Raw genomic sequence first — 72,089 nt, 5'->3', positions numbered from 1 at the left:
ACCCCTTAAACCTCCCTACCCAAAGTGGTACGATCCAAACGCTAGTTGTGCATACCACGCAGGGAACCAAGGGCACTCTACTGAGAACTGTCTCGCTTTCAAAAGGAGAGTTCAAGGACTCATTGACGCGGGTATCCTACGATTCGATAGTGCTAGTAATGCCACGGGGAACCCGTTCCCTAACCATACCGAAGGGAATGTGAGCACAGTGGGGAAAGAGGATGAATGGAAGGTCAGAAGATGTGTATCAGAAATAAGGACGCCTCTACAGAAAATCTGGGAGGTATTGGTTAAGAAAGGATTGCTCTGTCACTCTGATAGAATTTTTGGAGAAGAAGGTCAAAGTTTTTGCAATTTTCATGGGATTGTTGGACATGACATTCAGTCATGTGAGGACTTTAAAAGGTTACTTCAAGACCGGATGGATAATAAGGAGATCAAGGTCCTTAACAAGAGTGAAGATGCCAACGAAAGAGAAGTATGCGTCTCTGATAGTCAATCATCAGGGCCCCCTTACAGTGTTGATCGACCGTTGGTAATTTATTACGACGCGATGAGAGAGCCATTGAAACCACAGATGGTAATTGAAGTACCATCTCCTTTCCCGTATAAGGACAACAAAACAGTACCGTGGAAATATGATGTTAATATCGTTACACCGGAAGTTGAAAAGTCTAAAACCATAACTGAAGATGTTGGGGAGGTAGGTCATTTTACTCGAAGTGGACGATGCTATTCTAAAGAAGTTGAACCGGTAAAGAAAAGTAGCGACTCGAAGCAAAAAGGGAAAGCAGTGATGTACGAGGTCGAAGTCGAGCAAGAAATTCCACCCGTGCAAGAAACTAAAAAGCCTGTGAATGAGGAAGAAGCTCAAGAATTCTTGAAATTTATTAAGCACAGTGAATATAGTGTGGTGGAACAATTGAGCAAGCAGCCAGCACGAATCTCAGTTCTATCTCTACTGTTAAATTCAGAGCCACACCGGAACGCTTTATTGAATGTGTTAAATCAAGCTTACGTGGCCAACAACATATCTGTCGAAAAGCTTGATAGGTGGGTAAACAATCTGAATGCGGACAACTTTATCTCTTTTAGTGATGATGAGATACCGTCAAATGGTAGAGGCTCGGTGAAAGCGCTGCATATCACGACCCGCTGCAAGGGTTACATAATATCGAACGTACTCATCGATAATGGGTCAGCGATAAATGTTATGCCATTGGCTACGCTTTCCAGAATACCGATGGATTTGTCCTACTTAAAGCCCTGTCATTCCATGGTAAGGGCATTCGACGGGACGAAGCGCGAAGTCATGGGAAATATCGAAATCCCTTTGGAAGTGGGCCCCTACATCTGTGAGGTCGAATTCCAAGTCATGGACATTACACCCTCTTATAACTGCCTTTTGGGAAGACCTTGGATTCATTCTGCTGGAGCAGTCCCATCATCCCTCCATCAAAAGGTGAAATTCATCATGGATGGCTGTTTGGTCGCAGTCGAGGGCGAAGAAGACATCGTCGCATCTATCTCTGCTGATGCGCCATACCTGGAAGTAAGCAAGGACGCAGTGGAATGTTCCTTTCGATCCCTTGAATTCATCAATGCCACTTTCGTCGCTGAGGGAAATAGAATTCCGATGCCAAAACTGTCGAGAAATACCAGAATGGGTGTCAAGTTGACCGTAGGAAGGGGAGCTCGTGCGAGAAGAGGTTTAGGGAGACATCTGCAAGGAATAGTGAGGGCTTTAAAGCCAGTGCACCACAAGGCCCGATACGGTTTGGGGTTCCAGCCTAACATGCGCCAAAGAAGAAGACAGTGGAAGAGGGATCAAGAGAGAAGAATTGCAAGAACTTTGGGCCGAGAACCAGAATGGGAACCAATAGAGTACCCTCCTTTGTCAAAAACATTTACATCTGCGGGAATGATGTACCCTGGACAAGATGATCCATGAAACATGCTGGGATTAATTGAAAGGGATTTTCAGAATGTCAGTATAAATGTCATTGACAAAGAAGCTGGTGCAAGTAAAGATGTCTCGAGGATACGCCCTTACCCTCCTGGTTTCATGTTGAACAATTGGATTGCTGAGGAGCTTCTTGTAGTTTATAAGCCTTCAGAGTAATGCTAAACATCAACCTTCTATTGTGTCCTTAGATATAATAGAATTCTTTTGTAAGAGTTTGCATTCGCTCTTTATCATTTAAATGAATATCAATGAAGATGCATTTTGTCACGATTTTTCGCATTATCACTAATTTCATAATCATTTTCTCATCCTTACATTTGCCTCATTGCCATGACATAACATTTGTTTGTTGTTTCCAATACTTGGATGTCCCCCGATAGCTTCCTTTTCCATTCAACTTTCAGGTGCTCAGATATTGACGACATGAATAAGCCCGTTACGAATCTTGAAATTGATTTTGAGAAGGCTGTTTGCTTAGGAGAATTTGAAGCCGAAGAAAATGCTGAAGATTATGTCTCGTCTCCTGAATTGTTAAGAATGGTGGAACAAGAGGATAAACAGGTTCTGCCTCATGAAGAATCTGTGGAAACAATAAATTTGGGCACTGAAGAGAGGAAACAAGAAGTGAAGATTGGGACTTCTATTTCAGAAAGTACCAGGCATAGTTTGATCACTTTACTCCGCGAATACAAAGATGTTTTCGCGTGGTCATACCAGGACATGCCAGGGCTAGATGAAGATTTAGTGGTCCATAAGCTCCCATTAAAGCCAGAATGCAAGCCCATCCAGCAAAAATTAAGACGGATGAGGCCCGAAATGCTGCTGAAAATAAAAGAGGAAGTCAAGAAGCAATTTGACGCTGGCTTCCTACAAGCCTCCAAATATCCAGAATGGGTGGCTAACATAGTCCCGGTACCAAAGAAAGATGGAAAAGTACGAATGTGCATGGAATACCGTGACCTGAATCGAGCAAGCCCAAAAGATAATTTTCCCTTGCCACATATTGACACGTTGGTGGACAACACAGCAAAACATTCATTGTTTTCTTTCATGGATGGATTCTCGGGGTATAATCAGATCAAGATGGCCCCTGAGGATATGGAGAAAACTACCTTCATAACAATGTGGGGAACGTTCTGCTACAAGGTGATGCCATTCGGGTTAAAGAATGCTGGGGCAACATATCAGAGGGCTATGGTGATATTATTCCATGACATGATGCATAAGGAAATAGAGGTCTACGTCGATGATATGATTGCTAAATCTCGAGGAGAAGAAGAACATGTAATGAACCTCAAGAAGTTGTTCGAAAGGCTGAGAAAGTTTCAGCTAAAGCTTAATCCAGCCAAATATACATTCGGGGCTACCTCGGGAAAATTGCTAGGCTTCATTGTTAGTGAAAGAGGTATCGAAGTTGATCTAGATAAAATAAAAGCCATCCAAGAATTACCTCCCCCGCGCACACAAAAGGAAGTCAGGGGATTTTTAGGGAGATTGAATTACATTGCTCGATTCATTGCTCAACTTACCAACCAATGCGACCCAATTTTTCGACTCCTTCGAAAACATAACCCGGGAGAATGGAACGAGGAGTGCCAAGTGGCCTTCGATAAGATAAAACGGTATCTGTCTAATCCTCCTGTGCTAGTACCACCGACCCCTGGAAAACCCTTAATTTTGTACCTGACCGTGTTTGAAAACTCAATGGGTTGCGTACTGGGGCAACATGATGAGTCAGGGAGAAAAGAAAAGGTGATCTACTACCTCAGCAAAAAGTTCACTGAATATGAGGCAAAATATTCGTCCATTGAGAAATATTGTTGCGCTCTGGTTTGGGTAGCTCGGAGACTCAGACAATATATGTTGTATCACACGACATGGCTAATTTCAAAGCTGGACCCAATAAAATACATGATGGAATCGCCGGCACTATCAGGAAGAATGGCACGATGACAGCTCCTCCTTTCGGAATATGACATTGCCTATGTAAGTCAGAAGTCAATAAAAGGGAGCGCAATAGCTGACTTCTTAGCAACTCAAACGACAGAGGAATATGAGCCTTTAAGATTCGATTTCCCAGACGAAGACTTAATGTGCATCACAAAAATAGAATCCGAGTCATCAAAAGAGAAGTCATGGAAGATGTGCTTTGATGGTGCGTCAAATGCTTTAGGGCATGGAATTGGAGCAATCCTGGTATCACTAGACGGGAATCATTATCCGTTCACTGCAAGACTGAACTTCTTCTGTACCAATAATATCGCAGAATATGAGGCCTGTATCATGGGGCTTCGTGCAGCTATCGAACGAAACATCGAGATCTTGGAGGTGTACGGGGACTCAGCCCTAGTGATTTACCAAATCCGTGGAGAATGGGAAGTGAGGGACTCAAAATTGATTAAGTACAGCGATTTAGTGGCTGGATTGATCAAGGAATTCAAAGAAATAACTTTTCATTACTTCCCACGAGAAGAGAACCAACTGGCTGATGCCCTAGCCACTTTGGCTTCAATGTTCAAAGCAAGTAGAGAAGCAGAAATAATGCCCCTCAAAATGAGCATATACGAGGTCCCTGCACACTGTTGTAGCATTGAGAAAGAAGTAGACGGACGGCCTTGGTTCCATGATATCTTAGAATATACCAAGAATCAAAGGTATCCTGAACAAGCGAATGAGAACGATAAAAGAACAATTAGAAGAATGACAGCGGGATTTGTTTTTGATGGGGATATCCTGTATAAAAGAGGAAAGGATCAGATGCTTTTGAGATGTGTGGATGATGTCGAAGCCAGAAAAATACTTGAAGAGGTCCATGAGGGAATTTGCGGAACGCATGCCAATGGTTTCAATATGGCCAGAAAGATCATGAGACTCGGTTATTATTGGCTGACAATGGAAAGTGACTGCATCAATTTTGCCAGAAAATGCCACAAATGTCAAATCTACGGCGATAAAATTCATGTAGCCCCTTCACCCCTTCATGTCATGACTTCTCCGTGGCCTTTTTCTATGTGGGGCATGGATGTAATAGGGCCAATTTCTCCAAAAGCTTCAAATGGACATCGATTCATTTTTGTGGTTATCGATTACTTCACAAAATGGATTGAAGCCGCTTCGTTTGCCAACGTGACGAAGACTGCAGTGTGCAAGTTTTTAAAAAAGGAAATCATTTGCCGATATGGTTTGCCTGAAAGAATCATCTCAGATAATGCCACGAATCTGAACAATAAGATGATGAAAGAAGTGTGCGAGCAGTTCCAAATAAAGCATCATAATTCCTCGCCCTATCGCCCAAAGACGAACGGGGCTGTTGAAGCAGCTAACAAGAACATTAAGAGGATCATTGGGAAAATGACTGAGACATATAAAGATTGGCACGAGAAACTTCCATTTACTTTGTTTGCATATCGCACATCTGTGCGAACATCTACGGGAGCAACTCCTTTCTCTCTAGTCTATGGAATGGAAGCTGTGCTACCTATCGAGGTTGAGATCCCCTCTCTGCGAGTATTGATGGAATCAAAGTTAGAAGAAGCAGAATGGGTTCGAGCTCGATATGATCAGTTGAACCTCATTGAAGAAAAACGTCTAAGGGCAATTTGTCATGGGCAAATGATCGCAGCCCATGACAAGAAGGTACGACCAACAGAGTTCCATGAAGGAGAACTCGTTCTGAGAAAGATTCTCCCAATACAAAAAGACCTGCGAGGAAAATGGGCACCAAATTGGGAAGGACCATACGTTGTAAAAAAGGCATTCTCAGGAGGAGCTTTAATCCTTACCGAGATGGATGGGAAGGAGTTACCGAATCCGGTGAATTCAGATGCGGTGAAGAAATATTATGCTTAAGATGAAAACCCGAAAAAGGCATCTTAAAAAAAAAGAAAAAAAAGAAAAAAAAAGGGGATCAGGGCGAAAACCCGAAAAGGGCGTCTTGATTAGTACAAAAAGATTAGGATGAAATCCCGAGAGGGCGTCCTAATGAAACAAACCTGGCGGTCGAACGATAGGTCAAGTAGTGAGACTACAGTATTTGAAGCACTTCTGAAAGCTCGAAATTTTCTACGCAAGAAGCCATGCTCGAAAAGATTATTGATTGAGGAACGTGGAAGAGTTCATGTGTTGAATATCTAGAGCATTTGTATCCGTTGAATACGACCTTTTCTTTCTTTTTGACATTTTTACTCTCATTGGTTAACTTTCTTTGTTTGCCACATTTGAAATAAAGGAATATGAGATATCCTTTTTGTCCCTACCTGACCATTTTCATGCATCTCATTATGTGTTTATTTAATGATAAATAGTGAAATGACATACTCTAAACAAAAGAAATGTCAAGCATTACCCGGATAAGAATTCGATAAGTGCAAGATCTTCAAAGCAAGAACAAAGTTTAACCAAGGGCAAAAGGGTGATATCTGAGAAACGTCGATTACTCGTAAAGCTCGAAGACAGGTATGAGGCCTGAAGAGAAGGTCGAGAATCAAAGCGATGAACGCAGATCCTCAACAATCATGGCGAAAATGACATACGACCAATATGCTTAAGGAGCACTGCATAATCATGTAGGCATAAAGGCATTTAAGACAAACATGTGCATATCATGATGACATCATGCGTGGCATATACAGGTAATCCAGTAAAGCAAGAAATCTTGAATGAGAGTCGCACTGAATCAAAGGAAAAGATACCCGAGTTCTACCAAAGGACTGGTTTTGGTATTTTGATGTTTAATATTCGTGCTTTCCAAGAAAAATCAACTCATATTGCGAGAGATGAGTTGAGCCTCAAGACACGTTGAGGTATTTTTAATTTTAATTTTTTTTTTCAAAATCAACACATATTGCGAGAAGTGAGTTGAGCCTCGGGGCACGTCGAGGTATTTTTAGTTTATGTTTTAAATTGACTCATATTGCGAGAAGTGAGTTAAGCCTTTTAATTTTTGTTTTTCAAAATCAACTCATATTGCTAGAGGTGAGTTGAGCCTCAGGACACGCTGAGGTAATTTCAATTTCTGTTGTCAAAAAAAAATCAACTCATATTGCGAGAAATGAGTTGAGCCTCAGGACACGCTGAGGTAATTTCAATTTTTGTTTTTCAAAAATTCAACTCATATTGCGAGAAATGAGTTGAGCCTCAAGACACGTTGAGGTAGTTTCAATTTCTGTTTTCAAAATTCAACTCATATTGCGAGAAATGAGTTGAGCCTCAAGACACATTGAGGTATTTTCAATTTTTTGCTTTTCAAAAATCAACTCATATTGCGAGAGGTGAGTTGAGCCTCAGGACACGCTGAGGTAATTTCAATTTCTGTTTTTCAAAAATCAACTCATATTGCGAGAGGTGAGTTGAGCCTCGGGGCACGCCGAGGTATTTTCAAATTCTACTTTCAAAAAATCAACTCATATTGCGAGAGGTGGGTTGAACCTTTTAATTTCTACTTTTTCAAAATCAGCTCATATTGCTGAGGTGAGTTGAGCCTCGTGGCACGCTGAGGTATTTTCAATTTTTTGTGTGTTTTAATTTCAACTCATATTGCGAGAGGTGAGTTGAGCCTCGGGTCACTTGCCGAGGTATTTTCAAAATCTGTTTGGCAAATTCTGTTTTCAAAAATCAACTCATATTGCGAGAGGTGGGTTGAACCTTTTAATTTCTACTTTTTCAAAATCAACTCATATTGCGAGAGGTGAGTTGAACCTCAGAACACGCTGAGGTAATTTCAATTTCTGTTGTCAAAAAAATCAACTCATATTGCGAAAAGTAAGTTGAGCCTCAGTTCACATGTTGAGATATCTTTAGTTTTTGTTTTTAATGTCTGTTTTTAAAGAGTCAATTCATATTGCGAGAAATGAGTTGGGCTCAAGATCACATGCCAGTAAGAATAAAGATTGAAGTTGATGAAAGACACCAAATGTGGCCTCCCTGAAGTTGCAATGGAGCAGGTTAAAGTTGCAAGTCTTGACTCCCTGAAGTTGCAGTGGAGCTGATCGAGAATATCAGATCTTGCCTTGCTAGAGTTACAGAAGAGAAGATCGCAAATTTCATCTCACAGAAGCGATAGAAGAGCAGATTAAAGCTGTAGACCTCATCTTTATGAAGCTACATGGAAGCAGATCAAAGCCACAAATCTCATATCCTTGAAGTTACATTGGAGTAGATCGAAGCTACAAGGCATATGTCAGAAGATGTAGTGGATTGAATCTAAAGCTACAAGATGCAGTGGGCTGGAAGAAGATTATCCGAACTAGAAGAGCACCAATGAAGTCAAGACCCAGCAAGACCAGGTAAAATTGGCCTTTCATTATGTCTTTGCTCCATTCCCGTTACACGACAATGAGCAAAGAGGGGCAGCTGTACAGGCCAATTTTGGGCCACCCCCAAAACCCAATAACAAAACCCAATAAACCAAATAAATAAAGTCCAAAGTACAAAACTAAAAGACTAGCCCAACAGGCCCAAATCAACCTAGCCCACTAAACATTTTCCAAAAAAAAGAGGAAACCCTAGCAGCTCCCCAAGCCTCCAGCCGCCGCACGCTAGGCCAACCATGGGCCACCTTGTGCACCACCACCACACCCCGCGCATGCCCTTCTCCTCCATGCGTCTGACACCACCCACACCTGACACACCTGTAATAGAGACAAAAACAACAGCATGCGAGGGATGGGGGAAAGAATAAACAGAAGAAGACAGGAAATGAATGGAGAAACATGCAAAATAAAAGCAAAACAAGAAGAGAGCAGTGAAAATCACATGTAATCGGCTATAAAAGCCGAAAGAGAATCAATGTAAGGGGGGCTGGCCTTTCTTTCTCTTTACTGGGTAGTTTAAAATTCGAAAAATCTCAACAAAACCAGATTTCAACAACAAATATACAAAAGCAAAAGCATCATAAGTAGCATAGATCAAACATCAAAAAGGAGAGATTTAAACACCCTAAAATCGGAAACGTTACTAGCAAAAAGGGAAAGAAGAAGAGAACAATGGCAAAGACAAATCAAGGCAATTTTCGGCCACCGTGTACGGTGGCCGGCGCGGTGGAGCTGCGACGGCGTGCGGTGGCTTTCCTGGCCGGTTTCTGGGCTTCCCCAGAGAGAAAAATCCCTTTCTCCTTTTTTTTCTAAGACTCAGCTGAAATGAAAATAAGAAAGGAAACTTAGCTTTTATACTGTTAATAGAACGGCGTCGTTTTGCGTAAATGACCCAGGGCATAAAACGACGTCGTTTTGCCCTGGGTCAGACCGACCCGACCCGACCCACGAGGGGATGCGCAGTTGGCCCTTCCGCTTTTTCAACGTTTTATAATCAAGTTTTTTATATTTTAAATTTGGCCCCGCTGTTTTGCCCCGAATTCATTCTGGTCCCCCACGCTGCGCAGCGTTTTAATACCTGGGTTTATTGTGCTTTTGACCCTCCAAGTTGCACGTGTGTTACAATTAAGTCCATTTTCTTTGTTTTTATTTTAAATTGGCCCCATAACTTCGATTTTATTTTAATTTTAGTCCTTTTTCTTACCTTTTCTCATTTTTAATGTTATTGTATTTATTATTACCTATTACTTTATTCTTATTTTATTTTATATCATTATATTTTATCTACTTTTTATATTATTATTATTATTATATATATTTTAGTCTTACTTGTCATATTTTTCTTTTACACTATTATATACATGTTTCTAATATTATATTATATATTCTTAATACTATTGTTTATATATCTATATATATATATGTGTGTATGTATTTGTGTAGTGTACAAAATAGTTTTATTATTATTATCATTTCTAAGGTAGGTACGTATTGTATATGTTCTATATATGTTATATATATTTTTAATATTACTAGTTATATATAGTTCTTATACATTTCCATGTACATATTTTTATACCATCTTATGTATATATTCATTGTTTCTATTTCGTGTTTAATTCTAGTATTGCGCTAAATGTCGTATAGATTTTTATCATTTTAATATTATTGTCACATTGGTTATTTGTTTCAATATATGCCTAGCCCTATCATTTATTTATTTTTATTTCATATCAATTTACTTTGCATTATTTCGAAAATCATATACTTGTTTTGCTAATTAATTTCAATAAACAAGGAAATATACCGATTTAACATTAAGTCATCGAGTTCATCGCTATGTTGGGTGAACGTCAATTGACTCGTGTTAAAACGGCATATCCTTCTCAAAAAACCGGAATAAACTAAAATCTCTCGTCCTCTTTTAATTGGATCACGACTAAATTTTAACATTGAACTCGTATTTTTAAAAGTCAAGACAACACGTGTTTAGGAGATACCAATTTTTGGGCGTCGCGAGGGTGCTAATACCTTCCTCGCGCGTAACCGACTCCCGAACCCTAATTTTTCTCTGACTTTTAACGTAGACCTTAACTCGGCCTTCTCCTCGTTTTTAAAGAAAAATCTAATAGGTGTCCGATCACACCTAGAAAAAGGATCGGTGGCGACTCTCGGTTTATTTTAAAACCAAATTTCAATTTCCAATTTCTTAATAAATCGCCACAATTTAGCGACCCGAATCCACAAAATTTTTACGTCGCTACATCATGTATTCTTTATATATATATATATATAGCTATAGATATATTCTCTTTTTAGATATAAAATAACAAAACATTGATTTTTTGGTCTTAGACAATTGCATACTTTGGGGATAAAGAGTTGCTCGCAATTGGAAGACATAATCCAAGGCCTACAAGTGCCATATACGTAAGCCTCCAAAGTTTATGGGAAGTAAAAGTTGAAAAATGCGATAATTTAAAGTATCTTTTTCCACTGTTTGTTGCTAAATAGTCTTGGACAATTGCATACTTTGAAGATAAAAAGTTGCTCTCAATTGGAAAACATAATCCAAGACCCGCAAGTGCCATACATAAGCCTCCAAAGTTTAAGGGAAGTAAAGGTTAAAAAATGTGATAAATTAAAATATCTCTTCCCACTATCTGCTACTAACACCCTTGGGCAATTGCATACTTTGAAAATAAAGAGTTGCTTGCAATTGGAAGATGTAATCTAAGACCTACAAGTGCTATACATATGTCTACTCCAAAGTCTAGGGGAAGTATGTGTATCTCATTGCAATAACTTGACATCTCTTTTCCTTATTGTCCTATGGTGAAAGATTAGGAAATTTGATTGTGCTTTTCATTTTAGGTTTCATTGATTGATTTGCCTCAATTGAAAGGAAGGGATGTGAACGACATTATGCTCACACAATTGTCTTTGCAGAAGTTAGAAGTGAACAATTGTCTTCAATTGACACTTTTTATTATTTCAACTGATATCCAATTTAGATTTATTTTTGTTATATATTATTTATTTATTAAATTATTTCCTTTTTTTCTTTAATAATTCGTTATCTGAAAACAACAAACCATTGCATAGTTGTTTAAATGATAAATTTTATTTTATAATTTTGTTCTGAAACTAATCTACATAATCTTGTAAACAACTTAGTTTACTATAATACCATTTAATAAGATAAATAAAATTTCAATAGAAAATATTAAACAAACTTTATGTTTTAGATATGTTGCAAATTCTTTATCAAATATTAAATAAACTATATAAAATTTTATTTAAGTTTTTCTTATTTAAGAGTGAAAAATAATTATAGGTAGTTTTATTTAACTTAATTTTTTTTAAAAAGGTAGCCTTTTGCATAGGTGGTTTTTTAAAAATATACATATTAAAAATAAAAGACATAAATAAGGTGATAATATTATTAATTAATTTATAAAAAAATGAGTTTAAATAAATTCCCAATCGAGTTGTTAGACCTGTCAAAAAATTTATATATGTTTAGATTATGTGATATTATTTATGTCTTAACTTTACCATATTTTTGGAGTATATCTTGATTTAAGGAAAAATTTTGTTAAAATAAAATTTTTATAAGGAAATTAATTAATAAAATGATAAGTTGTTAACATCTTTGAACATTTGAAATTGAAAATTGATGATATGTCTATAGGAATTGGTGCTTGGGAGGATGACATATAAGCAATTGAGCAATACATGTAAATATGAGGAACTGGAGCAGAATCAAACGTCATCACATCATCTCCTACCTATTTGCTTCCCAAATCTGACTTTAATTGTTATCTTGGAATGTGAAAGCTTGAAATCTCTCTTTTCAATTACTATTGCTCATGGCGACCCTAAAATGTTAAATGCGCTCAATTTACAAACGCTAAAGATAGAGAGGTGCTTTGGATTGGAAGAAATAATCCAAGACATTCAAATATCAATCATAAACTTTCAATGCTTAAGGGAAGTACAAGTTACAGAATGCAATAATTTGAAATATCTCTTCCCAATGTCTTTGGCAATTACAAACTCTGAAGATAGAGAGGTGCTTTGGATTGAAAGAAATAATCCAAGACTCTCAAGTATCAAACATAAGCTTTCAATGCCTAAGGGAAGTACAAGTTACAGGCTGCAATAATTTGAAATATCTCTTCCCAATGTGTGTTGTTAATAGTCTTGGACAATTGCAAACTCTAAAGATAGAGAGGTGTTCCCAATTGCAAGAAATAATCCAAGGATGAGAAGCGTCAATCTCAATGGCTCAAGGTCTGTCACTATTGAATGAAGTTGAGTTGGTTAATTTGCCTCAATTGAAAGGAGGAAATAGAAACGACATTGTGCTCGCATCACCATCTTTGCACAAGTTAAAAGTGATGGGTTGTCCTCAATTGACACCTTTTATCATTTCAACTAATATACAAGTAAGACCTTCTTTTATATATATATTATTTATTGAATTTTTCACCTTTTTGATAATTTGTTGTCTAAAATAAGTAAATGCTTGTAAAACTCTTTAAAAGATGGTTTTCATTTTAGAATTTTGGTTTAAAAATATATACACTTTGAAATTGATGATTGATGATACGTTGATAGGTATTGGAGTTCTCGGAGATGACAGAAAAGAAGCAAATAAGCAACGTGATAGTCCCTGAAATGAGAGGAGGAACATCAACTAGTATGGAATATTTAACAATTTCCAATTTTGAAGAGCTGTTTGAATATTATGGATATAATCTTTCAAGTCTGAAGATCTTAAACTTGTCCAGACTAATTGAATTGCGAGTGATATGGAGTGGTCCCATCCAAGTTGGAAACTATCAAAATCTTACTGAATTGGATGTCAAAGATTGCAAAAGGTTAAGATACATCTTCCCACTTACCATGGCTCGAAATTTGCCACAATTATGGAGGTTGGATATATCTGACTGCGAGGAATTGGAGCAAATAATCGAGAAGGATCAAACTTCATCACAACATCATCTCCAAGCTGTTTGCTTTCCTAATCTGATTTGGATTACAATCAGGAACTGTGAAAATTTGAAATGTCTCTTCCCAATTACTCTTGCTCATGGCGGCCTTCAAAAACTAGAAAATATAATCCTTGGGAGGGTTTCCAAATTAGAACAGGTGTTTGAAGGAGATGAGCCAAATGTGAGTAAGAAGGAAGAGAAAGTGATACACCTACCTCGATTAACCGACTTACAGCTTGATGGGCTACCAAATCTCGTGAGCTTCGGCCCTGTGGGTTATCATTTTGTTTTCCAATCTTTGTTGATTTTGAGAGTAGTAGATTGTCCCAACATAACCACAAGATTTAGTTTTGATTCAGAAAAATCAGTGCATGCCAAAACACAGGTACACTACTCTTCCAAACTCAATAATAAGCTTTAAAACAAAATTGGTTTCTGTTGGCTGACAATATTTTCAGTTTTGGAAAAGTGTCTTTGCTTTCTTCATCATCAATCATCAGAAGCAAACAGTAATAAATGAAGGTTTAATTTGTTTTGCAGGCATGCCAATTAGTTGATGAAATTATAGTGAAGTAATCTGCTACAGCCCAAGAAACTAGATGGCCAATCTGAAATTTATTGAGCTGTAAGAAAAGAACAAAGTGACGCATATGTCTTACCCTTCAGCATATGACTAATATATACTTATCTAGAAATAAATATCAACTTTATTAAAAGCAGTACAAAAGTGGTAGCCATATAAACTCTTATCATATAATTTTAATTTATCGAACTCCTTGATTTTAATATTAAAATAAAATTAATTTTAAATTTTAAGTTAATTTACATTTTATGCAAAGGTGAATTCGGAGGAAATAGTTTAAATATAGATGAACTTTCCATCCCACCGATAGCCATTGTCTTTACAAAACAATTTCCCCCACCCCACTAACCCAACGTTGGATGGGGCCTCAGCAATCTCCGTAAACTCCAGGGGCATATTATGTCTCCGCGTTATTTAAATTAGAGAATTTTCTATTTAGTTGTTTTAAAATTTTTAAAATTTTAAATTAATAAAAATAAAAATATATTTTTTTATTTTTAAAATAATTAAATTTTAATTTAATCCTTTAAAATTTGTAAAAATATAAATTATTTAAATAATAAAATTATATTTTATTATCATAAAAATTATAATTTAATTTTAACCTTTTAAAGAATTTTCTGACTTTACCCGTCGTAAAGTCAATTGTCGATCTATGCAAGCTTCTCAGTTTTTTATAAAATAGATACAATTGCAGTAAGAGATAGCTTCTCAATTTTCAAGAATAAAACTATTGAGACCGTGAATGATAATTCTGTAACTTGGCTTTTTAAAAGTGATGCATTAATTATATGTTATATATATTAACTAATAACTAAATAATAATAATTAACATATTTTCAACTTTTATTAAAGCTCAATTTTGTTGAAGATGTCCAAATCCATAATTTCAACATTGGAATTTTTGAACTAAGGTGTGTTCAGTTCGTTTATATTCACGAACAAACTTATTTATTGACTTGTTTATAAGTTCGTTTATTCAATCGTTTATTTATTAATGATATTTTCTCATAAAAATATAGAGCTGGAAATGAATAAAGCATTCAATGAACATGTTCGTGTATACGTGTCTGTATTTATTTATTGTTTGTTTATTTGTTTATTTGTTTATTATTTATTAACATTGTTCGTTCAATTATATGCTAACCAACATGTTTGTTTAATGTTTGTAAACATGTTTGATTAAATTAAATAAACATATTCGTGAACATTAAACAAACGAACATGAACACACATAATTATAAATAAATGAACATAAAAAAAATTTAAAATTCTTAACGAACATAAATTACAAACTTAAAATAAATAAACGAACATGAATAAATATTTGTTCGTTCAAACACGGTTCATTTACATCCCTAACTGAAAATAGTTTCCAATGAAAAAATCAATTATTGAAAGTTGAAGGAAAATATGAGAGCATAGATTTAATATTTCCCAATTGTTCTTGAAAGCTGGAGTAAAAATATGACCCAAAAACTTTCACTTTTTTGTCAACAAGGAAAAAGCATGGGGAAATTTTGTCAAAAAGGAAAAAGCATGAGGTGATTGGCAAATCAATCAGCACCAACTTGTTGCAAAGTAAGATTCCCTTTTCTTTCCAATCCACTAAAACAAATCCACTCACGCATATATTTAAACTTCTTCAAGGAAAATGTGAGAGCATAGATTTATTATTTTTTAATGGGTTAATTGCATCAAATAATCCCCATTCTAAATTAATTCATAAATTTTAAATCATTTTAATACATCTCTAAACTAACTAGGTTATATCAAATAAAATTTTCTATTACCAAAATCATTAATTTAATGGTAAAATTATCTCTTCCGTCTCCCTAAATTTTGAAATTAAACAAATTAGGCCCTATAAAAAATTGTAGCAATTTAATCCCTGTCAATTTTAAAAATAAACAACTAAGTCATGATGTTAATATCTTTCATCAATTGTGTATAATTTTTATTGGTATAATAACAAATTTAACCCTCGATATTTATGTATTTTGTTAGTTTAGTCTTGATTATAAAAAAAATCAACAAATTTAGTCTCAACATTTTCAAAAATATTGCGAGCTAAATTTGTTAAATTATGACCAAATTGATAGTATGTGTAAATTAGACGAGCTAAATTTATTATTATACTGGTCAAATTTATGTAAAACAGATGAAAAACACTAACGTTGTGATTAATTATCTTTAGTTGATCACTTTCAAAATTGACAGAATTAGATTGCTCTAATTGTTTTAGAGGGATCAATTTGCTCAATATCAAAATTGAGAAGGACTAGAGAGATAATTTTACCCAATTTAATCATTAAATGGCATGTTATAGACATAATTTAAAATGAAAATTTTAAAAATGAATATTATAATTGTTGCTCATTTTTTTTTAATTTCAGTTTTACAGCATTTTTGTTTTTAATTTTGAAAGTTATGCAACATGATTCTATTTCTTTAAAATTTTCATTTTAAATTTAGCAACATAACATTTGATGTGTGTTTAACTATTGTAATAACAAAAGGACCCAATTGCTATAGTATTGATAAATTAAGGATGTATTTAGAATATTTGAAGTTTGGGGACCAATTAAAAATGATGGTAATAGTTTAGGGATGCTTGATGGAATTAACTCTTTTCAGGGTGCTAATTATTAAGTCTGCTTTAGGACAAAGTGAAAAAGTTGAAAACCGAGTACAAAGATGACCCAAAGACTAACCTTTTTCTAAGTCCTCTGACATGCCTTGTTGGTCTTTTTTGCAGACCAATCAGTACCAGCTTCATTAATTTAGATCCCAATATTGCTGTAATCTCATAACACAAATCCTCTGGCTACAAGATAAACTTTTTTTCCCCTTTCTTTTTGTATTCAGTTTTACTTACTTATGCTATATAAAAAAAAAAAAACCACCTTCAAATCCCTTTTAATTGTTTTGAAGTAAGAATCTTCTGAGCACTAAGTGTAGTAAATCTATTTATATATGCTTCATTTCTGTTTTTTTATATATAAATTGAAGTTGTTCTCATCTTTTTATGTTTTTGTTGAAGCAAGTAAGAGCTAAAAGACTGTTTGGATTTTGAAATGGTAAGTGGCCATGGATATGTTTATTATATTTTCCATCATTATATGTATAATATTATTAGTGTGAGGGTACAAATATTTTGATTTATTATTTTTATAAGTAATTAACTGTCTTTTTTATTTATAATTATATGACATTACACTCCTATATGATTTTATTTGTACATTGATTCTCATTGTGTTTTCAGCTGGACTGAGTTGAAAGAACAGCCCATTGATTCTCATAGTTTGAGTTGTCTTTCACCTTCCTTGGTATGTATAACAAGTAGTGTCTTAATCTTCAAATCACTTTTAGATTTTAAAATTTTTTTTTAATGGTAATTACTTATGATTCACTGCAGTGTTTGAACTTGGAACATCATATTCTTCAATTTGAACTTGTCAAGCATGGGTTGCGGATTTTGTGGGGCTGCTCTTCCTAACATCGTTGCAACACTGGTTGTGGACTGTGTGGTGAAACCGGTAGGACGTCAACTTGATTATGTCCGTCACTTTCAGGACAATGTTGAAAAGCTCCGAGAGAAAAAGCGTGAACTTGCAGATGCACGAGATCGTCTACTACATAAGATTGAGGATGCTAAAAACCGGCTTTTACTAATTGAAAATGATGTACAGAACTTGCAATCAAGGGCAGACGAAACACTGTCGGATATGGGAACTCTGGAGGAGGAAATCCAACTGAATAAGAGGTGTCTCAATTGGTGTCCTAATTGTAGTTGGAGATATCAATTAAGCAAGAAAGCAAAGAAGAAAATCCAGGATATCTCTAAGCTTTTGGAAAGATTTGGTCGACTTGGACCAGTCGGTTACCGTGATCCTACTGCCCTTCCCACTATAGACTTCCTATGTTCTAAGGAATTTGTGGTTTCGGAATCTTCGAAGGCTGCTTTCAAACAAATCATTGAAGCCTTAAAAGATGAGAATATCAACATGATTGGGTTGTGGGGGATGGGAGGGGTGGGCAAGACCACCCTGGTTCATGAAGTTGGAAGTCAAGCTCCAAAACTGAATTTGTTTGGCAAAGTTGTGATTACGACTGTGTCTCAAAAGCCAAATTTTGAGAGAATTCAAGATCAAATTGCACAATACATAGGCTTTGATATGAAGAATGAACAAGGAAGAAGATCCGAGCAAGAATTATGGTTAAGGCTGAAGAATGAACCGAGGATTCTTATCATCCTTGATGATATTTGGGAATCTATCAACTTAAAGGAGAAGATAGGAATTCCAATTGGGGATGATCATAAAGGCTGCAAAGTTCTTTTAACAACCCGTCGTCAACAAGTATGTCGAGCTATGGATTGTCAAAACGTGGTAAAACTTGACTGTTTGGATGATGATGAAGCTTGGACTCTGTTTGAAAAGAAAGCAGGTCTAAATGTCTCTCCTAATAATGATATTAAAATCCTAGCAAAGCAAATTATCGAAAATTTCGGGGGTTTGCCTATAGCTATAGTTCCGTTGGGAAGTGCCTTGAAAGGTAAAAGTTATCACGAGTGGCAAGTTGCTTACCGGAGACTCAAAGATCGTAGATTGACTGAAATCGAGGATGTTAATGAAGAAAATGCCTATGTATGTCTTGAGGCGAGCTTCGACTACTTGAAGAATATGGAGACCAAGACATGTTTCTTGTTGTGCTCTTTATTTCCTGAAGATGATGAGATTTATATGGAGGACTTGGTAGGATATGCATGGGGACTGGAGCTGTATAAAGGCATGAAATCAATTAAAGAAGTTAGAAGTGAAGTGCTTGCATCGATTGAGACCCTCAAGAACTCCGGTTTGTTGCTAGATTGTGGAGAAAGGCATATCAAAATGCATGATGTGGTTCGCCAATTTGCTTTGTGGATAGCATCTTCAAGAAAGGAGATTTCTTTTGGGATTGTTGAAACACTCCCGATGGATGAAAGTTTCAAGAATTACATAGCAATCTCCTTCGAAACTAACCAAACGGATGAACTTCCTAAATGAGTGGTTTTCCCAAATCTCAAATTTCTTTTACATGGTGGCGATTGTTTCATGAAAACTTCAAGCGAATTCTTTGAGGGTATGAAGGCATTACAAGTTTGTGCTTTGAATAATCAATTGATATCTCTAGCTGCATTTCAATTTCATATGAACCTTCGGACTTTGTATTTGATTAATTGTGAACTCTCTGACATCTCAATGCTTGGGAAGCTGAAGACACTTCATATTCTCTCTTTAAGTCGATCTGATATCATTGAATTGCCGACTGAAGCTGGTGATTTGGAAAATCTAAGACTGTTGGATTTATCGTGTTGCAATGATCTACGAAGAATCGCTGCTAATTTAATACGAAGATTGTCCAATTTAGAAGAACTATACTTGCATGGTTGTAGTTCATTAAAATGGGCGACTGAGAATTCAACTAAAAGGGAAAGCTATTACAGCCTATCAGAGTTGAATTTATTGCCAAAGTTGGTTGTAATATCATTGGATTTTTCTTCTAAACATCTTCCAGATAGCTTTGTGTTTCGTAGATTATGGAGCTTTGATTTTTGCATTGGCATAAAAAGAAACACGTGGTTCCAAAAGAGGGAAACTTATCCAATCTCAAGATCTTTGAGAATCAGTGACTCTGTAGATACATGCAAGCAACTATTTGAAGATGTAGAATCTCTTGAATTGAATGAGGTGGAGGGTCACACTAACCTTATTCCGAGCTTGGACTTGGGATTTAGTAAGTTGACTTCTCTAGATCTTCGATGGTGCCACTCTATACGATGCCTAATTGATGCATCAAAGCAGAAAGTGCCAATCACTACACTCTCTAATTTGAGAAAGTTATCATTAAGTGGTATGTTTCATTTGGAAGAGATGTGCAATGCTCCCCAGCCGCAAGGTTTTTTACAAAAGCTTGAAGAGGTTATAGTTTCATATTGTGATGCGATGCAATTGTTATTCCCGATTGCTGAATTGAGTAGCATAGAACAAGAAGGGCCCAGTCGTCATTTAAGCCTCCAAAGTCTGAAGATTGTTCAAATATATTTCTAAAATGATTTGAAATATATCTTCCCAATGTCAGTTGCTAATAGCCTTGGGCAATTACATACTTTGAAGATAAAGAGTTGTTGGAGCTTGGAAGGCATAATCCAAGACTCACAAGTGCCATACATAAGCCTCCAAAGTTTAAGGGAATCAGAAGTTGAAGAATGCAATAATTTAAAGTATCTCTTCCCAATGTTTGTTGCTAATACCCTTGAGCAATTGCATACTTTGAAGATAAAGAGTTGCTCACAATTGGAAGATGTAATCCAAGATCCACAAGTGACATACATATATCTACTCCAAAGTCTAAGAGAGGTATGTGTATTTCACTGCAATAACTTGACATCTGTTTTCCTTATTGTCCTATGGTCAAAGATTGAGAAATTTGATTATGCTTTTCATTTCAGGTTTCGTTGATTGATTTGCCTCAATTGAAAGGAAGGGATGTGAACAGCATTATACTCACACAATTGTCTTTGCAGAAGTTAGAAGTGCACAATTGTCCTCAATTGACACATCTTATTATTTCGACTAAGATAAAAGTAAGATTTTTCTTTTTGTTTTATATTATTTATTTGTTTGTTTGTTTCCTTTTTTTTTTGATAATTCGTTGTTTGAATAGTTGTTTAAAAGATAGATTTTATTTTATAATTTTGGTCTAAAACTAATCTAAATAACCTTTAAACAAATTAGTTGATTATGATACCATATAATAAGATTAATAAAATTTTCAGAAAAAAATGTCATGCAAACTTTATGTTTTAGATATATTGCAAACTAATTATCTAATACTAAATTATATTATACCTATTATGTGGGTAAATTAAAATAAGCTATATAAAATCATATATAAGTTTTAGTTTGGTTGGTATCGATATTGTTGTCTGAATAGGAAGATGTGGGTTTAAGCACACTCAAGCACGTTTATCTTTCTATTTTAATGTGGGAAGGAATTTTGGATGAGTTTAGTTTAAGTAATTCCCAATTGTGTTGTTACCCCTTTCCAATAATTTATATGTACAGATTATGTGATATTATTTATGACTGTTTTTGTACCACATTTTTGGAGTATAATATTGATTTAAGGTAAAATAATTTTTTTGTAAGGAAATTAATTGATGAAATTTTAAGTTAGTTGTTGACATCTTTGAACATTTTGAAATTGAAAATTGATGATATGTTTATAGGAATTGGTGTTTGGGGAGATGACAAATGAACAATTGAGCAATTTGCATTCATGTAAATATGAGGAATCGGAGCAAGATCAAACGACATCACAATATCATCCCCTACCTAATTGCTTTCCAAATCTGATTCTAATTGATATCTTTGAATGTAAAAGCTTGAAATCTCTCTTTCCAATTATTGTTGCTCAAGGTAGCTCTAAAAAACTAATTGCGCCCAATTTGCAAACTCTGAAGATAGAGAGATGCTTTGGAATAGAAGAAATAATTCAAGACTCACAAGTATCAACCATAAGCTTCCAAAGCCTAAGGGAATTACAAGTCACAGAATACAATAAATTGAAATTTCTCTTCCCAATGTGTGTTGCTAATAGTCTTGGGAAATTGCAAACTCTGAAGATAGAGAGATGTTTTGGAATGGAAGAAATAATCCAAGACTCACAAGTATCAATCATAAGCTTTCAATGCCTAATGGAAGTACAAGTCAAAGAATGCAATAAATTGAAAATTCTCTTCCCCATGCTTGATGCTAATAGCCTTGGGAAATTGCAAACTTTGAATATAGAGAGGTGCTTTGGAATGGAAGAAATAATCCAAAACTCACAAGTATTATCAACCATAAGCTTCCAATGCCTAATGGAAGTACAAGTCACAGAATGCAATAATTTGAAATTTCTCTTCCCAATGTGTGTTGCTAATAGTCTTGGGAAATTGCAAACTATGAAGATAGAGAGCTGTTCCCAATTGCAAGAAATAATCCAAGGATCAGAAGTGTTAACCTCAATGGTTCAAGGTCTTCCACGATTGAGTATAGTTGAGTTGACTAAATTGCCTCAATTGAAAGGAAGGGATAGAAACGACATCGTGCTGACATCGCCATCTTTGCACATGTTAAAAGTGAGAGATTGTCCGCAATTGACACCTTTTATCGTTTCAACAAATATACAAGTAAGACCTTCTTATATATATTATTTATTAAAATTTTCACCTTTTGATTTTTTTTTGTATAAAATAAATAAATGCTTGTATAACTCTTTAAAAAATAGTTTTCATTTTAGAATTTTGGTCTAAAAACTAATCTAAATAAACCTTTAAGTAGTTTAGTTAATTACAATACCAATTAGTAGTAAATACTTTATAATCTATATGAGAAATATATATATTATTTATGTTTCTTTTATTTATATATATATCTATTGCAAACACTATCTAGTACTACGTAATATTATTTATGTTGTGTTTTTGCACCATATTTTTGGAGTTCTTTTTTTTTTTAATTTATGATTATTTGAGTTGAACAGAAAACTTTTTAAAAATTTGAAATCTTTGACTATAAAAGATTGAAAAAGAAATCTTGTGCTTATTCTTAAAGGAGAGAATCTAGTTTTGAATATTAGTGTTCAAACCTTAATTTTAATAAAAGAAATTGTTAAAATAAAAGTTCCATAAGAAAATGAAATAATAAAATGATAGGTGTGAAGTCAATGGCTTTCAACACTTTGAAATTCATGATTGATGTTATGTTTATAGGCATTGGAGTTCTCGGAGATGACAGAAAAGAAGCAAATAAGCAACGTGACAGTCCCTGAAAGGAGAGGAGGAACATCAACATCTACGCAATATTTAACAATTTCCAATTTTGAAGAGTTATTTGAATATTCTGGATATAATCTTTCAACTCTGACGATCCTACACTTGTCCAAACTAACTGAATTGCAGGTGATATGGAGTGGTCTCATCCAAGTTGAATACTTTCAAAATCTCGCTCATTTGACAGTCAAAGATTGCAGAAGGTTAAGATACATCTTCTCATCTACCATCGCTCGAAATTTGCCACATTTGGGCAAGTTGGATATATCTAACTGTGAGGAATTGGAGCAAATAATTGAGAAGGATCAAACTCCATCACAACATCATCTCCAACCTATTTGCTTCCCTATTTTGAGTTTGATTACAATCGAGATGTGTGAAAACTTGAAATGTTTGTTCCCAATTACTCTTGCTCATGGCGGCCTTCCAAACCTAGAGCAATTAGACCTTATAAGGCTATCCAAATTAGAGCAGGTGTTTGAAGGAGATGAGTTAAATGTGAGTAAGGACGAAGAGAAAGTGATACACCTACCTGAATTAACCGACTTAGTGCTTGATAACCTACCAAACCTCGTGAGCTTCAGCCCTGTGGATTATCATTTTGTTTTCCCATCTTTGACAGATTTACGAGTTGAAGGTTGTCCCAACGTAACCACAAGATTTAGTTTTGATTCAAAGGAATCAGTGCATGCCAAAACACAGGTACACTACTCTTCCAAACTCAATACTAAGCTTTAAAACAAAAGTTCATCCATTGAATTATTTTCTCTATGTAATCTTCCAAACACTTTATTTACTAAGCATTAATTTCTATGCATTAATGCAATATTTTTATTTTGGCTGCCCGAGAGATATTATTATTATTATTATTTTTTATGCTTTCAATGACTAAATGAAATTGCATAAACTGTAAATGGTTTCTGTTGGCTGTCAATATTTCTTTCTTGATATCCTTGTTGCATTATTATTTTCAATTCACAGTTCTTGTTGTTAATATGTCATCGTTTGTAAAGAGGTGCTTTGGAATGGAAGAAATAATCCAAGACTCACAAGTATCAACCATAAGCTTCCAATGCCTAAGGGAATTACAAGTCACAGAATGCAATAAATTGAAATTTCTCTTCCCAATGTGTGTTGCTAATAGTCTTGGGAAATTGCAAACTCTGAAAATAGAGAGATTCTTTGGAATGGAAAAAATAACCCAAGACTCACAAGTATCAACCATAAGCTTTCAATGCCTAATGGAAGTACAAGTCAAAGAATGCAAAAAATTGAAATTTCTCTTCCCAATGTGTGTTGCTAATAGCCTTGGGAAATTGCAAACTCTGAAGATAGAGAGGTGCTTTGGAATGGAAGAAATAATCCAAGACTCGCAAGTATCAACCACAAGCTTTCAATGCCTAAGGGAAGTACAAGTCACAGAATGTAATGATTTGAAATTTCTCTTCCCAATGTGTGTTGCTAATAGTCTTAGGAAATTGCAAACCCTAAAGATAGAGAGGTGCTTTGGAATGGAAGAAATAATCCAAGACTCACAAGTATCAACCATAAGCTTTCAATGTCTAAGGGAAGTACAAGTCACAGAATGTAATGATTTGAAATTTCTGTTCCCAATGTGTGTTGCTAATAGTCTTGGGAAATTGCAAACCCTGAAGATAGAGAGGTGCTTTGGAATGGAAGAAATAATTCAAGACTCACAAGTATTATCAACCATAAGTTTCCAATGCCTAATGGAAGTACAAGTCAGAGAAAGCAATAAATTGAAATTTCTTTTCCCAATGTGTGTTGCTAATAGTCTTGGGCAATTGCGAACCCTGAAGATAGAGAGATGTTCCCAATTGCAAGATATAATCCAAGGACCAGAAGTGTTAATCTCAATGTCTCAAGGTCTTGCAAGACTGAATAAAGTTGAGTTGATTAGTTTGCCTCAATTAAAAGGAAAGGATAGAAATGATATTGTGCTGACATCGCCATCTTTGTACTCGTTAACAATGAGAGATTGTCCTCAATTGACACCTTTTATCGTTTCAACAAATATACAAGTAAGACCTTCTTATGTATATTATTTATTAAAATTTTTACCTTTTGATTTTTTTTGTATAAAATAAATAAATGCTTGTATAACTCTTTAAAAAATAATTTTCATTTTAGAATTTTGGTCTAAAAATTAATCTAAATAAACCTTTTAAGTAGTTTAGTTAATTACAATACCAATTAGTAACATAAATAACATTTCAATTGAATACTTTTATAATCTTTATGAGAAAAATATATATGTTGTTTATAAAGAATAAATTGTTAAGACATTTTAGTTTCTTTTATATATATATGTTCTAAACAGTATCTAGTACTACGTAATATTATTTATGTTGTGTTTTTGCACCATATTTTTGGAGATTTTTTTTTGTAATTTATGATCATAATTATATGTATTTGAGTTGAACAGTAAATTTTTAAAAAATTTTGAATTCTTTAATTATAAAAGATTGAAAAAGAAATCTTGTGCTTATTCTTAAAGGAGAGAATCTAGTTTTGAACATTAGTGTTCAACTTAAAGAATCTATTTAGTAAAACAAATTAAACCATAATTTTAATTAAAAAATTGTTAAAATAAAAGTTCCATAAGAAAATGAATTAATAAAATGATAGGTGTGAAGTGAATGACTTTCAACACTTCGAAATTGATGATTGATGATATGTTTATAGGAATTGAAGTTCTCGAAGATGACAGAAAAGAAGCAAATAAGCAACGTGAGAGTCCCTGAAAGGAGAGAAGGAACATAAGCATGTACGGAATATTTAACAATTTCCAATTTTGAAGAGTTATTTGAATATTCTGGATATAATCTTTCAACTCTGAAGTTCCTACGCTTGTCCAAACTAACTGAATTGCGGGTGATATGGAGTGGTCCCATCCAAGTTGAACACTTTCAAAATTTCTGTACATTGACAGTTAAAGATTGTAGAAGGTTAAGATACATCTTCTCATCTACCATCGCTCGAAATTTGCCACAATTGTGCTCGTTGGATATATCTGACTGTGAGGAATTGGAGCAAATAATTGAGAAGGATCTAACTCCATCACAACATCATCTCCAACCTATTTGCTTCCCTAAATTGAGTTGGATTACAATAAGGAACTGTGAAAACTTGAAATCTTTGTTCCCATTAACTCTTGCTCATGGCGGCCTTCCAAACCTAGGTGGATTATACCTTGAAAGGGTCACCAAATTAGAACAGGTGTTTGAAGGAGATGAGTCAAATGTGAGTAAGGACGAAGAGAAAGTGATACACCTACCTGAATTAACCGACTTAGTGCTTGATAACCTACCAAACCTCGTGAGCTTTAGCCCTGTTGGTTATCATTTTGTTTTCCAAATTTTGAGGTATTTAAAAGTAGAAGGTTGTCCCAACGTAACCACAAGATTTAGTGTTGATTCAAAGGAATTAGTGCATGCCAAAACACAGGTACACTACTCTTCCAAACTCAATACTAAGCTTTAATTTCTATGCATTAATGTAATATTTTTATTTTGGTTTCCTAAGAGAAATTCCTTTTTTTTATGCTTTAAATGACTAAATGAAATTGCATCAACTGTAATCGGTTTCTATTGGCTGTCAATATTTCTTTCTAGATATCCTTTTGCATTATTATTTCAATTCACAGTTCTTGTTCTTAATATGTCATCCTTTGTCCAATTTTGGAAAACTGGCTTTGCTTTCTTCATCATCAATCCTCAAAAGCAAACAGTAATAAGTGAAGGTTTAATTTGCTTTGCAGGTAAGCCAATCAGTTGATGAAATTACAGTGGAAGAATTTGCTACAGCTCAAGAAACTGCATGACCAATTGGTAGTGATATAGAATGGACCCAAAAGGAATATGATAGTGATTTTTCAATTGAAGATAGTGATTTTTCAATTGAAGATTAATCATTGTGAATGTTTAAATTGAATGCCATTTATTCGTTATTATGTACCACTTACTTTTTATTTTTCTTGTGAGCGAAGAAAGATTTATTGAGTTAACTTGTAGATCAATCACTTTAAATAAATTATTTAAATATATATATATTGAATATTCACTTGTTGAATATCAATTCCTTGAACAGAGGTAACTAATATTAGGCTGTTGCCCGACACTTGTTTGTTTGTTTGAAACAAGGATCAGTGGCTGGCAGCAGAGCTAATAGAATCATTGCAAAATTATGTCTCCTTAACTCATTTTGGTTTAGGTATGAGTAGGAGGTGGGATTGAACTTAGAACGATTCCAGGGGTGGTTTAGGTATGGAATAAACGGGTCTATGGTAACATCTTTGTGCGGAAAAGGAAGCTAGTGTCAAAACTAGAGCAGGGGCAAAGAGTATTGGATCTGAGACCTTCATTGAGACTCTGAGTTCGAGAATTAGAATTGCGCCATGTAACCTCCCCAACTTGACTTAGACGTTAGACCCAAATCTGAGAGATTACATCGACCACCGAGATGGCCTAACGGAGTTATTGGAGTTTAAAAATGGTCGATTTTAAAACATTTGTTTATTTTAGAAGAAAACTTAGTTTATTTTTGAAAAGCCATATGAGTTAGTAAAAACTGATTTATTTTTAACTTTTTTCATGTAATGGTGTCCCTCTTAGTTAATTTATTATCTTTCTAAAACTTATTTTCAACTTTAATAGAAAAAAAGTTATATTAACGTAATTTTAATAAAAATCATGCTTCATACATAATTAAATAAAAATTCATATTTTAATAGCTTAAATGATTTAAATGTCATGCATGCCTAAGTAAAAATCATAAACAAAGTCTAATGCCACAATTCAAAATAAGATATTACAGTCTTTAAATAATAATAAAATATCAAATAGCGACTTCAGAATATTTAATAAAATTGAGCCGAGCACCTCCGAATGTCGAGTCCATATCCTAACCTTGTAGACTATCTAAAAAGATGGGAATAAAAAAGGAGTGAGCTATAAAGCTTAGTGTGATTTACATCACAAGAAAAATCAGTGCAAACCATAGGCAAATCGTACAGAAAAATCAATTTATAAATTAAATCACATTTACTTAGTCAAATAGAATATCGCTAATTCAGAACACTAATCAACATAACAATTCAATGTTCGTAGCCATGTAATTGCTTATGAATGCAATGCAAGTTCGGTTTAACAGTAAAAGAGTCCTACCCTACCGCTACACACCAAAATACTACCTTCACACTATGTTGTAAATAAACCACTAATCATTATAGATAACTGCTAACGATAAGACATTGGTGGATGAACCATCTGTCGGTGCAAATAAAAGCTGCTAGTACGTTGTGGATGAACCACTGGTCGAGCAGGTGACTATCGACTAGAATATGTTGTGGATAAATGATTGGTCAAATAGATAAACTGTTGACTACTTCCTCCGTTCAAATCATCCCACCCCATGCAATGCATCAAGACATGTTATACAACTCAATATGGTAGCAAATAGTTTGCTTTTAACAAATCAATTCAATGGCAAAAGTCATGCTTACTAAGCATTCGATTTAATGAGAGCATAAAGCATGCTTATAACAGATTGAAACAGAAACGATTAACATACTTATAACAGTTCCAATATGGCAGCAATATTTATGTTCTCAACTAATCGGTACAGTGGCCAAACATATACTTTTCAAAAAGAATCTAATCTAACGGTATCTTAAAACATATTATACGAATATCAACAAATATAGATTCAATCAACAGAATTATACACAATTTATGCAAGTATAAATTGATAAACAAATAATTCAGTCAAATAGGGCATGTATTCTAGCATTATTTATGTTATTAGGGGCTTAATTGAATAAATTAAACACTAAAAACAATTTGGGAACTGTGTAATTTCTACAATTTTTAGGTTAAAACTATAAAGCTGTGTTATAGGGGATAGACGGTCGTGTGGGAGGGTTTAGGCCGTGTAAGTCACATGGTCGTGTGGTTTGGGTTGGGTTTGATTTTACCCCAATTTTCTAACAAAAGAACACACATATAACTTATGAGGTCTAGTACGACTATCTTTATGTCCAAAATTGATCTGGGATACCTATAATGGGTCTTTCAATAGATGAAAATGTATTATTACTATTGATGCTTAAGATTTATCAAATTTTAACAAGATTTCAGGAAAACCCATTAAAGATTTAGAATTGATTTTAGAAAAATTATCATGAACGATATTATACTAGATTTTTAGGGTTCTACAAAATTAAAAATAGGAATTCTTACCGATCTTGGCACGTTAGAAATAGATTTTGACGGTGCTATGCTAAAATATTATGAAAAATAGATTGAACGAGGTTGGTGTTGGGTATGGGATTTGAATATAATATTTTCAACAAAAGATGATGAACATTGTTATGAAAAAGAGAAGAAGTAAAAAAAAAAGATGTATTTTAAAAGGAGGGAAAAAGAAATTCTAATTAGGTTTGAAAAGATAACCAAAATCCCAATATAACTAGGAAATGAGTTAAAAGGCTAACTTATGCAAATTCTAGGGGCTGTTTTGGCAAATAAACATTCCTGTCAAAATTTCAAACAAAAGGAAGGGAATTGGCATGGATAGAACTTAAGACTCTAAAGAGGATGGTATGGTGCTTGGCGATTGGTCTATTGCACATTTCTTAATTATTTCCTACCACATTTATTTGTTATACTAACTTAGTTTTCATCCTTAATTGTTATTTGTTATACTAACTTAGTTTTCATCCTTAATTGCTGAAAAATAAAAAGGGAAAATGCAAAAAGTGGGTTAGTGAAACCTAGAGGGGTCATATTGTGATTTTTTCAGTTAAGATTTTGAAATTATGCTAAGTAATTTGTTCTAGTTAAGTGGTTAAGGGTTGTACTTGTGTGAGGAAGGTTCTAGGTTCGAATCCTTTTGCTTCTATTTTTGAAAATTTTGTCTAAATCCCTAGTTTTTGGTATTTAGTTTAAGAAATATTTGAGTGCATCTATTGACAAGAATGAACATGCTAGTTCGATGGTAGGGAATTAGCTTACCCTTTGCTCTTATGTTCAAATCCTTACGTATGTAAAGTGGAAAAAAATTATTATTTGTTAAACTTTGTGAAAAAGCTTGTGTGGATATGATAGAAGTTAGTGGGTAGTTTTAAAGGTAGTGATGAGAGATTTTCTCCCAAAATTTCTCTTCATTATACCATCCCCTCACTCTCTCTCTTCCCCTTCACTTCTCGTTAGTTTTTTTCTTTATGGTTGGTTTTCCAATTTTTCATGCTTTTTTTCTCTCTTTTTTCTTTCTTTTGTAATTTGTGTATCATTCATCCTTTGTGCTATCAGTTTTAGTCATTAAGGGTACGGTTGCTTCATCCTCCTTTTTTCCAGCCATGTATTGAAATTATTTTATTGGGCGTTTGGGGTTTCAGAGCTTTAGTAGTGTGGTATTAATGTGTATTTTATGTGCTTAATGAGTTCGATGCATTTTTACGAGAAGAACGAGAGGTGTTGGGCGTTCCTTCGACGACTTAGATATTGTTATTGTTGTTTTCTTTGTGGTAGGAGATTTAATGTTATGTTAGTGAGTCAATCTTGATTTGGTGTTGCATTTTGTTGCTAATTTAATACATTTGGAATATTGATTTTAGGTTATGGTGTGTTATTTCATGAATCTACATCAAAATCAGTAATCAGGTGTGTGATCTAACTTGAAAAACTCATCAAAAATTTGGAAAATATACAAAATAAAGTTGTTTTTTGAAACTACCCAATGACACATGGCCATGTGGTAGGCTGTGAGGGACACAAAACCGTGTGTAATTTTTTAGCCCGTGTGGGGCATAGACCATGTGTTTTTTTACAACCCATGTGGCTTGTCATGCAGGCCGTATTGCCACACTGCCGTGTAAGATCATGCAGATCGTGTGGAAAGACCATGTGGACCACACGGGCTAGCTTTTTGGGCCTCGTGGGTCTTTTGGGCCAATTAGGGATCGACTAAAGGACTCATAATTTGGGTCCGAAGGGATTATGTAGGCCTAGAAAACGTAAATTTTAGTAAAACAAACATGGGTAAATGTAGGAAGTATGTTAAATAAATTCTGATAAATATAATAATGCGATATTATCTGCTATAAGTAGGTACGTGAGTTAAGCATGACTATTTTGTAAACCATGTGTGTTATACATAATTTGTTATCTATTCTGATAAGCTATCCGATTCGACCATGTAATATGATATGCTATGATCTATATAAATTTTGTGTAAGTTATGTTCCTTATAATATCTATTTATGTATGCGTGCATACAACCTATGTGATATGTATGTATGTCAACGTGATTTAGCATATGCATTGGGGTGGTTCTGATTTGTTGAAGGAAGTGTTTTCTAGTAGCATTACTGCATTTTCGGCAATTAAACCACGATATATTTTTGGCAACTAAGCTGCACTATTATGAGTGACATACCACCACGATATGGTGTGATTTGGATGGATGGACTCTTGAAGTCCTAATTGGTGTGATTGGTTGGACGGAGTTGGTGTGTAACAGATGAAGGTAGGATTTGTGTCTGCATTTGTTCTGGTCTGGTATGAAATATGTACTTCTGAAAACAAGACATTTTGGTATGATATATTTGTATATGAAATTATGATATTCCAGACCAAAATATGTTCCAGTTATATGATATTATGATCTGAAATATATATGTTTCTACTAATACAACATTTTGATATGTTATTGATACATTAAAGTAAAATTTTGTGATCACATTTATGTATGTGCTTGTTAAATAAAAATTATGCTTGTAGGTTGAAACAGACATTGGGCTCCTAGCTCATTTGTTTGTTTAATATGTTTCAGGTTAACTTCTGACTTAGGACCGGACGATGTGCGAGAGCTCGGATTGGTTACCAGATAAAATATTTGTGGGTTTATGATTTAATTATTTTTGGACTGTAATATGTTTTTGGTCCTAGTTTTGGTTTTTGTTTTATTCATCGACATTTAATATTTTTGAGCATTAAACTGTAAATCACACAAGCTAACAAGTTAGATTTCGGTTTTCAAACTAAAACGAACTTTGAAAATTTTCTGCTACAAGGTTAAGTAATCATTTAAGTATTTTTTGAAAATAAAATATATGGTTTGTAAAGAATGATCATTTTAATACTGGAAATGATCTACTCACGTTAGTACTTTCAAAATGCATGATTTTGAATGTGAATTATGGGTTTTAAATAAGTGTTTTCGAACTCGGCTTTTCTAACTATCTTTGGATGTTTTGCCAAAATTTTATGTTTTTGAAACATGCATTGAGTTTGATTTGAACCGAAGCTTTGAATGAGTTGATGTAATCCCTCAGTATCTAGTCATAACTTCTAGGCCGATTTTTGGGGTGTTACAACCCAAGCGTGTTGTTCTTTTTAGACTTTAGTTAAATCCTCATCAAGCCCACCAAAATTTCTTCTTAACCAACTCATATCTATCGGGGCTTCAAAAATTGTCTCTGGAACCCTCCTTAAAAGTTCCACACATACATCTCTCCAATTGGCTACTTGAACAGACACAGTCACTTCCAGTACTCCATCCACCGGTAACCTAAGCTATAGTTGCATGTCCTCCGAAGTGATAGTACACATGCCGCATAGAATATGGAATGTGTGCGTCTCTGATCTCCACCTTGCCACCAACCCGTTTACGAGTGTCTGGTCCAACTTACACCCCTTACCGACAAGGGCCACATGCGAAAACTAACATCGCTCAAGTAGGGTTTGATCAAGGGTGATGGAGGAGCGGATAGATTACGAATATTCGTCTCCAAAATTTGATATTCTTCCTATTTAGGTAAAAATATATACAAAATATTAAATTCAAATATAATAAGAAAATAGTAAAATTAAACAACATTGAAATATAATAAAAAAATATTCTTACTGTTAGGATCAACCCAATTAAGCAACGAACAAGAAAAAAATAGCGAAAAAATTGAGAAATTGAACACACAAATTTAGCGTGGAAAAACCCCTCCAAAGAGGATAAAAAACCACGGGCAAAGATAATTTTACTATAATGGCAAAAGAACAAAAAATACAAAAGATGGAGATAAAAACTAAACCCCGAAAACCCGAAAACAAAGAACCCACGAACGTAAACACAAAATTCTCTAAATGTGTTACGAATTCTAATCTCTAATGGGTGTTTTTTCTAAGGTTGTAAAAGAGCCTAGTTATAGTCTAAATTCATAGGTCAAATAATAATAAAATAATCTAAACTAATCAGTGTTTGATTGAAACAAGTAAAAAGAATTTAACTGAAAGATTATTTTTCAAATTTGACTGAAAATAGGAGTCATATTTAACAAATCTCCACCTTGACTCATATTTCCACAATGCCATCTTTGCTAAAGCCTGCCACGAGCCTATCTTGAACTATGCAGGGAATTAACTGAGTCGAATTTGTACTTAGAAACTGGAAGACTTCTAGCCTTCAACTTGTACACTGTCAAATCAAAACTAACTCGGGTTTGATTTTCACGAACACAGTGCCCTAACTTTTCAAAACCTGCATCCAAAAGAAAACCTCTTGTTGTAGGCCAATTTTGACCCCATATACACAAAATAACCAACCCCAAACCAACTCCCATTACAAAGCCCAATTACCCAACTACACCCATTTCCATACACAAATTAGCCTATTACAACCCTTAACCGAATAGCCCATTTACCAACCCAAATCAGCAGCCCAAATAACCTCTAGCCCACACCTATTACAAACCCAATACAACTAAATTAGCCCAAACAATACCAAACCCAAAATAGAAAAAAATAAAAAAACTAGGAACCCTAAGCCCTACTTGCACTAGGCTAGCCGCCTCTGACTCCCCACTTGCTCTGCCAAAGTCTGCCACCACCGCTACTAGTCAAGTCCATCGCCCTTCACACTTGCAAACAGTAAAGAAGACAAGACAGAATAAAAAAAAAAGAGAGAAGAAAACAGTTTGTACAGGAGGCTATATAAGCCGATTCAGAAACAGTGTAAAGGCTCTCTCTTTTTTTTTCTTTCTCGGCACTAAACAAATAGAAGAAAGAACAAAAGATTAAACACAAAACGGTGATATCAAAGCATAGATCAAACACCAAATAGTGAACAAAAACATCAAAAAAATAAAAATCGGAGCGAAGGTATTTTTTACTCCGAATCATTTTACCTCTTCTATTCTTCCTTTTTTCGTTTCAAATATATATCATAAAAAATAAACAATAAAAAATAAAAAATTTTGGAGATTTTACATGGTGGCCAGAGGCGGTGGAGTTAGGGTGGTTGTCGGATCTCCGGTGGCCGGATTCTGGGCTCATCCGGGGAAAAGAGAGAGCCCACTCTCCTTTTTTTAAGCAGTCGACTGAAATGAAAAAAAACAAAATTTTTAACTTATATAGGGGGCCAAAACGCACCGTTTTGGACCCCCTGTTAAACGAAAAACGACGTCGTTTTGGCCCCGGGTCGGACTGACCCGACCCGAACCGAGAGGATCCGCTTGTTTTTGAAAGCAGAAGGGCAATTTGCGCGTTTGGCCCTTCCGCTTTTTCTGACTTCTGCAATCAAGTGTTTTTAAATTCTTAGTTTGGCCTTGGAATTAATCGTGTCTTGCAATTTGATCTATCCCGGTACGCTGCGTTTCAAAGGCACGGAAAAATTGCTCTTTTGGTCCCCCTATGTCTCACCCGCGTTCAAATAATCGCCCCAGAAGTTTCAGTTTTAATTCAAATTCATCCCTTTTTTTTTACTTTTTTCTCATTATTTTAATATTATACTTATTATTATTTATATTGTTATTATCATTGTTAATATTAGTATATGTTTTGTTACATGCGCATGTATATATCTTTAGTATATGTCTATATTCATCATTAGTAGTTTTTTTAAAAAACATTATTATTAATTATAATATTTACATATTATGTATCTATTTCTTATATTATTATGTATATATATTCTTGTAGATTACGTATGTATATATACTTCTAATATTATATTTTTATATGTTGTGTATATATATTATTTTCTTTTATGTATCATATATGTTTTCTTATTTTATTCATTCTATCAGTTACATCTTTTTATATTCATTTCGATACTACATTATGTACATACATTTTAATATCATATATATATTCTTTGTATATTACGTATGTCTTTTGATATAATATTATTCATACATTTATTGTCTCATGTATGTATTTTCAATAACTATCTTAAGTATATATTTTCAACGCTATTATGTATATACTTTTCATCCCTATTATTATGTACACATTTTAAGTTATATATATATAGCATTATTAGTATTTCTAATATTATGTTTTTGTCGTCTTACTTACTATTATCACATGTCCATAAATATTCATTATTTTGTTACTCCGTGTTTAATATTATCATCATGTTTAAATTGCATACATTGTCATTATTTTTAATATTATTAACATACTTATTATTTGCTTCAGTGTATGTATACATCTTGATGCCATACTATATATATTTTAATACTTTCAATATATATTATGTATATATTTTAATATTTTATCATGTATATATTTCTTATATTTTACTTATTATTTTCACTGTTATTATATATTTCTAATATTATTGTTATTATTTACATATATATACAGATATTTTTATAAACACTGTTCTCTTATTATATTATCACGTACATATTACGTTTTTATTTTGCCTATTAATGTATATTTATATGCCACCATCATTAACCACTTTTATTATATTATTATCATCATATCTATATTTCGTCCAAATCTAGTAATATAAGTTTTATATATACGTTTACTATTATCTCGTATTCGCATTATCATTATTATCATGTTAAATACTATATGCATTATTATAACTCTTATCACCACACACGTATTGTTTATGTTTTATATATTATTTGTTTCACATATTCTTAACCTTTTATCATTATTTGCCTCCGAATTTAGCATGTGAATTCATATTTTATTTCAACATCAATGTTACTTTTCTTTAACCTTCATTTTTTTTATGTTCTTAAAAATAATAATAATAATAATAAGGCAATATACCAATTTTAACATTAGGCTTGTGATTTCATTGCTATGTTGGGTGGATCACAATTGGCTCGTGTTAAAAATGGGATAACCTTCTGAGCAATCGAAAAGTCTTAAAATTCTCGTCTTTTAATTAGATCACGATTAAACTTTAAATTGAACTCGTATTTTTGAAAATTAAGACAACGTGCGTTTAAAAAGATACCAATTTTGGGCGTCGCGGGGTGCTAATACCTTCCCCGCACGTAACCGACTTCCGAACCCTGTTTATCTCTGGATTTTGATGTGGACCTAAACTCGGCCTTCTTTTTACCCAAGAATAAGTTTTATTAGATGTCCGATCACACTTAAGAAAAAGGATCGGTGGCGACTCCCTTTTCGCAATAAAATCGAACCTCGATTTTCAAAGTTTTCAATTAATCACCACAATTAGCGACCAAGCTAAAAATTTTACGTCGCTACACCTCTTTTCAATGAAACGGTCATACCTTATTCCCTCCTATGACCAAGTTGCCTCCGCTCCAAATGAGTTGACTTCAACTCCGTAATGGACGAGGGACGTCCGATTTCACCGGTCACGGTAGAACCTTTCATAATATAAAGACTGCCGGTTCTTTTATCCTTTAACAAAACGAGAGCTCCACGAGATACTATAATGTCGCTTGATTTGATGTTGATTCTGCATCCTTTCAAGTCTAAAATACTCAATGAGATGAGATTCTTTTGTAAATCAGGTACATACCTGACATCTAAGAGTGTCATAATCGTCCCATCATGTATCCTAATTTTAACAGTACCAATACCAATTACCTTACTAGATGAATCGTTTCCTATGCGCACAACTCCACTTTCAACCGAACTATATGTGGAGAACCATTCTCTATTGGGACACATGTGGAATGAACATCCCGAATCTAGGACCCACTCGGACGTGAGCTTAGAGTTATCGCTCATTGACACTAACAAGAAATCATCACCGTTTTCATCAGCCAAATTAGCACCAGCTACATCTTCCTCGTTACTCTCAGCAGTCTTTTATTTCATAATTTATAACAATCTACTTTGACGTGACCTAACTTTTTACAATAGCAACACCTTTTGTCTCGTTTCTTTGATGCTATCAAAACGGAAGCTTGCCTATCTGCCTTGCTATCCAAACGAAGCTCATTGTCGAGTTTGTCTCTACTCAACAAATGACCCTTCACATATTCAAACAAGAGCTTGTCTCTGCCATAAATCAGGGTCTCCCTAAAAGACTTGTATGAAGGGGGTAAAGAGCACAATAATAGCATAGCTTGATCTTCATCATCAATATGAACCTCAACATTCTTTAAATCATTTAAAAGAGTAATGAATTGACTGATGTGATCTCTAAGAAGCTCACATTCATTCATGCGAAACGTAAATAGACGTTGTTTCAACACTAAACGGTTAGCCAGAGACTTAGTCACATAAAGAGTTCCTAACATTTTCCATAAGGCGGATGATGTTTTCTCTATCAATACCTCCTGCAATACTGTATTCGCGAGGCACAACTGGATTGCAGACAAAGCCTTTTCATCAAGCTCTTCCCATTCTGTTTTATTTAGATTCTCAAGCTTTTTCTCGGTAACAACCTTTTTCAAGCCTGATTGAACTAGAATTGCCATTATTTGAACTTGCCACAGATTGAAATTTGTCGCACCATTGAACTTCTCAATTTCAAACCTTGTTGCTGCCATCTCTAAACGGCCTGATCTATGAAAATTGAACTAGCTCTGATATCACTTGTTAGGATCGACCCAATTAAGGAACGAATAAGAAAAAATAGCAGAAAAATTGAGAAATTAAACACACAAATTTAACGTGGAAAAACCCCTCCAAAGAGGATAAAAAACCACAAACAAAGATAATTTTACTATAATGGCAAAAGAACAAAGAGTACAAAAGATGGAGATAAAAACTAAACCCCGAAAACTCGAAAACAAAAAACCCACAAAACGTAAACACAAAATTCTCTAAATGTGTTATAAGTTCTAATCTCTAATGGGTGTTTTTTCTAAGGTTGTAAAAGAGGCTATTTATAGGCTAAATTTATAGGTCAAATAATAATAAAATAACCTAAACTAATCAGTGTTTGATTGAAACAAGTAAACAAAGTTTAACTGAAAGATTATTTTTCAAATTTGACTGAAAATAGGTGTCATATTTAACACTTACCATTTGCAATTGGTTGACGAAAATGTGGTTGTCATCAAAACGAATTACATATTTTGTCATTGCTAATTTCGAAAAACGCCGAATAATTAATGGAAAAAATAATTTATGAAAATGTTAAGATAATTTTAATAAAATAATAAAGTTGAGAGAGAAATAAATTTTGAGTGGGAATTTAAGAAGGAATTTAGAGAAATTTGAGAGAGATTTGAGAATGTGAGAGAGAGTTGAGATTGATTTGGAAGAAAAATGAAATGGGGAGGGGTTATATAGGAAATAAAATGGGACCGTAGGGGTGGGGTCCAATGGTAATTAAATAGTCGTTGGAGAAATTAGTCATTGGAGTTATCGTCGGGGGAAAACGCTTCTAGCTAGAAGCGTTTTAGTTGATTTGGTAGAAAGCGCTTTCAGCTATAAGCGTTTTTCTGGCAACACATTGAAAACACTTCCAACTGGAAGAGTTTTTCTGCAAATTAGCCAAAAACGCTTATAGCTGAGAGTGTTTTTGTAAAATTTGCTTACTCCCATAATTCTTACAAAAGACTGCCTATTTTATTAATTTTGCTTTTCGGCATTTTTGGATAATTTAGTCCAAATCCACTAAAATACGATTGAGAAAAACAAATACTCAGATTTTAGATCCACTACTGGACTAATCTCATAACAGAAATCCTTTGGCTACTAAACCAAGAAAACCCAATTGTGTTAGAGTTTATGCTTTCCAAGTGGTTGAATCTTCCAGGCAGATCAACTTCCATTTCTTTCTAAAAGTTTCTCCTTATTTTAGTTCAACCTTGATTTCTATTTTGTTCTTTATTATTATTATTATTATTATTATTTCCCTTTCTTCAAGTTCCTTTCTTTTTGTATTAAGTTTTACTTACTTTTACTCAGAAAAAGAAAAAGAAAAAGAAAAAACCCAACCGTCAAATCCCTTTTGATTGATTTGAAGTAGTAAGAATCTTCTCAACACTAAGTGTAGTTTGATTTTGAAGTTCCCAAGTGAGGTAAATCTATTTACATTTGTGTTTATAGGGTTTAGGATTAATTTCGAGGAATGAAAATTTGAACTCACTTTGTATAAACTATGAAATTTTGATCTTATTTATTGTTAATTTCGAGGAATGGAAATTTTAACCTTTCTAAAAACAAATGAAAATTAAGAAAAAAATATTTTAAATGTAGTGAAAATCATGCAAATAATTGAAACACCTCTTCAAATGAACCAAATCCACTAAAGCAATCACCAAAACTTCATGGAAAATCATAGATTTGTTATTTTGGAACGGGTTACTTGTACCAAATAATCCTAATATCTCTCTTTCTAAATTGATGGATTAGCTTTAAATCATTTTTGTTATATTTTTAAATTAACGAGGTTATATCAATCATGTTCTTCTGTTACCAAAATTAGTAATTTAATGGTAAATTTTTCTTCCAATCTCTCTCAATTATGAATTTGAGTAAATTAGTCTCTTTAGAAAAAATTGGAGTAATTTAATCCCTTTACAATTTTGAATTTGAACAAATTAGTCTATCTCTAAAAAGAAATTGGAGCAATTTAATCATTGTCAATTTTGAAAGTGAGTAACTAAGGACAATTAATCACTCTGTTAATGTCTTTCATCAATTATGCATAATTTTGATTGGTATAATAACAAATTTAGCCATTGGTGTTTACATATTTTGTTAGTTTGGTCTTAATTGTAAAAAGACCAACAAATTTAGTCTCAACATTTATACATTTACAAATATTGCGGGTTAAATTTGTTAAATCATGATCAAATTTATAGAATGCTTTAGTTGCTCACTTTCTAAATTGATTCGATTTTTTAAAGAGACTAATTTGCTCGATATCAAAATTGAGAGGTACTAGAGAGGTCGTTTTACCTAGATTAATCATTGACTGACATATTACATCTAATGTGACATAATTTAAAATGAAAATTAAAAGAATAAATATTGTAAAAGTAGATGTTTTAAAAACCTTAGTTTTTAAGTTTTCGAAGTTTTTTACGGAAACATTATTGTTCTTTTTTTTTTAAAATTTTAGTTTTACTTAATTTTTTTAATGTTAAAAGTTAAGTAACATATTCTATTTCTTTAAAATTTTCAATTTACATTTAACTACATAAGATTTAATACATCATTTAACGATTGTAATAACAAAATGACTGAATGATATAACATCGATAATTTGAGGATGTATTTAGAATAATTTGAAGTTTCAAAATCAATTTAAAATGATGATCATAGTTTAGGGATGCTTGATGGAATTAACTCTTTTCAAATGGTCATAGTTTAAGTCTTCTTTAGGACAATGTGGAAAGCAGAGTAAAAAGATGACCCAAAGACTGACCTTTTTGTAAATCGTCTGACATGCCTTGTTGGTCTTTTTTGCAAACCAATTAGTACCAACTTCAACAATTTAGATCCCAATATTGCAGTAATCTCATAACACAAATCCTTTGGCTACAAGAAAACTCAGTTTTAAGTGGCGGAGCACTGTGGAAATTCAAGGGTCATACTGAAATAGTAAAATTTTCCGAGCGGTTGAATTTTCAGGCAGATAAACTTCAATTTCTACTTTGTTTTTTCCCCTTTTTTCAAGTTCCTTGCTTTCTTGTATCCAGTTTTACTTACTTATATAGATTTTGAAGTAAGAACCTTTTGAGGGTAAAAATATTTTGAATTATTATTTTTATAAGTAATTAACTGTCTTTTTTATTTAATTTTGTTAGAATGTGGCCCTCCATGCAACTCATGCACCAAACCATCAGACCATGCAGAGCAGGCCAAGACCAGAAGCTGCCGAGCCAAGAGCTAAAGTCTGTTTCCAGTTGTTCATTTTGTCCATTTTGTTACTTTGGTTAATGTAATGCATTCTAGTTCATTTGGAACTATGTTTGTTTTATGTTTGATGTAATTAGGTGCTGATAGATTGATAAATCAGCTTTACCATGTGTGCAAGTTATGTCTATCAAGTTTCAATGTATCTTAGTGGTATTAGGTATACATTAGGTGATGTATTTGACTTATTTTGATCAGTCAATGACTGATATATGTAAGGGCTACAAGCCAAAGTTTTCTTTTAATGAAAATCCATTGAATTTCATTCAAGTTTTTATCCTCCATATTTCTTTGCCTTCAAAAACTTCAAGGTTCTGTTCTTTATTCTTAATAGCAAGCTTAAAGCTTGAGCTTCAAGCATTTTTTCCTTCATATTTTATCCGGGTATAATACGTTGCTGCTGGTGCTCTGTTTGCAACTCTTACTTTACCCGGTTAAAGTACACTCAAACTCCAACAATTGGTATCAAGAGCTTTTATCTTAGAGGACCTGTTGTTGAAAATTAAATGGCTTCATCAGGTTTTTCTCCTGCTGCACCACCAGTCTTTAATGGTGAAGGGTTCCACATATGGCAGGTTAAGATAAGGACTTACCTGCAGGCTTTCGATCTGTGGGAAGTTGTCAACACAGATGCTGAGCCAGCTCCACTCAGAGCCAACCCAACAGTGGCTCAAATCAGACAACATGCAGATGAGAGGACCAAAAGGCACAAGGCCATGTCATGCATTCAGAATTGTGTTTCTGATGTTATCTTCACTAGAATCATGGCTTGTGAGACTCCCAAGCAGGCCTGGGACAAACTCAAGGAGGAGTTCCAAGGCACTGAAAGAACTAGGCAGCAGCAGTTACTAAACTTGAGAAGAGACTTTGAAAATCTCAAAATAAAGGAAGAAGTGACAGTGAAGCAGTACTCAGACAGGATAATGGCTGTGGTCAACAGCATAAGATTGCTAGGAGAACAGTTCAATGAGGCAAGAATTGTGGAGAAGGTGCTCTCAACATTGCTTGAAAGATATGAGGCAAAGATCTCATCCTTGGAGGATTCGAGAGACCTGGCAACAATCTCCCTAACTGAGCTCATTAATGCCCTCTATGCTCAGGAACAAAGGAGAGCCAGTAGAATGGAGGAGCACCAGGAGGGTGCTTTCTAAGCTAAGGCTAAGCACCTCAGCCTATAAAGGCAAAAAGAACTTGAAAAACATGCCTAAGCCTGATGCTGCAAGAGGAGGAGATCGACTCTGCAGATTTTGTAAAAGACCTGGTCATCCAGAGGCCAGATGCTGGTTCAGGCCAGATGCTGTGTGTCAACACTGCAAGAAGAAGGGCCATGTTGAAAGAGTCTGCAAAGAAAAGGCAGACCTGGCCAAAACCAACCTCAACACAAGAATGAAGAAGCTCGGGTGGCTGAAGAAAGTAGTGACCATGAAGAACAAGTCTTTGCTGTTTCATGCCTAGCTGGCCAGAAGAAAGGTACAAAAGGCTGGTTGCTGGACAATGGCTGCACCAACCACATGTCACCAGATGAAACAATTTTCAAAACCTTGGATAGATCCTGCAAAACCAAGGTAAAAATTGGGAATGGTCAGTTAATCAAGGCTGAAGGCAAGGGAGATGTGCAAATATGCATTGCCACAGGTGACAAAATCATCAAAAATGTGCTGTTGGTACCTGAGATTGACAGGAACCTACTTAGCATTTCTCAACTGCTAGGAAAGGGGTACTCAGTTGTGTTCAAGGGCTAGGAGTGCCAAACCACCGATCCAAATGGATCAAGCCTCATGATAGTCACCATGAGTGACAAATGCTTTGAAGTCAACTGGTCAGGTGACTCACACTCAGCTCATGTTGCTTCAACTAAAGACACCAAGCTTTGGCATCAAAGACTTGGTCATGCCAACTTCAAATCTATGGCTCAAATGGTCAGTAAGGAAATGGTTGAAAACTTCACCAAGACAGTTCAGAGTGAAGATGTTTGTGAAGTCTGTCAGATGGGAAAGCAAGCCAGGCTTCCATTTCCTACAAACACAACCTGGAGAGCTTCAAGCAAGTTGGAACTGGTGCACAGTGATGTTTGTGGCCCCATGAGGACAGAATCACTAAGTGGTAACAGGTACTTTATTCTCTTTATTGATGACTATACCAGATACTGCTGGGTTTATTTTTTGAAGCATAAGTCTGAGGTTGCTCAAGTGTTTATAAAGTTCAAAGCTGCAGTGGAAACAGAAACAGGCTGCAAGATAAAGACCATTAGGTTAGATAATGGAACTGAATACACTTCAGCTCAGTTCCAATCTTTGTGCAAAGATGCTGGCGTCAAACACCAGCTAACCAATGTCTACACACCCCAGCAAAATGGGGTTAGTGAAAGGAAGAACAGGAGTTTGATGGATATGGCCAGATGCTTATTGTTTAAGAAAAATCTACCCAAGACAATGTGGGCTGAAGCTGTCAATACTGTTGTCTATATTCAGAATAGGCTTTCAACCAAAGCACTCGCTCACAAAACACTTTTTGAAGCCTGGTTCGGGTTCAAGCCATCATTGGCTCATATGAAAGTCTTTGGTTGTCTATGTTACAGCCAAGTACCAGCTGTAAAGAGGGACAAGTTGTCTAAAAGAGCTGTTCCTGGTATTTTAACCAGGTATAGTATGGTCAAAAAGGGTTATAGGATCCTGGATCCTTTAACCGACAAAATCCAAGTGAGTAGAGATGTAGTGTTTGATGAGAAGGCTTGTTGGAACTGGGAAAGAAATGAACCTGAAGCCATTCCTGAAGAACTTGTGACAGATCAGTTTGAAGCTGATCAAAATGATCCAGAGATGGATGTTGATGATGAACCAGTCAGGGGTACAAGGACTTTGGCTGATGTTTATGAAAGGGCTCATGTTGCACAAGAAGAACCATGCTGCTTTGAAGAGGCTGAAGCACACCAAGGTTGGAAGCAAGCTATGGGTGATGAAATTGCCATGATTGAGAAGAACAAGACATGGGAATTGGTTCCTAGACCAACCAATAGAAAGGTTATTGGAGTAAAATGGGTCTATCAAGCCAAGCAGAATGCAGATGGGAGCCTAAACAAGCTTAAAGCTAGGCTAGTTGTGAAGGGCTTTAGCCAAAAGTATGGCCTGGACTACATGGAGACATTTGCACCAGTGGCTAGGCTAGACACCATCAGATTGCTAATTGCCTTAGCAGCTCAGAAGCAGTGGAAAATCCACCAGCTCGATGTGAAGTCTGCATTTCTCAATGGCTTCCTTGAAGAGGAGATCTACATTGATCAGACTCAAGGCTTTGTTGTGTCAGGCAAAGAAGACATGGTATACAAATTGAAGAAGGCTCTGTATGGCCTAAAACAGGCACCAAGGGCCTGGTATAGCAGGATCGACAGTTACCTGGTCAGCTTGGGGTTTGAAAGGAGTTCTAGTGAGCCAACTCTGTATGTTAAGAAGAACCAAGCTAAAACACAGCTTATTGTGTCCCTCTATGTTGATGATCTTTTAGTGACAGGAGGAGACCAAAATATATTGGCTGTTTTTAAGGCCAAAATGAAAGAGATGTTTGAAATGTCTGATCTAGGGCAAATGACCTACTTTCTTGGAATGGAGGTGCAGCAAACTCATAGTGGAATTTTTTTGGGGCAGAAGACATTTGCTGCAAAAATTCTAAGCAAATTCTCTATGGAAAACTGCAAACCAACAAGCACACCTATGGTTGTTGGAGCAAAACTATCAAGTCAAGAAGGCTATGAACAGGTTAGTGAAACTGATTATAGGAGTCTAGTTGGTTGCTTGTTGTATTTGACAGCAACCAGACCAGACATCATATATGCTGTTAGTGTGCTGTCAAGATTTATGCATTGCTGCAACAAACAACACCTTCAAGCAGCAAAGAGAGTGCTCAGGTACATCAAAGGCACCCTGAGCTATGGATTGAAATTCAGCAGGAATGAAGACCTGAAGCTGATAGGCTACACTGACAGTGATTGGGCCGGTTCAAAAGATGATATGAAAAGCACCTCAGGGTATGCTTTTACCCTTGGTTCAGCTATGTTATGCTGGAGTTCCAAGGAGCAATCAATTGTTGCTCAGTCAACAGCAGAAGCTGAGTATGTGGCTGCTGCTGGAGCAGTAAACCAAGCCATCTGGGTTAGAAAAATCCTTGGTGATTTAAACCTATATCTAAAGGAAGCAATAGAGATCTTTTGTGATAACAAGTCTACTGTTGCAATTGCAAAGAATCCTATCTTCCATGGTAGAACAACATTAAGTTGCATGTGGTAAGGGAGATGGAACAAGCTCGAGAGATAGAGCTGGTTCATTGCAATTCAGAAGACCAAGTTGCTGATATTTTTACAAAGGCCCTATGTACTTCAAGGTTCATCAAGTTAAGGAAAGAACTTAGAGTTAGTAGCATGGAGACCAAGGAGGAGTGTTAGAATATGGCCCTCCATGCAGCTCATGCACCAAACCATCAGACCATGCAGAGCAGGCCAAGACCAGAAGCTGCCGAGCCAAGAGCTAAAGTCTATTTCCAGTTGTTCATTTTGTCCATTTTGTTACTTTGGTTAATGTAATGCATTCTAGTTCATTTGGAACTATGTTTGTTTTATGTTTGATGTAATTAGGTGCTGATAGATTGATAAATCAGCTTTACCATGTGTGCAAGTTATGTCTATCAAGTTTCAATGTATCTTAGTGGTATTAGGTATACATTAGGTGATGTATTTGACTTATTTTGATCAATCAATGACTGATATATGTAAGGGCTACAAGCCAAAGTTTTCTTTTAATGAAAATCCATTGAATTTCATTCAAGTTTTTATGCTCCATATTTCTTTGCCTTCAAAAACTTCAAGGTTCTGTTCTTTATTCTTAATAGCAAGCTTAAAGCTTGAGCTTCAAGCTTTTTTTTCCTTCATATTTTATCCGGGTATAATACGTTGCTGCTGGTGCTCTGTTTGCAACTCTTACTTTACCCGGTTAAAGTACACTTAAACTCCAACAAATTTTATGACATTACACTCGTATATGATTTTATTTGTTTATTAAGTTTCTCATAATATTCGCGTTTTGTGTTGTGTTTTCAGCTGGACTAAGTTAAAATTTCCTTGTATGTATAAGAGGTAGTGTCTTTATCTTCAAAACACTTTTTGATTCTTTATTTTTTTTAATGGTAATTACTTATGATTCACTACAGTGTTTGAACTTGGATCATCATATTCTTCAATTTTAGTTTGTCAAGCATGGGCTGCGGATTTTGTGAGGCTGCTCTTTCTAATACCGCTGGAACACTGGTTGTGGACTGTGTGGTGAAGCCGATAGGACGTCAACTTGATTATGTCCGTCGCTTTCATGACAATGTTGAAAAACTCTGAGAGAAAAAGCATGAACTTGCAGATGCACGAAATCATCTACTTCATAAGATTGAGGATGCTAAAAGTCAGCTTCTACTAATTGAAAATGATGTACAAAACTTGCAATCAAGGACAGACGAAACACTGTCGGATATGCGAGCTCTAGAGCAGGAAATCCAACTGAATAAGAGGTGTCTCAACTGGTGTCCTAATTGGAGTTGGAGATATCAATTAAGCAAGAAAACAATGAAGAAAATCCAGGATATCTCTGAGCTTTTGGACAAATTTCTTCAACTTGGACCAGTTGGTTATCATGCTCCTACTGCCCTTCCCACTATAGACTTCCTATGTTCTAAGGAATTTGTGTTTTCGAAATCTTCAGAGACTGCCTTCTGTCAAATCATTGAAGCCTTAAAAGATGAGAATATCAACATGATTGGGTTGTGGGGGATGGGAGGGGTGGGCAAGACCACCCTGGTTCATGAAGTTGGAAGTCAAGCTCAAAAACTGAATTTGTTTGATAAAGTTGTGATTACTACTGTGTCTCAAAAGCCATGTTTTGAGAGAATTCAAGATTAAATTGCACAATACATTGGCTTTGATATGAAGAGTGAACAACGAAGAAGATCCGAGCAAGAATTATGGTCAAGGCTGAAGAACGAACAGAGGATTCTTGTCATCCTTGATGATATTTGGGAATCTATCAACTTAAAGAAGGAGATAGGAATTCCAATTGGCGATGATCATAAAGGCTGTAAAGTTCTTTTAACAACACGCCATCAACAAGTATGTCAAGCTATGGATTATCGACAAGTGGTACAACTTGACTGTTTGGATAATGATGAAGCTTGGACTCTGTTTGAAAAGAAAGCAGGTCTAGATGACTTTTTTGATGATTCTATTAAAATCCTAGCAAATCAAAATGTCAAAAAATGCAAGAGGTTTGCCTATAGCTATAGTTCCGCTGGGAATTGCCTTGAAAGGTAAAAGTTATAATGAGTGGCAAGCAACTTATCGGAGACTCGAGGGTCGTAGATTGACTGAAATAGAAGATGTTAATGAAAGAAATGCCTATAAATGTCTTGAGGCAAGCTTCGATTACTTTAAGTATAAGGAGACCAAGACATGTTTCTTGTTGTGCTCTTTATTTCCCGAAGATTATGAGATTTATGTGGAGGACTTAGTAAGATATGCATGGGGACTAGAGTTGTATAAAGGCATTGAGTCAATTAAAGACGTTAGAAGCGAAGTTCTTGCATCGATTGAGATCCTTAAGAACTCTGGTTTGTTGCTAGATTACGGAGAAAGGCATGTCAAAATGCATGATGTGGTTCGCTAATTTGCTTTGTGGATGGCATCTTCAAGAAATGAGATTTCTTTTGGGACTGTTGGAACACTACAGATGGATGAAAGTTTAAAACATTACACAACAATCTCCTTCGAAACTAATCAAATGGATGAACTTCCTAAAGGAGTGGTTTTCCTAAAACTCAAGGTTCTTTTACTTGTTGGTGATTATTTCATGGAAACTTCGCTTGAAATTTCAAGCGAATTCTTTGAGAGTGTGAAAGCATTACAAGTTTGTGCTTTGGAAGATCAATTGATATCTCTAGATGTGTTTAAGTTTGTTGGTGTTAGACACACTTTATCCGGATGAAGTAAGAACTTCAATCTGGACTTTAACAACAATGTAATGTACCCGGATGAAGAATGAAGAAAAAAAATGCTTGAAATTCAAGCTTTGAATAGAAACAGAATTTAGCAAGCAAAGAAAAATGGAGCATATGGAAGGAAAATCTGTTTAAGTTTGTTGGTGTTAGACACACTTTATCCGGATGAAGTAAGAACTTCAATCTGGACTTTAACAACAATGTAATGTACCCGGATGAAGAATATAGAAAAAAAATGCTTGAAATTCAAGCTTTGAATAGAAACAGAATTTAGCAAGCAAAGAAAAATAGAGCATATGGAAGGAAAATCTGATGATTTTGTTCAAAAGAAACATAGGCTTAAAGCCATTACATATACCAAACATTGGCTGGTCAAAAACAATAAATTTATCACCTAAACATTACCTAACTCCACTAGTTACATAGGGACTAGGTGATTTTGCTTGCAAACATAAACAAAGCTGGTGATCAGCTCTATCACTATCAAATTACATCAAACATAAACTAAACTAAGTTCAAAATGAACTAGAACACAAAATATGGACTAAACAAACTAAACCATGAAAACTGAAATAGTAGCATGGTTCTTCATCTGGTTAACTCATGTTTTAACCGGATAACTTATGCTTTGTGATCATTCCTTATCTGCATGAGCTGCATATCCACCTTTGTTGTTGCATGTGTTGCATGGGAACTAACTTCAACACTCCTCCTTCATGCTTGTAACACCTAGCTGCTTTCTCAGTTTTATAAACCTTGACACACCAAGGGCCTTTGTGAAGATATCAGCAACCTGTTCCTCTGAATTGCAATGAATCAGCTCCACCTCTCGAGCTTATTGCATCTCCCTTATCACATGTAACTTGATGCTGAAGTGCTTCATTCTACCATGGAAGACAGGATTCTTTGCAATTGCAACAGCAGACTTGTTATCACAAAAGATCTTTGTTGCCTCCCTTTGATGTAGGTTAAGATCAGCTAGAATTTTTCTCATCCAAATGGCTTGATTTACAGCATTGGCAGCTGCAACATATTCAGCTTCTGCTGTTGATTGGGCCACCATCAATTGTTTCCTTGAGCTACAGCAAAACATGGTTGAGCCAAGGGTAAAAGCATATCCAGAGGTGCTTTTCATATCATCACTTGAACCAGCCCAGTCACTATCAGTATAACCTTTCAACTTCAAACTTTCAGCTTTGTTGAATAACACACCATAGTCAAGAGTGCCTTTGATGTACCTTAGCACTCTCTTTGCTACTTGAAAGTGCTGGACATTACAGCAATGCATAAACCTTGATAACATACTCACAGCAAACAAGATATCTGGCCTAGTTGCTGTCAAATATAACAAGCAGCCAACTAGGCTCCTGTAGGTAGACTCATTGATTGGTTCGTGATCTCCTTGGCTTGACAGCTTCATTCCAACAGCAATAGGAGTGCTTGTTGGCTTACAATTCTCCATTGAGAACTTGGACAAAACCTTCAAGGCAAATGTTCTCTATCCCAAGAAGATTTTTCCTTCTGCTTGGCGCACCTCCATTCCCAAAAAGTATGTCATTAGCCCCAAGTCAGACATTTCAAACATGTCCTTCATTTTGGCTTTGAATTCAACCAACATGTCTTGATCTCCTCCAGTCACCAAAAGGTCATCGACATAGAGGGATACAATAAGCTGTATTTCAGCTTCATTCTTTTTGACATATAGTGTGTAAGAGCCCAAATATGACCGGGCTTAAATAAACCAAATAAATAAATAAATAATTATTATTTAACAGTCCATAAAATCCTTTTACAAAGCCCAAGTCTAAATAGCCCAAATTTATTAGACCTAATACCCAACTTGACCAAATAGGTCTAAACCACCTCTACCCGTTACAAACCCAAATTCCCAGAGGCCCAACTGGCCCAAACTGTTACAGACCCAGGCAGGAAACCCTAGGGTTTCTGCCTTCTTTCTTCTTGAGTCGCAAGCAAAAGATTGCAGAAGCCATCAGACATGTCTGTCCAGTTCTCCAATCAAGGCCACCATTCAGGGTTCTGCCTCCGTAATCAGCACCTCACCGATACCACCACCAGACTGCAGGCCTCCATCAATGCCAGCAATCCTTCCATCACCGGGATTTTCGCGAACACCTGCAAGGAAAGAAAGAACCGTAGCAGCAAACAAAGCAAAATATGGAAAGAAACAGATTTATTTCCAAAAATGTAAAAGCAATAGTGGCTATAAAAGCCCGAATACATTCATTGTAAAAGGATCTTTTTTTTGGAGGCAAGAGTATACACGCATATATCCAATAAAAGAATATTTTAAAAAAAGGTGATTCTGGTTTATATTTTTGTCTTTCATTTCTCTATTTTCGGTATCGAAAGCACATGAATGTTTATATATATACATAAAATAATTTGAAAAACAAATAAAAGGATGGAATTTACCTGACGAACGACGAGTGAAAGGAAGGGTTTTTAAACCCTAGCCACCGTGTATGGTGGTCCTTAGGGTGGCGCGTGGGCGCGTGACCGGTGTGTGGCCGACGGAGGCCAGAGCCCGGAGCTCCCTCCTCTCTCTCTTTCAGAGAGGATTCTTAAATTTTTTTTAAAATCGGTTTCAAATGATTTTAAGGCTAATAATCTGGCTTATATAGCCTTGACAAAACGGCATCGTTTTGTGACTCAAGGATCCGTGCGTTGACCCGATTACCCTGGGAGGATCCAGACATTTTTGAGAATTGGGTTAATTACCCAATTGATCCTTGTACCCATTTTGTACTTACAATCAAACTTTATTTTATTTTATAATTTGGCCCATTATTTTATTTTAGTTTTAATTTAGTCCCTATGGCTATTAAATTATATTCTGGAAAACGTCGCCGTTTTGGGAGTAGGGCAATTTGCCCAGTGAGTCCCTCTAATTTTGCATAAATTTTAAATAGGACCTTATTTCTGTTTTATTCCTTTCAAAATTAGCCCAGTAATTTTGCTAAACTCTAAATTTTGTCCTATATTTATTTTATTATTCTATATATATATATTATTATTTGTTTTATTTTAATTTTACTTCCATAAAATTATTTTATAAGTGTTATTTTTTTATATGTATTATAATTGTTTATTATATATTAATTCTCTCATAATTATTATTTTTATATATATATTATTATATTTTTTATTTATTTATACATATTATTTTTACATATAAATTTTCATTATTTTATACTATATTTATTATATTATTTCCCATATATTTTATTATATAATATTTATTATGTTTTACTTGTATATTGCTTATTATTTTATGTATATTACATATTACCAATTATATTATTTATGATTATATTATATATATTATTTAAAATTTGTAAATTATTATTATTAAATCATATTTTTAACTCATATTATATACACATTTCATTATTAATTAATTATTTATTTATTTATTATATCATTTCATTTTAAATTTATATTATGAATTCTCTTACATACTTTGAAACCAATATATTACCATATAATTATTATTCTTTTGTAAATATTCTTGTTATTATATATTATATATTATATATTAAATACTATTTTAAAATTGTTATGAAATGTCTTATTTTTAATTATATGTATATTTTGTTAGTAATCAATCATTTTATTTTTTTTATTAGTTCTTTTGTAGATTTTTATATTGCATGTAACATGTATGTGTTAAATGTTATTTTTATTATTACTATTATATGTTATATTTTGTAGACATGCATATTGATATTATTTTTGTTCTATGTGTATATCATACATTATTTGATTATTGCTTTTTTATATAATGCATCATTTAATTATTATTTTGTACGTTTGTATATTTTGCTTATTCATTCTTGATACATGCTATATATATCTTTGTATGCATATCGATAATATTTGCTTTATATGTATATGTATGAATCTAATGCATGATTTTTATATCATTGCCATCATTTTGTTTAAATGCACGTATTATTTATGATTTATAATGCAATATAATCCCTCATGCATCATCTTTAAAAAAAGACAAGGCTCCAAAATTTTCAAACAAATATAAAGGCAATGCTTGGTGTTTGGAAATTTCGAAAAAGTAGTGCCCTAACTTATTGGGTTGCAACTTTCCTCATTAAGTTCGAATAGTCAAGTACCCTTCTAAGTTTTTAAAGGTTTTCAAAAATGTAAGCGACTGTCTTGGAACTGCAAAGTGATATGTCCTAACTTATTGGATGTAACATTTTGTCGTTTCGAGGTAGGGATTTCTAAAAAGGCTAATTTAGTGTCAACACTTTGATACAAGTGAACCCAAATTTTCAAATATCAAAATATTTTAAAGAGGATTACATCTTAAAATTTTTTAAATTTTCGACATTAAAAACATTTGATAATCAATTAGGTACCAATTTTTGGGCGTTACGAGGGTGCTAATCCTTCCTCGTACGTAACCGACTCCCGAACCCGTTCTTTTATTTCGTGGACCAAAACTAATGATTTTAAAAAAAATGTTTTAAAGGTGATCCAATCACACCTAAAAAGATTGGTGGCGACTCCCGTTTTCATTTTTTTAAATTGATTCCCATTTTCCAAAACTCGATTTGAAAATCGTCTTGACATAGTGTTGGCTCACTAACGCTTCTGTTAAATCCCAAACTGACTAAGTAACTGTCAATTCGAGCATACTAGGCTCTAGGAGCCTGTTTCAGGCCATACAATGCCTTCTTAAGCCTGTACACCATTTGTTCTTTACCAGACACAATGAAGCCTTGAGGCTGATCAATGTAGATCTCTTCTTCAAGGAAGCCATTTAGGAATGCAGACTTGACATCTAACTGATGAATGGCCCATTACTTTTGTGCTGCTAAAGCAACTAGCAATCTAATGGTGTCAAGTTTGGCTACTGGTGCAAAAGTCTCCATGTAGTCCAGGCCATATCTTTGACTGAAGCCTTTGACAACAAGTCTGCCTTTCAGCTTGTTTAAACTGCCATCAGCATTTTGTTTGGCTCGATAGACCCATTTAACACCAATAATCTTTCTATTGGTAGGCCTTTCAACTAGCTCCCATGTTTGACTCTTTTGACTCATCTTGATTTCTTCAACCATGGCCTGTTTCCATCCTTCATCAGCTTCAGCTTCTTCAAAACTGCATGGCTCCAATATGGCAACTTGTGCTCTTTCATAAATTTCAGCCAAAGGTCTAGTGCCTTTGACTGACATGTCATCAATGTCTATTTCAGGACTAACTTAATTAGGTTCAGCGTGATCAGCCATCAGCTCTTCAGAAACAGCCTCTGGCTCATTCTTCTCCCAATTCCAGTATCTTTTTTCATCAAAGATCACATCTCTGCTTACTTGAATTTTGTTTGTTAAAAGGTCCAAGATCCTGTAGCCCTTCTTGACCATACTATACCCGGCTAAAATACCAGAAATAGCTCTTTTGGACAACTTATCCCTCTTTACAGCTGGTATTTGGCTGTAGCATAGGCAACCAAAGACTTTCATATGAGCCAATGATGGCTTGAACCCGAACCAGGCCTCAAAAGGTGTCTTCTGAGCAAGTGCTTTGGTTGGAATTCTGAATGTATACAGCAGTGTTGACTGCTTCAGCCCACATGGTCTTGGGCAAATTCTTCTCAAACAGTAAACATCTGGCCATATCCATCGAGCTCTTGTTCTTCCTTTCACTTACACCATTTTGTTGAGGTGTATAAGTGTTGGTGAGCTGGTGTTTAATACCTGCTGTCGAGACCATTTTTAAATCGAGTTTTGGAAAATGGGAATCGACTTTAAGAAAAACAAAAACGGGAGTCGCCACCAATCTTTTTAGGTGTGATTGGATCACCTTATAAAATATTTTGTTTTAAAACATTAATTTTAGTCTACAAAAGTCGAGAAAACGGATTCGGGAGTCGGTTACGTACGAGGAAGGGTTAGCACCCTCGTAACGCCCAAAAATTGGTACCTAATTGCTTATCAAGTGTCTTTAATGTCGGAAATTTGAAAGTTTTAAGATGCAAACCTCTTTTAATTAGAATGTCTTAATTTTGAAAATTAAGGCTCACTTATTTCAAACGAGTCAAAACATCACATCCAGTAAGTTAGGACACAACATTTTAAAACCTTCAAAACCAAGCTCGTCTTTCAAAAATTTCTATCTCGAAACAACAAAATGCCATATCCAGTAAGTTAGGACACTATGTTTTGAAATCTCGAAATAATTGTTTAAGTTTTGAAAACTCAAAATCACTTAGAAAGGTGCTTGACTATTTGAATTCAACGAGAAAAGTTGCAACCCAGTAAGTTAGGGCACTACCTTTCTCGAAGTTTCCAAACATCAAGCATTGCCTTTTATTTTTATTTTTTTAAAAAAAACCTTGGAATACTATTTTAAATGATGTTTTAGGATGACATATTAATGCATCATGAAGCATAGATGTACAAAATATTCTAACATTTCCATACAAACATAAATAATATCATTAAGACAAAACTAAATAACATGGACATACGTTTAATAAAAAAATCATACTAGGGTAAATATAAGATAATAAACAAATAAAAACAAGAGTAAACTAAAAGAAAAACATAATACATGCAAAAATTATACAACAATATATATCATAAAATAGCACATAAAAGAAATAATTAAACATAGCATATAAAAAAATGAAACTATGCACAAATAAGATAAATGACATACACTAAAAAAATGAATAAATAGAACATTTACAAATTATAAAAATATAATGCAATAGTTCAAAATACATGAAATGATAATATAATATATATATAAATGCATAGAAAATATATATTTGAAAATAAACTATATAAAAAGGTTAAATATTATAATATATAAAATACATAATCAAATGTATAAAAGATAGGAATAAATATACATATTTGAAAAATGAAGAAATTAAAATAAAAAAAAAGGTTGAAAAACTAAGATAGACGAAGAATAAAATAAAAACAAACCACAGAGAGTAAGAACGTAAGAGGGAGAGAAATTTGAGTGAATGCTCTCAAGAATTCTTATTGCTTCCCAAAACTCCAGTGATTTACAATGAAGGGAGAGGCCTCTATTTATAGTTGAGCCTCCCCAAATCCAACGGTACAGATCAATTACATCAACGGTTAAGATTAAAGGATATCTACAAATTAAATCTCCAAGATTACAAGATCATATCTTCAAGATTGCATATCATATCTAAGATTGCGTATCATATCTAAGATTGCATATCATATCTAAGATTGCATATCATATCTAAGATTGTATCATATCTAAGATTGCATATCATATCTAAGATTGCATATCCTTAAAGATTATATTTCCATATGAGTCAAGCTTATAGATGGACCTTAAATCTTTTCAAGTAATGGGCCCTTCCGATTGGGCCAAATTATATGTTTGCAATTTTGTACTGGACTTGGACTTTGTTTTATTTTTATTTTTTGGGGGTTTATTATTTTAAATACTGAAATGGACCGGGCAAAAATGGGCTATTACAGCTGCCCCTCTTTACTCATTGTCGTGTAACGAGAATATAGTAAAGACTATAAAAGGACTTATTTTGCCCGGTCTCTTCAGCTTCAGACTTCATGGTCCTCAATCTGCTCCTTGGAAACTCAGGATTGTCATGTTGATATCTTCGATCTGCTTTCCGCAGAACACAAAGATGCCAAATTTGCTTCTTCGATTTGTTCTCTGACAATATAGAGATGCCAAATCATCTTAGACTTGCTTTAACGTAAGCACGTGAAAGCCAAATCAGCTATGTCTTCGATTTGCTCCTTATAAACACAAGGATGCCAAACCATTTTGGATCTACTTCAGTATAAACATCTGAAGGTTGGATCTACTATGTGTCTGCCCTCCGTCGAAGTGGAGATGCCAGACTTCGATTTGTTCTCTGACAATACAGAGATACCAAATCATCTTAGATTTGCTTCAACGTAAGCACGTAAAAGCCAAATTAGCTATGTCTTCGATTTGCTCCTTGAAGCACAAGGATGCCAAACCATCTTGGATCTATTTCAGTATAAACATCTGAAGGTTGGATCTGCTATGTGTCTGCCCTCCGTCGAAGTGGAGATGCCAGACTTCGATTTGTTCTTTGACAATACAGAGATGCCAAATCATCTTAGATTTGCTTCAATGTAAGCACGTGAAAGCCAGATCAGCTATGTCTTCGATTTGCTCCTTGTAAGCACAAGGATGCCAAATCATCTTGGATCTTGCTTTAGTATAAACATCTGAAGGCCAGATCTGCTATATGTCTGCTCTCCGTCGAATATGGAGACGCCAAACTTTGATTTGTTCTCTGACAATACAGAGATGCCAAATCATCTTAGATTTGCTTCATCGTAAACACGTGAAAGCCAAATCAGCTATGTCTTCGGTTTGCTCTCTGCCAATACAGAGATGCCAAATCTGTTATCTTCGATCTGCTCTCCGCCAATACAAAGATGCCAAATCTGCTATCTTCAACTTGTTCCCTATAAACACAGGGATGCCATGCTGAAATCTTCGATCTGTTTCACTGTAAGTATAGGAATGTCAGATCTGCTATCTTTGATTTGTTCCCTATAAACACAGGGATTCCAAATCTGCTATTCTCAACTTGTTGGTCTATCTATTTTATTTAGTTATTCAGTTAAACCAATGATTCGTTATTGGAGCAAATAGCAACAACCATTTCATCCGACATGCGTATTTTTGATTTTCTAATGGATTTACATCTTTCATTAATGGAAATTTTTTGATGTAGTGAGAAATAGCTTTGGTTGTTCGCTGTTCAAGAATTCTTGTTGTTAACCAAGGAAAATAATTCGTGGTAAAGGCAAGATACACTTGGACCAGAAAAACCCGTGCTCAAAAAAACCTTTTTGAGCACGGGTTTTTTCAGAAAAAAAATCAAATGGATTCAAAATGTATTCAACTAGGGTTTTCTGGACCGTATCAATAAGCTAGACCCATACTTTGAGTTGTTTCATGCCATAAATAAACTCGAACGCTCAAGAAATCCGTTGGACAAGCAGATTTGTTAGCCGCACCCACGAATGATATAAATACTACTGTTGCTTTAGCTTTACTCACGTCAGTAGCATATTTCTATGCGGGTCTTTCAAAAAAAGGATTGGGGTATTTCAGTAAATACATTCAACCCACTCCAATTCTTTTACCTATTAACATTTTAGAGGATTTCACAAAACCCTTATCACTTAGTTTTCGACTTTTTGGGAATATATTAGCTGATGAATTAGTAGTTGTTGTTCTTGTTTCTTTAGTACCTTCAGTCGTCCCACAGGGATGCCATGCTGAAATCTTCGATCTGCTTCGCTGTAAGCACAGGAGTGTTAGATCTGCTATCTTCGATCTGTTCCCTATAAACACAGGGATGCCAAATCTTGTTTCTTTGATCTACATTGTCCCATAAAAGACATAACCTGTAGAATGCGTATGAGTTCATGCCTAATAATTAGGATGCTATGATCGAAGTGAGTCAAATTCTCCTAATTAGACATGTTATAATGCAAAATGTTATGAAAATGACTCCTATTTCAGACGTCATCACTCATTCATCTATCGAGCTTTCCACCTCGTTCTTCTCGACATATCAATCATACTCTGCTCGTATGCCTCGAATCTTCTCCATCAATTTGGTCTACCGTACCATTCCCCGAATGTTACGACCCACTAAAGATGTTTATGATATGATCCTTTCTTAAGATCAATATTGCTTAAAACGTCCAACCACCTTTTGGACTGAAGAAGAAAATCTCTCGAGTATCTCCAACCCATACATATGAGAATTCCTTAAACAATTTTCTTATTTCAGTTTCTTGTATTATCTAGAAATTTCCAGAGTAATATGCAAAACTTCGTTTGTGAAGATATTTTAGTTCATCTATCATTATTTCAATGCAACATGCTTTATGAATAATGGGAGACAAATAAATTAATTCTGAGGATAATTAGATTTGGACAAATTATTGAAAGGAATAAAAAAGATTAACTTGAGAACATATCTTTACGAAGAAAAAGAATCCAAAGATAGTAAATAGGACAGAAATCAGATGCCCCAAATATCGCCGCTTGAGCGTCTATACACCAACTCCATGAAGACTTTCATGAGTTCAATATGTGTTTAAAAGATCCAAAGTAATTCGTTGATGCCTTGATATGTAACATACTTCACTTCTCTTCGAATCCAGTATAGCAAGGCCACTGCATGACTTTCTAAATCTGAGCTGCCCTTTCGGGTTTTCAACTCAAAACCCCTTTGGTCTCAAGGCGCCCTTTGTGGGTTTTCACCTTGGCCTCTCCATTTTTCTTTTTTCTCTTTTTTATTTTTATTATTATTTTTTTCTTTTTCTTTTCTTTTTTCTTTTTTTTTGAAATAGAAGTCCCAAAGTGCCCTTTGCGGGTTTTCACCTTGGCTTCCCTTCTCCTTTAGACAAAGTACTCCTTGACCGAGTCCGAATTCACTGGATAAGATAAATTCTTCCTATTCATTTCTTGTCAAAATCAGTGCACCTCTAGAGAAAGCCCTCTTCGCAACATATGGCCCTTCCCAATTCGACATCCTTTTGCATGGGAAGGATCTCTTTCAGCACAAGGTTTCCTTTATGAAATTCTTTTAGACGAACCTTTTTTTGTCATAAGTCTGTGTCATCCATTCTTGGTACATTTGCTTAGGATGAATACTTTCAAGTTAAGTTTACTAGAGGTATTCAATTCTTGATTCCATCAAAGCTTGGAGGAAAAATCTTGATTCCTAAACCCATGAGAAAGGGATTGCCCCAGCAGCAGTCCTGGCTGTTGTTTGTCAAACCCTACAAAAAGATGGTTCAATGATTCTCAGCAGACAAGAATGAAGTTGCTAACTTTATCCTTTAACCTGGAAAGCTGAGGTACAGAGATTACTCTTGGAGCATACATCCCACCATGACTCGATGATGTTTCTGAAGCATCCCTAATCTTCATAAATTGCCCCCAATTGTGAAGATGCCAAATGAGCATAGCAAATAGGAGCCACAACAAATATGGCTGTGGTACTCCTTTGATACATATAGGATAGAGAATGAATAAACTCTTGCAGATCATCAACTGAAAACCCAGCTTGGTCTAAGAGAACATGATAGTGGGTCTGCCTCATGATTCCAATCATTCTAGCATGGGTACCAAGGTAAAAATCATTGTTCTTTGGATGGCATACTTTGTTGTCAATGACAGTACCGTGTAGCACATTGTCAGGAGATCCCTGCTAAAAAAACTTGGTATGATGGTTTTTCGTACAATAATAACCATAATCTTTAGGGTTCCACTTCTCGTCAAGGAACTTGCAAGCCTCAATAACTTCATCAAAACTTGATTGAATTGAGACTCGCTAACCCCATCCCTGAAAATAATGATTTGATTAGGTTTCCTCTTCCCTGAACTTGTATAGAAGTCTAAAAGAGCTTCTTTCATGATACCGTTATCCACTTTGTCAGAAACTGGTTTTGAAGAAAGAATCTATCATTTTAAGCTTCAGAGACTGTGTATGGCCTGATGCCCCATAGTTGGAAATCAATGGCCACCGCCTCGAGCTAACCATCGCAGCTATTGACAGCACATCAAACTGCTCAGGAAAGCCAAACAATGCACCCATTCCAAGGATGATGGTTGGAACCTTTGAAACAACTGGAATTGAAGGTGTTTGCCCCAGCGTAAGCATAGAGAGTAAGCGGTAGTTTCTTATGCCAATTTTTACCAGTCTCGGTCATCTTCTGTAATTTATTTTTTTCTTTTTCTTTTCTTTTGGCAACCTTTGTTGTACTGTGGTATGGCGCATTATCTTTGAAAAGACTGCAAACTTTTGGCATTGTGCAGTTATAATCTCTTTTTTTTTTGGAATGGATGACTTTTGACTTTGTAATATTGGCATATGAAGCTATCTCCCCCCTTAATGGAGTAGTTGACATCCACAAAGATGAGTCATTGTTAGCTTGAAACTCTTGACGAGCTCGGGCTCATAACATATATGCCCCATAAGTCTTGACTCCTTTAAATTTGGCATTCACTATACAACTGATGCGATCCCTTTCCATGGTGGACCAACAGTGCCCCAAAACCTCATGTTTACCCTGGCAATTGCAAATGCGTCTTTGGACCACATTTTTGAATTCCATAATAGTCTCAAAAAGGTCTTGTTTTGTCTCCTCAGCTAATTCCAATTTCATAATCTTTCTTTCCTCTAAGGCTATATTTCCTACCACCACTTTATGGGGTAAAAACCATTTTCAACAAATTCAAAAACAAGTCACAACTTTGATTATCTTCAAAGTAATGAGATTCCTCTAAACACAATCACACTCAAAAGGAACTCAGAATCTGTACTATCGTTGCCCGTGTCATTAATATCTAGGGATCTATGATAGGTACACAAAAGAATATACAAGGAATAAATGAATTCAAGAATAACTATTTACATGTTATGAATGAAGAAATTTGATGGAAATCCAAGAATAAAGAATGAGGGAACATTTGCTAGAATTAATCATGAAAGATATGTTTTATTGAAACAATGATGTCCGACCATGAGCCTATTTCACAAAAGAAATCTCATTACTCCTAAGCTTTAGAGCAATGAAAGTGTTCTAAATATTACTCTGTAAAATTCCTAAAGATTACAGGAAGTTCTTCTGCAGTCCAATTGTTTAAAGAACTTCCCGGTTCGTAAGGGCGAATGCCCTCAAGGTTTCTTTGTTCAGTCCCTTCCTCATGTATGACATTGATGGGATGATTTTCATTTCCAAACACCCCCTTCTCCGGGTAAGCTATCCCTCCTGACACAAAAGTCGGGGATATGTAAGTGAACGTCGTTAGTTCCCATTCAACTTTTTTTTTCACTCAGTCGTGACCCTCTTCTCTCTTTTTCTTTCTCTTTTTAATAACTTTAACTAATTAGGGTCTTTTTATAATTTTGAATGCAAATGATGCAATGAAATGCTATAAGATGCAATTGAATGCAAAAGGTATCGATCTCGATTCAATCTCATTTAGAAAACTTTATTTAGAAAAAGAATATCTTTACATATAAATGGATTACAAATACGCTTTCGCCCTAATGCCCAAAGTTTTAACTCTATCTAATAAAAGGGCTAACTCTCGACCTACATCCGACGATGACTCATGCATCATACTCAATACGTCAGCTCGTACTGCCAAGTCTCGAACGTGTTCAGCTACCTCTTGGATCTGAATTATGGCTTCTCCAATAAGGTAATCTCTATCTCTGACTTGTTCTTTAGACTGGCGCAGTTCTCCCTTTAAATGATCCTCTCGTGCCTCAAGCTACTCGGTAAAAAGCTTACTATCTTGCAATGATGATTCTAACTCCTCAACTTTGCCTTTTAGGTTCTTTACCTCTACCATGGAATCACGACTTTGTTACAGATGAAGGGATAGCCCAAGTTCAGTCACCTTAGTTTTTAACCCTTCATTTTCTTTCTCTAAGGTCAAATTCCGTAATTGCATCTCTTCGAACTTCCTCTCCCAATATTCGACTTTGGACTTTTCCTCTTGTAGTCAGCTCCTCTATATGCGAACTCACTCTGAACCAACCCATAAGTTGCCGGTATGAACTGTCTCAATCCATGTTGCCTTAACACAAGCAAAGGGGCATAACCAATGGCACCCCAAATTCCCAATAAAGGGACCCAATCAAAACTGCCGCATCGGTAAAGAATCTCACCAGGAATCATCCATGGAGCCCTCCACTCCACATCCTTTGATTGCAGGTTCTGAAGTAGCACTATTCAATTTTTTCGGGAACATCAACTCTCCTAGTTGAAGCTGCTATGTCCTTTAACGGGGAGTAATCCTCAAAGAAAACCTGACAAACCACCCTATCTATCAATCAGAAGTGACTGTAGAACAAAGCTAATAGTAACTGAGCACAACCAACAAGCCTGCCTGCACTGGCCCTCCTACATGCATTCAAGGACCTGAATGTCTCCGCCAAAATCGCAAGAACAAAAGTGACCCGTTTGCTAAGTAGATGGAAGAGATCCGTGGTCGCCTTATCCACATATCCCAAGGCCTTGGGGAAAACCATCAATCCGTATAAGCTTAAGGCAAAAATGTCTACCCTCTTCGACTTGTCTGGATGTGTCTGGATCAGATCTTTTAAAGCTCCCCACGGAATGCACTTACTCTCACCCTTTTCCTCAATTCTAGCCATGATCCACTGCTTGCTCATCCCCGTAATGGTCATCAACTTCTTACCAAAGGTTGGGACACAAGCAGCTCGAGAATAAATCCTATCACACTGAAATCAAAGACACCGAAGTAAGGCTGTGTACTCCTCTACAGTAGGCACTAAATCTACCTCCCCAAAGGTAAAACAACTGTATGCTGGGTTCCAAAACTGAGCAAGAGCTCGAAACAAGTTCTTATCAACCTAAATATCAAACAAATAGGGAAATCTCCATACTTACTGTAGAATGGTTGCTTGGTCTCATTGCCCCACTGATCCCAAATCGCCTTAAGCTCCTGCAGATTATTCTGTGTGACACTGATGCGAGTGTAGTCTGATAGCTCCGACATATATCCCACAATTATGCTATCCCCTTTTCCTAGCTGAGTTTGCTCAGACCATCTATGGATGTTAGTGTTGCCCTCCACTCTATCAAGAAGTTCGTTCTCCATAATAAAACTTTCTAACTTAGAAACTGACCGTGAATCGATACCTTTTAAATGCGAAATGACATGTAATGAAAAAAGGAAACAGTCAATATCACATAATATTAATAAACTCAAGAATGATATGTGAGGGTAATATCTAAAGTATAATTCTAACTAAGTTGAGCTCTTACGGTTTTTCTAAATGAGGTTTTAGTTATAAAGTTGAGGTACCTGAACTAGCAGATTCCTCGATTCTCACCCATTATAGGCTCATTTGAATCGAGTTCAGTTCAGGGGAATACATTTCCCTATGGCTACACGGAGATGAAAATCTCACGAAACCATAGGTACGGATGTATCCCGAAAGTGATCCACTATCCTGCACGGAGGCGAAAACCTCACGAAGGCGTAGTTTCTCACCCCCACTTAAGGGTGTGACCACAACAGTCATGCAAATGCAATGCGTATCAGAATATATAACATATGCAATAATACAAAAACATGTAATGCAAAGAGGATTGAATTTTAAAATTTTTCAAATTTTCGACATTAAGACAAAAGGTAATCAATTATACGGCTTGACTCTCTTATTAGTCCCCAGTGGAGTCGCCAAGCTGTCGAGACCATTTTTAAATCGAGTTTTGGAAAATGGGAATCGACTTTAAGAAAAACGAAAATGGGAGTCGCCACCAATCTTTTTAAGTGTGATTGGATCACCTTATAAAATTTTTTGTTTTAAAACATTAATTTTAGTCTACGAAAGTCGAGAAAACGGATTCGGGAGTCAGTTACGTACGAGGAACGGTTAGAACCCTCGTAACGCCCAAAAATTGGTACCTAATTGATTATCAAGTGTCTTTAATGTCAGAAATTTGAAAGTTTTAAGATGCAAACCTCTTTTAATTAGAATGTCTTAATTTTGAAAATTAAGGCTCACTTATTTCAAACGAGTCAAAACATCACATCTAGTAAGTTAGGACACAACATTTTAAAACCTTCGAAACCAAGCTCGTCTTTCAAAAATTTCTATCTCGAAACAACAAAACGCCATATCCAGTAAGTTAGAACACTATGTTTTGAAATCTTGAAATAATTGTTTAAGTTTTGAAAACTCAAAATCACTTAGAAGGGTGCTTGACTATTCGAATTCAACGAGAAAAGTTGCAACCCAGTAAGTTAGGGCACTACCTTTCTCGAAGTTTCCAAACATCAAGCATTGCCTTTTATTTAAAAAAAAACCTTGGAATACTATTTTAAATGACATTTTAGGATGACATATTAATGCATCATGAAGCATAGATGTACAAAATATTCTAACATTTCCATACAAACATAAATAATATCATTAAGACAAAACTAAATAACATGAACATACGTTTAATAAAAAATCATACTAGGGTAAATATAAGATAATAAACAAATAAAACACGAGTAAACTAAAAGAAAAACATAATACATGCAAAAATTATACAACAATATATATCATAAATAGCACATAAAAGAAATAATTAAACATAGCATATAAAAAAATGAAACTATGCACAAATAAGATAAATGACATATACTAAAAAAATGAATAAATAGAACATTTACAAATTATAAGAATATAATGCAATAGTTCAAAATACATGAAATGATAATATAATATATATACATGCATAGAAAATATATATTTGAAAATAAACTATATAAAAAGGTTAAATATTATAATATATAAAATACATAATCAAATGTATAAAAGATAGGAATAAATATACATATTTGAAAAATGAAGAAATTAAAATAAAAAAAAGGTTGAAAAACTAAGATAGACGAAGAATAAAATAAGAACAACCACAGAGAGTAAGAACGCAAGAGGGAGAGAAATTTGAGTGAATGCTCTCAAGAATTCTTATTGCTTCCCAAAACTCCAGTGATTTACAATGAAGGGAGAGGCCTCTATTTATAGTTGAGCCTCCCCAAATCCAACAGTACAGATCAATTACATCAACGGTTAAGATTAAAGGATATCTATAAATTAAATCTCCAAGATTACAAGATCATATCTTCAAGATTGCATATCATATCTAAGATTGTATCATATCTAAGATTGCGTATCATATCTAAGATTGCATATCATATCTAAGATTGTATCATATCTAAGATTGCATATCATATCTAAGATTGCATATCCTTAAAGATTATATTTTCATATGAGTCAAGCTTATAGATGGACCTTAAATCTTTTCAAGTAATAGGCCCTTCCGATTAGGCCTAATTATATGTTTGTAATTTTGTACTGGACTTGGACTTTGTTTTATTTTTATTTTTTAGGGGTTTATTATTTTAAATACTGAAATGGGCCGGGCAAAAATGGGCTATTACACCTGCTTCATTACAAAAGGTATTAAACACAGATGAAGTATACTCTGTTCCATTATCAGACCTAAGGGTCTTGAGTTTACAGCCTGTTTCAGTTTCTACTGCAGCTTTAAATTTCTGGAATATTGAAAGTACTTCATACTTATTCCGGTGAAAGTATGCCCAACAATACCTAGAGTAATCATCAATAAATAAAATAAAGTATCTGTATGATTTATTCTTCATGGGGCCACATACATCTGTGTGTACAAGCTGCAGCTTCTCAGAGGCTCTCCATGCTTGATTGGTAGGAAATCGCAATCTTGCTTGTATTCCCAATTGACAGACCTCACATACCTCTTCTTCCTCAAAAGAGTTGGTGAAGTTTTCAACCAAGTCTTCACTGATCATCTGAGTCATTGATCTGAAGTTGGCATGCCCAAGCCTTTGGTGCCAAAGCTTAGAGTCTTCAGAAGAAATAACATAGGCATTATCAAAGCCTTTATTCCAGTCCACAACAAAGCTCTTTTCTGTCATGGCTACTGACATGAGCATAGATCCACTTGGATCACTGATCTGACATTCATTTTCTTTGAACACCACAGTATAGCCTTTTTAAACTAACTGAGCTATACTTAATAGGTTTCTGTCAATTTCAAGAACTAACAAAACATTTGAAATGATCTTGTTACCTATTGGAGTGCAAATAACCACATCTTCCTTTCCTTCTGCCTTGATAAAGTGGCCATTTCCAACTTTAACTTTTGTTTTACAGCTTCTATCTAAGAAATTGAAAATAGCTGCATCTGGTGACATATGGTTGGTGCAACCACTGTCAAGGAGCCAACCAGTCAAGGAGCCAACCATTTAAGACTTTCTTCTGAGCAGCTGAGCAAGAGACTGCAAAGACCTGCTCCTCATTGTCACTGCCTTCTTCAGCTACCCGAGCTTCAGCCCTTGGCTACTGTTGACTCTGCTTGGTCTTCCTTTCTCTTTGCAAACTTTTTTAACATGGCCAATCTTTTTGCAGTGTTGGCACTGCACATCTAGCCTAAACCAGTATTTGGCTTTTGGATGACCAGGCCTCTTGCAATGCCTGCAAGGTCTTTCCCATTTTCTTAGAGCATCTGACTTAGATTTATCCTTACAAGTCTTCTTTCCTTTATAGGCAGTAGTGCTTGAGCCAGTATTTGTTTTAGCTTGGAAGACACCCTCCTGGTGCTCCTCCTGTCTACTGGCCCTTCTTTTTTCTTGTGCATAGAGAGCATTGATCAGCTGAGTTAGAGTGATGCTGGTCAAGTCTCTTAAGTCCTCTAAAAAGGATATTTTTGCCTCATACCTTTCAGGTAAGGTAAAGAGCACCTTCTCCACTATTCTTGCTTCACTGAATTGCTCTCCAAGGAGCCTTATGCAGTTAACCACAACCATTATTCTGTCTGAATACTGCTTGACAGTTTTTTTCCTTCATCTTCAAGTTCTCAAAGTCCCTTCTTAAGTTTAGAAGCTGTTGTTGCCTTGTCCTTTCAGTACCTTGGAACTCCTCCTTCAATCTGTCCCAGGCCTGTTTTGGTGTCTCACAAGCCATAATCCTTGTGAAGATCACATCTGACACAGAGTTTTGAATGCATGACATGGCTTTGTGCCTCTTGGTCCTTTCATCAGCATGCTGCCTTATTTGGGCCACTGTTGGGTTGGCTCTGAGTGATGCTGGTTCAACATCTGAGTTGACCACCTCCCATAGGTCGAATTCCTGTAGGTAGGTCTTCATTTTAACCACCCATATGTGATAGCCTTCTCCATTGAAGACTGGTGGTGCAGCTGGTGAGAAGCCTGATGTAGCCATTGTTTTGAAGGTTGAAATATGACAGGTCCACTAAGAAATGAGCTCTAGATACCAATTGTTGGTGTTAGACACACTTTATCCGGATGAAGTAAGAACTTCAATCTGGACTTTAACAGCAATGTAATGTACCCGGATGAATAATGAAGAAAAAAAATGGTTGAAATTCAAGCTTTGAGCTTCAAGCAGGAATAGAAACAGAATTTAGCAAGCAAAGAAAAATAGAGCATATGGAAGGAAAATCTGATGGTTTCATTCAAAAGAAACATAGGCTTAAAGCCATTACATATACCAGACATTGGCTGGTCAAAAACAATAAATTCATCACCTAAACATTACTTAACTCCACTAGTTACATAGGGACTAGGTGATTTTGCTTGCAAACATAAACAAAGCTGGTGATCAGCTCTATCACCATCAAATTACATCAAACATAAACTAAACTAAGTTCAAAATGAACTAGAACACAAAATATGGACTAAACAAACTAAACCATGAAAACTGAAACAGTAGCATGGTTCTTCATCTGGTTAACTCATATTTTAACCAGATAACTTATGCTTTGTGATCAAATCCTTATCTGCATGAGCTGCATATCCACCTTTGTTGCTGCATGTGTTGCATGGGAACTAACTTCAACAAAGTTTAATATGGACATTCGAACTTTGTGTTTGATTGATTGTGAACTCTCTGACATCTCAATGCTTGGGAAGCTAAAGACACTTCATATTCTCTCTTTAAGTCGATCTTATATCACTGAATTGCTGGCTGAAGCTGGTGATTTGGAAAATCTAAGGCTGTTGGATTTATCGCATTACTATGAACTATAAAGAATCATTCCTAATTTAATACGAAGATTGTCCAATTTAGAATAACTATACTTGCATGGGTATAGTTCATTAAAATGGGCGACTGAGAACACAACTTAAAGGGAAAGCTATTCCAGCTTGTTGGAGTTGGATTTATTGAAAAAGTTTGTTGTAATATCATAGGATATTTCTTCTATACATCTTCCAGTTGGCTTTGTGTTTTGTAGATTATGGAGCTTTGATTTTTGCATTGGCATACAAAGAGAAATGTGGTACCAAAAGGGGAAAACTTATCCAATCTCAAGATCTTTGAGAATCAATAACTCTGTAGATGCATGCAAGCAACTATTTGAAGATGTAGAATCTTTTCAATTGAATGATGTGGAGGGTCACCCAAGCCTTATTCCGAGCTTGGACTTGGGATTTAGTAAGTTGACTTCTCTAGATCTTAATTGGTGCGACTCTATGAAATGCCTAATCAATGCATCAAAGCAACAGGTGCAAATCACTGTATTCTCTAATTTGAGAAAGTTATAATTAAGTAATATGTTTGATTTGGAAGAGATGTGCAATCTTCCCCAGCCGCAAGGTTTTTTACAAAAGCTTGAAGAGGTTATAGTTTTAAATTGTGATAAGATGCAAGTGTTATTCCCGATTGCTGAATTGAGGAGCATAGAACAAGAAGGGCCCAGCTGTCATTTAAGCCTCCAAAGTCTGAAGATTGTTGAAATAGAGAGATGCAATAATTTGAAATATATCTTTCTAGTTGCTAATAGCCTTGAGCAATTGCATACTTTGAAGATAAAGAGTTGTCGGAGTTTGGAAGGCATAATCCAAGACTCATAAGTGCCATACATAAGCCTCCAAAGTTTAAGGGAAATAGAAGTTCCCACTGCCTGTTGCTAATAGCCTTGGACAATTGCATACTTTGAAGATAAAGAGTTGCCGGAGCTTGAAAGGCATAATCCAAGACTCACAAGTGCCATACATAAGCCTCCAAAGTTTAAGGGAAATAGAAGTTAAAAAATGCGATAATTTAAAGTATCTCTTCCCACTGTCTGTTGCTAATAGCCTTAGGCAATTGCATACTTTGAAGATAATGAGTTGCTGGAGCTTGGAAGGCATAATCCAAGACTCACAAGTGCCATACATAAGCCTCCAAAGTTTAAGGGAAATAGAATTTGAAAAATGAAGTAATTTAAAGTATCTCTTCCTACTATCTGTTGCTAATAGCCTTGGGCAATTGCATACTTTGAAGATAAAGAGTTGCTAGAGCTTGGAAGGCATAATTCAAGAGTCACAAGTGCCATACATAAGCCTCCAAAGTTTAAGGGAAATAGAAGTTGAAAAATGCAATAATTTAAAGTATCTTTTCCCACTGTCAGCTGCTAATAGCCTTGGGCAATTACATACTTTGAAGATGAAGAGTTGCTCGCAATTGGAAGATATAATCCAAGATCCACAAGTGGCATACAAATGTCTACTCGAAAGTCTAAGGGAAGTATGTGTATCTCATTGCAAGAACTTGACATCTGTTTTCCTTATTGTCCTATGGTCAAAGATTGGGAAATTTGATTATGCTTTTCATTATAGGTTTCGTTGATTGGTTTGCCTCAATTGAAAGGAAGAGATTTGAACGACATTATAGTCACACAATCATCTTTGCAAAAGTTAAAAGTGTACAATTGTTCTCAATTGACACATTTTATTATTTCAACTAAGATACAAGTAAGAATTTTCTTTTTGTTTTATATTATTTATTTATTTCTTTTTTTTAATAACTTGTTGTTTGAGTAGTTATTTAAAAGATAGATTTTATCTTATAATTTATTGAAATCTTCACCTTTTCATAGTTTTAGTTTAAAAACTAATCTAAATAAACCTTTAAGTAGTTTAGTTAATTACAATACCAATTAGTAACATAAATAAAATTTCATTTGAATACTGTTGTAATCTATTTGAGAAAAATATATATTATTTATAAAGAATAAATCGTTAAGACATTTTATTCTTATGTTGCAAACTCTATCTAGTATAACATAATATTATTTATGTTGTGTTTTTGCACCATTATTTTGGTGATTTATCATTTTTAAAAAAAAATTTGAATTCTTTGACTATAAAAGATTGAAAAAGAAATCTTGGTTAGGGTTCAAACTGTAAGAATCTAATCAGTAAAATAAATTAAACCTTAATTTTTTTAAAATGTTAAAATAGGAGTTAGATAAGAAAATGAATTAATAAAATGATAGGTGAGATTTTAATCGCTTTGAATACTTTGAAATTGATGATTGATGATATGTTTATAGCTATTGGAGTTGTCGAAGATGACAAAAAAGTTAGTCCCTGAAATGAGAGGAGAAACATCAACAATTTCCAATTTTGAAGAGTTATTTGATTTTAGATACAATCTTTCAAGTCTGAAGATCCTAAACTTGTCCGAACTAACTGAATTGCGGGTGATATGGAGTGCTCCCATCCAAGTTGAATACTTTGAAAATCTTTGTCAATTGACAGTCCAAGATTACAGAAGGTTAAGATACATCTTCTCACCTACTATCACTCGAAATTTGCCACAATTGTCCAGGTTGGGTATATTTAACAGTGAGGAATTGGAGCAAATAATTGAGAAGGATCAAGCTTCACCACAACATCATCTAAAACCTATTTGCTTCCCAAATTTTAAGCAGATTACAATCAAGAGGTGTGAAAACTTGAAATGTTTGTTCCCAATTACTCTCGCTGATGGCGGCCTTCAAAAACTAGAAGAACTAACGCTTAGCGGGGTCTCCAAATTAGAGCAGGTGTTTGAAGGAGGTGAGGGAAATATGAGTAAGGATGAAGAGAAAGTGATACACCTACCTCAGTTCGGCTTCTTAGAGCTTGATGGGATACCAAACCCCGTAAGCTTCAGCCTTGTGGGTTATCATTTTATTTTCCAATCTTTGTGTAGTTTGGAAGTAACATATTGTCCCAACATAATCACAAGATTTAGTGTTGATTTAGAGAAATCAGTGCATGGTAGAACACAGGTACACTACTCTTCCAAACTCAATAATAAGCTTTAAAACAGAAATTCATCCATCGAATTATTTTCTCTATGTATTCTCCCAAACTCTTTATTTTCTAAGCTTTAATTTCTATGCATTAACAGAATATTTTTATTTTGGTTGTCTGAGAGAAATTCTTTTCTTATGCTTTAAATGACTGTAATTGGTTTCTGTTGTTTGTCAATATTTCTTTCTAGATATCCTTGTTGCATTATTCTTTTCAATTCATAGTTCTTGGTCTTTGCTTTCTTCACCACCAATCATCAGAAGCAAACAGTAATAAGTCAAGGTTTAAATTGTTTTGCAGGCAAGCCAATTTGTTGATGAGGTTAATGGAGAAACTACATTTCCAATTGGTCATGATATAGATTGGTATAAAAATTTCAATTGAATGCCATTTTTTTTATTAAAAGCAGTACAAAAGTGGTAGTCATATAGACTGGCATAAGCATTCAATTGAATGCCATTTCTTTCTTACTAGATTAATTTCAATGATTAATATATTAAAAAACCCTTAAACAAGTCCTTAAATTTTTTATTTGCCTTCATTGTAACACCCCAAACCCGGCCCAGACGTTATGGCCGGATCCGACATGCCACATCGAAGCATTAAAACATTTTATATTGTTGATCCAGAAAAACTTACTTAGTGTTTTAAAAGATAATTTCAGTATAGGTTAAAGTGAATGGAAGCTGTGCACCAGGTAGGAAATCGGAAAAGAGGAGATGAGTCCATCGGACTGCTTAAGTACCAAGCTCCCTTCAGATCCAATCCTAGACATGCACACCGCCATTGCCACACCTTAACGTCATGTATATTTCTAGGAAACTGATTTGATTAAGTCCTTTTTAGGAAAAGTGATAAATTTTGGAAAATATCTTCATTGCTGAAGCTTTGCTTGTTGTTGTGTTATTTTGAAATCAATTAATGTTTTTGAAAACGCGCCCTAAAGCTATCCAATTCCAACAGTTAATATAAGTAATACCTATCTTAATAAAACATATCAAAATCATCAAAAGTAACTAAACGGCCTTATTACAACTTAAAACCCAAATCATAAAAATAAAAGAAAAGATGTCCAATTCACCGGAAGAAAACAGGAATTTGCAGAATGTGTGGCCACTCCGAATTCCCTCACAGCTCCAAGCCCACTATGGTTGGGGTTTACCTACGTGGATGAAAAATAAGGGGTGAGTTTGGGAAAACTCAGTGTGTAAAATAACCCAACCATAGTCTAAATCAGCTCAAACCATAGAAACAGAATAAGTTTGCCTTAGCCCAGAACAGAAATTCAGAATAAAGCCCCTAGGCCCATAACAGAACAGAACAGATATTACATGTTTATGCAGAAACCCAACCCAGATTCATCCATAACACCCCCGTACCAGCCTTACACCATGTGGGGAGACTACTCGACCCACCCAACCGCTACACACCACAAAAATCGCAGCGAGGCTGCCAGATATTGTGACAAAGTCACCAGATACAGATATTGTGGCAGAGCCACCAGAACAGATATA

At 35.0% G+C, this 72,089-nt stretch overlaps 4 protein-coding genes across 4 annotated transcripts; 3 read left to right on the top strand and 1 right to left on the bottom strand.

Moving 5' to 3' along the window:
• Nucleotides 1-16,666: 16,666 nt before the first annotated feature.
• Nucleotides 16,667-19,702, top strand: LOC121227919 (disease resistance protein At4g27190-like). The gene is made up of 4 exons (XM_041110862.1): nucleotides 16,667-16,793; nucleotides 16,904-16,940; nucleotides 17,126-17,189; nucleotides 17,279-19,702. The coding sequence occupies exon 4, from the start codon at nucleotides 17,325-17,327 to the stop codon at nucleotides 18,906-18,908; it is 1,584 nt and encodes a 527-aa protein (XP_040966796.1). The 5' UTR covers nucleotides 16,667-16,793; nucleotides 16,904-16,940; nucleotides 17,126-17,189; nucleotides 17,279-17,324; the 3' UTR covers nucleotides 18,909-19,702.
• A 255-nt stretch (nucleotides 19,703-19,957) lies between these two features.
• On the top strand, nucleotides 19,958-26,697 carry LOC121227918 (uncharacterized). The gene is made up of 7 exons (XM_041110861.1): nucleotides 19,958-20,261; nucleotides 20,354-20,488; nucleotides 21,134-22,078; nucleotides 22,661-23,422; nucleotides 23,734-24,762; nucleotides 25,427-26,188; nucleotides 26,502-26,697. Exons 1-6 carry the CDS (start codon nucleotides 19,977-19,979, stop codon nucleotides 25,502-25,504), a joined length of 3,234 nt encoding a protein of 1,077 aa, XP_040966795.1. The 5' UTR covers nucleotides 19,958-19,976; the 3' UTR covers nucleotides 25,505-26,188; nucleotides 26,502-26,697.
• A 14,648-nt stretch (nucleotides 26,698-41,345) lies between these two features.
• Nucleotides 41,346-41,990, top strand: LOC121228036 (uncharacterized). Its single transcript, XM_041111152.1, has one exon. The coding sequence runs from the start codon at nucleotides 41,346-41,348 to the stop codon at nucleotides 41,988-41,990; it is 645 nt and encodes a 214-aa protein (XP_040967086.1).
• Nucleotides 41,991-52,703: 10,713 nt separating this feature from the next.
• Nucleotides 52,704-53,075, bottom strand: LOC121228035 (uncharacterized mitochondrial protein AtMg00820-like). The gene has a single exon (XM_041111151.1). It carries the CDS (start codon nucleotides 53,073-53,075, stop codon nucleotides 52,704-52,706), a length of 372 nt encoding a protein of 123 aa, XP_040967085.1.
• Nucleotides 53,076-72,089: the final 19,014 nt, after the last annotated feature.

The sequence above is a fragment of the Gossypium hirsutum genome, chromosome A04 (assembly GCF_007990345.1).
Source record: "Gossypium hirsutum isolate 1008001.06 chromosome A04, Gossypium_hirsutum_v2.1, whole genome shotgun sequence".
NCBI classification, from domain to species: Eukaryota; Viridiplantae; Streptophyta; class Magnoliopsida; order Malvales; family Malvaceae; genus Gossypium; species Gossypium hirsutum.
The sequence above is the reverse complement of the archived record's forward strand: the minus strand, read 5'-3'. Positions and strand labels throughout refer to the sequence as shown.

What these genes read in the sequence shown, in the direction of transcription:
- LOC121228035 (XM_041111151.1), bottom strand. Translation starts at nt 53,075, where the DNA reads ATGTCAGTCAAAGGCACTAGACCTTTGGCTGAAATTTATGAAAGAGCA.
- LOC121227918 (XM_041110861.1), top strand. Translation starts at nt 19,977, where the DNA reads ATGTCAGTTGCTAATAGCCTTGGGCAATTACATACTTTGAAGATAAAG. An exon ending in TACTCCAAAGTCTAAGAGAG is followed by an intron (nt 20,262 to 20,353) that starts GTATGTGTATTT and finishes TTTTCATTTCAG; the next exon opens with GTTTCGTTGATTGATTTGCC. An exon ending in CAGTGCATGCCAAAACACAG is followed by an intron (nt 23,423 to 23,733) that starts GTACACTACTCT and finishes TCGTTTGTAAAG; the next exon opens with AGGTGCTTTGGAATGGAAGA.
- LOC121227919 (XM_041110862.1), top strand. Translation starts at nt 17,325, where the DNA reads ATGGGTTGCGGATTTTGTGGGGCTGCTCTTCCTAACATCGTTGCAACA.
- LOC121228036 (XM_041111152.1), top strand. Translation starts at nt 41,346, where the DNA reads ATGGCTTCATCAGGTTTTTCTCCTGCTGCACCACCAGTCTTTAATGGT.